At 39.3% G+C, this 70,531-nt stretch overlaps 3 protein-coding genes across 3 annotated transcripts in view; 2 read left to right on the top strand and 1 right to left on the bottom strand.

The window, feature by feature from the left end:
- The first annotated feature begins 21,603 nt into the window (after nucleotides 1–21,603).
- prima1 (proline rich membrane anchor 1) lies at nucleotides 21,604–42,191 on the top strand. Its single transcript, XM_060866069.1, has 4 exons — nucleotides 21,604–22,170; nucleotides 24,829–24,979; nucleotides 28,712–28,847; nucleotides 38,251–42,191. The coding sequence occupies exons 1-4, from the start codon at nucleotides 22,090–22,092 to the stop codon at nucleotides 38,351–38,353; spliced, it is 471 nt and encodes a 156-aa protein (XP_060722052.1). The 5' UTR covers nucleotides 21,604–22,089; the 3' UTR covers nucleotides 38,354–42,191.
- A 15,576-nt stretch (nucleotides 42,192–57,767) lies between these two features.
- On the bottom strand, nucleotides 57,768–59,546 carry si:dkey-85n7.8 (COX8 domain-containing protein). Its single transcript, XM_060864941.1, has 2 exons — nucleotides 59,334–59,546; nucleotides 57,768–58,110 (listed from the first exon to the last, which is right to left on the bottom strand). Exons 1-2 carry the CDS (start codon nucleotides 59,451–59,453, stop codon nucleotides 58,000–58,002), a joined length of 231 nt encoding a protein of 76 aa, XP_060720924.1. The 5' UTR covers nucleotides 59,454–59,546; the 3' UTR covers nucleotides 57,768–57,999.
- Nucleotides 59,547–69,971: 10,425 nt separating this feature from the next.
- btbd7 (BTB (POZ) domain containing 7) overlaps nucleotides 69,972–70,531 on the top strand; it is a 38,479-nt gene continuing 37,919 nt past the window's right edge. The window contains exon 1 of the mRNA XM_060866068.1: nucleotides 69,972–70,402. The gene's annotated coding sequence lies outside the window, so the exon portion shown is untranslated. The remainder of the gene's footprint in view (nucleotides 70,403–70,531) is intronic.

Below are 70,531 nucleotides of genomic sequence, written 5' to 3'. Positions count from 1 at the left end.
CTTAAGTGAAGAGAGAAAAAAGAGAATCTGGTAAGAGAAGGACGGTTTAGATGCATATCAATGATGAGAACTCTTTATGAGTGAATGAACTGTTAAATAATTTAATATATCAGAGTCAATTAATCAACACCTTCTGACCAATCACAATCCAGAATGTAAACTAATGACATGAGTTGTAATGCTGTGTATGTAGCACAGGGGGCAGCAACGATCTACATGTTCTGCAATACAATAAAGACTGAAATATCTGGCTTAGACATTTGTCCAAAAATATATAATTAAATATCAGCTATACTGTAGTGCACATCTCAGCCATGTCGCTCCTGCTGATTATCCTCATTCTCCTTTTGTCTTCCATTTTAAATGTGTTTTGTCCTCCACTTTCCTCACGATGCATCACAACTCTGAATCTATCGCCAGTCGATACGGCCAAGCCACAGCAATCCATAGTGTCTGGCTCATCTCTGGAAGTCAGTGCTTGCTGAAGCAGGAGGGATGATTTAGAGATGGATGGAGTCTCAGGGTCTCACGAACCGATGGAGCCAAGAACATAACTTAGAGTGTCTTCATCAGTCCCTCAACGACGATCACAGAAATTAATGCAGAATCAAGATATTCTAAGGATCTAGCGATAAGTACAGATTTTATGCAGATTCGGACCGAGACTTGACCTGTGACATAGAAAGTCATTACATGTGGGCCTTCACAGGGAAGAGTTTAATAGAACAGTCCTGTGCTTATGATTTGACCAATTCACCAAAAAAATCACATAAAAAAAGAATAAACACTTTTGGCTGCAACAATAACAAAAATACTCAGAATGACAGAATGATTTATACAGTCTGAAATGGAGCATTTAATGTAGTTACATTTTTATGCCACAACAACCACAAATATCTCCACAATCTCCAAGAGGTCTGATTGACACCTGAAACCTGCTTCCGGTCTTGTAATGGTGTGTTTTTTCTCATTCTGTCAGTCAGACTGTGTTGATTTACAAGGCACTTGTGAAGTGTGAATAGAAATGTTAGGAGTGGAGTAACTGCCATATCACATTTAACTGCCATACAATGTGCACCTGGTTATCCTTATGTGACAATCTCATCCAATACAATAAAGAAACAAAGTGAAATTAATGCAGCAAAAAGAGAGAAACGAAATAAAAGACAACAAACACAAAAGAGCAAGGAAAAAAGAAGGTGTGGAAAATAAACTAAAAGAAAAGGGGACACTGTTGTATGAAATAAAGAAACTGAATGTATTTGATTAAAACTGTAAAGATAAAGATCTAGAAGGAACCTGATTCAACCCAAAGAGGAACAGACATTGTACCTAGACAGTTGGATCAAGACCATATATAAACTTCATTATAGAATTGTTATAAGTTTTCTTTTCCATTTTATAGAATGATAAGTTTCCTTTACCTTTATATGAATTTTCTATTTCAATTTATAGAATGACAAGTTTCATTTACCTTTATGTGAATTTATGTAACCATTGTGTGATTAAGAAATTATATAATTTTCATTAGTATGTTTAGATATTAAGACAGAGAGTAACAGTGAAAGCTTAAAAGGAAATCACAAGTTGTGTCAGCAGCTTTGTATCAGCAGAATAAGAACACACAGTCAGCCATGCAGCTTAGGAGACTTCTCAGGATGTTTTGCAAAAGTATGAGATCATGAAAGACCTGGCAGGATGCTGACAGAAGCAGGATAACGTTATGAAATCTTACAAATAAATGGTATAAATAGGGTTTTAGAACGTGTTATCCGGGTGCATTCACCTTAAGGCAAGTTCATTGTGTTATACTTTGTTATTACTTATAGAGGGTGCATCAGGAGAACAAACGCAGGCTTACACATGGAGAGTGTTTCTTGGTTTGTTTTATCTCATCCTCATATGGGTGACACTGGAGGGTGTGATTATAAATATACAGTCAAACAAATATTATCTTATCTTATCTTTTATCTCATTTTATACAGCTCATTGTTCTTTTTTTTTAATCATTTTCCTTTTTACACTGCAGCCCTAGTTCTGTGTAGTTTTATGTAGCTTTGTGTGTTTATGTAGCACCAGGTTCCTGGAGGTATGTTGTTTCATTTCCCTGTGTACTGATTAAGAAAAAATATGATCAAAATGACAAGAGAATTGTGCAGAGTCAGTGATGAGATCTTGAGGTTTAAACTTCCAACCTTACACCCAGTAGCCCAACGCTATTATATTAATAGCCCAACGGCTACCAGGTTCCCTCAGCCATCTGGAGGGAGATGGTGACAGAACATGACAGTGGCTCATTTACGGCTGATTTCTAATTCAAATTGAATTTTATTGGTCACAGACTGTACACAATCTCACACAGTCCAGCAGTGAAATAGATAAGAATAGTCCAGATAAGTCCAGGTTCTCAGTGTCATCCTGGTTGAAGGATTCAATTCAATTCAATTCATTTTTATTTGTATAGCGCTTTCAACAATGGAAATTGTCTCAAAGCAGCTTTAAAAAACACAACAAATATAGTACAAAATGTTCCAGATTAATATTAGACTTATATTTAAATGTGTTTGTATTTATCCCTAATGAACAAATCTGAGGTGACTCAGGTAACTGTGGTGAGGAAAAACTCCCTTAGATGGAAGAGGAAGAAACCTTGACAGGAACCAGACTCAAAGGGGAACCTCATCCTCATTTGAGTGACACTGGAGGGTGTGATTATAAACTGTTATAAACACCAGAGTGTTATTATGAATAATGTCCTTTCTCAGTCAGAGTACAGTCCGACAGTTGTGTATTGATTAGGAGGTTGTTGTCCTCAAAGACTACATGGAGTTGGTAACTTCTCTTTAAATGATTGAAAACTTCTTGAAGAGGAACATAACTGGAGCTGGAACACCTCTAGATACCTCAGGATAGGTAGAAAAATGGATAGAATGGATAGGTCTCCAGGTAGAAGCTCTTCTCCCTCATCCTCTGTGTACTGGCCATCAAGGAGAACAAGAGCTTCACTGACTGCAGCTCAGAGAAACACCATCATTCACATCGCTGAGGTCTTTTATTATCTTCGAGGCTTGCCCTGAAACCTCATTTCTTCCAGTCAGGCACCCAGAGGTTACCACAAAAACACCTTTATCAAGATCAGCGTCAAGTGGTATGGACAGTGGTATAGTGGGATCTCCTCAGTAGTGTTAATTTCGTCACCTATTTTTAATTTAGTCTTAGTCTTAGTCTTGTGCCAAATGTCCTTGTTAGTTTTAGTCATATTTAGTCATTAAAATATCTTTTTTCTTAGTCTTAGTTTTAGTCTACTAAAAGTCTCGTCATTTTAGTCTAGTTTTAGTCAAAAGAAAACTCAAGGTATCTTAGTCAAGTTTTAGTCGACTAAAAGTCTTTTAATTTTAGTCTAGTTTTAGTCAAAAAATTGTAGCTTGACCACATCTGGAATCTATTGTAAGAATAAATACAACGAGGCCTCATTAAATGCAATAATATCAGGAACACAAGTGTTATAGTGGAAATAAATAACTTAATGAAAAGCCTAAGATCAAAACTGTAGGTGTGTGTATATATATGTACATGTAATTGTTAAACTTGATTCCCTTACATATACATTTGCTTTTAAGCCTAATTATTAATTTTGATTATAATGTGATTGTGACAGGGGCATGGGAAGAGGTTTCAGGTTGGGGGTGCTGAGTTTTTTCTGTCACCACTTTTGAATAAGAAACAATATCAAGGCTATAAAACTTGTCAAAACTCCGCGAATCACAAAAGTATCAGTGAGAAGTTGAGAACACTCGTTTAAACAGTGCATACACTCGAACTTGACTGCACATTACATTTTTACTTTATTGATGCTGCTTTTAATCGTAATGCAAAGACCGGTCATCGGGACATAAGCTGTCATGTACAATAAAAGTGCCTGCGCAGCGACAGGAAATATAATTTAACACAAAAAGACTAGACCAGGGGTGGACTCAGTATTATTTATTTATTTATTTATTTGAGCGGCATGTGGACGAATTCTTTCTACGCACACACTATTTTATTTCTTGATAACAGACCGCTGAGAACTATAACACACCGTTGCCATGAAAAACAGAGCGTTGCCATGGACACACAGGATTCTAACCGTAGAGACGGAGCGCACTATTTTCTTTAGAGGAAGCAATACAATCGTTTTTAAATCAATAAACTCCTTTTTAAATCATCATTTTGAGTCACATTATTGATTTATTTGGTAGGTAGCAATATAATAAGCGGGATCTGCTTCGCGGACCTGTAACTTGAGCAACAGCGCGAAGCCGCGAACTCGTGCTGAATATTTTAAAGGCGTAACAGCTGATGAAAAAGCAGAAATTGTAGACAAAAATGAAGAGAGATTTTATCTTAGTTTTTATTTTATTCAAAACATTTTCGTCTCGTCTTTTTTCGTCAACAATAATGCATGTTATTTTAGTCTTAGTCAGCGTTTTTGGACAGTGGTGCAGTCTTCTCATCGTCTCGTCTTACTCATGAAAAAAAAAAGCTTGTTGACGAACATATTTCGTCTCGTCTCGTCTGACGAAATTAACACTACTCCTCAGGGCATTGTACTGTGAGACTCATGGGTTATGCAACGCAGTGTTCCAAAGCATAGATCACCGGATGGTCCAATATGAAAAACCAAAATATTTGCTCTCACTCTTGATTCAGTGGACAACTGAATCCTTATGCTGTAGGTTCACACATAAGAGCTGCTGCTGTAGTCATAAAGACTGATTGAATTGAATTAAACATCAGAACTGACTCTTCGTGTTCTTTTCTTTTTTTTTTTTTTTTTTTGCTTTTTTGAATTTGCTTCACTGTGTGAATTCATTATTTTCCTTCTTTTTTCAAAATGCACATGCATCTTGTTAGATTTTCCCTGAATTTGGCTGCACAGTCGTTGGGTGGCTCGCCAACATACTAGAATGCTTCTAATAAGTAAAAGAAGGGTAAGCTGGACCAAGTTCAGGGGAAAAGTGTTTACTGAAGATGTTGGTGTAGCACTTCAGTCTTCTGGATCTAAACCCAAAGGTACTGTCTGTGTGACCAGACTTTATACTTGGTAACAAATGGCCTTCAAACAATAGAAGGATACAGTTAGGACCTCCTACTGGAGAACTTACAATGGACAGGACAGAAGGGCCATCCTGTTTGATTCAGTTGATTGCTTTACAGACAGGCTATTATGTTAACTACAGGTGGGGCACAGGCACAATGTTTATATGTTAATTACAGGCACAATGTAATCAGCCATTTGGTTCCCCCTTTACAGTTATATGTAAATTATATTGCATATATTATATGTAAATTAGATTGCATATGAATGTCAGGCATTGAATATGCATGAAAGAACTAGACACAAAATCCTTTAATCTGATCATTTTCCTATTAATAAAAAATAAGGATCACCTGTGAAGCCAAACAAACCATCAATTATATTAATTTATATCCTCAGGGGGCTCAAACTTTTGCAAACATCTATACACATGTACAATCATTCACTTGGGTTTCCTCTTTATAACCATTGTTCTATTTTTCTGCCCTGTTCATCATGCAATCAGCAGCTCTGTGGAGTCCTGGAGCTCATCCACACCTTCAAGAACCCTGAGGCATCTTGAGAGCTTTTTTTAAGCCCCATCAATGTCAACACAATGTTAAATATGACTGACACCACAAATCAACAACCGCTCGGGGCACAGAGGGCTGGCCAAACCTTCCCAAGTGTCTCAGCAAAATATTCAGTAAATGATCAGAATCAAAATGAAGCATTAGGGGAATTTTATAGGTAATAGATGTGGAGATCTGGTGGAAATAAAAATAGCTTGCTTTCACTTTCTCACACCTTAAGGAAAAGTGTGAAGATTTACCTTTTACCTTCTTTAAAATATAATTTAGCTCAGACTTGTATGATTCCTCTGATCACTCCTGTTGTGCAACGTTGATTCATTTCCCTGCCCACATCTTTAGCTCCTAGCTGTAGCTTATGTACTTCCTGTTTACTGTTTGATGAAAAAAGGAAGAAAATCTACTAACTAATTTAGTCAAATTTTTTTTTATCATATCTTATCATATACAACTCTTCATTTAATGTGAATCGAGACATTACAAAGAAAAATAAAGCATAGAAGGAATCTAGAGTTTATGTAGCTAGTTTAGCTAGCTGTCTTTGCTAATCTAATCTACAAAGCTAGTACAAAACCAAGCATTAGCACACCAATTGAGCAAATGAACTTCATGCTAATTGTTAGTTATTTATTATTAGTACATATACAATATCTTAATTTAGTCGACAGAGTTTTCTTATCCAGTTCAATTTATGATTTCAGGTGTGATCAGTGGCTAACTAGCTAAATTTACCTAGCTAGCTTGCAAATTTCAGCACTAGTGGTTTGTTCAAACTTTCTTTAGTAAAGAGAAAATGATTCGATTACCTAATTGTTGTATATCTATTCTGAAGGGTACATCCATTGTGAGGGTTTTCTCTCAAAGTCTAATTATGGAAGTTGCCTCAGATATAAAGAGGGGGATTATGGGTAATTGGTGGTAGACACTCCACAGGACAACCCGGCATGATACAAACGGCTCCGAGCACAACCAACTGCGCCGCAATGGTCGATGCTAATCACAAACACAACCCATGCTGCCAGATGCACCTGGCATCTCTCTCACATTCACACACACACACAGAGAGGACTCTGCTTTTATTTCCATCAGACAGACAAAACAACCCCAGTGCCAGCTGCTGTGTCACCGCAGTGTGAGGTCTTCACACATGGAAGTCAAGTCAAATAAAACCAGTTAATACAGCTGTGTTAGCATGCACGCTAAAGGCCTAAGAGACTCTGTTTAAATAAATAAATAAATGAATAATGAATAATAATTTACAACAAATTGGGTTTGCTGCCCCGGAATATTTAAACATCTTCACAGTTTCATTCTGAATCGTTTTATTTAAAACGATTCATTTGATTCCATTTCATCCAGATTATGCACAGTTATGCTGAAATCAACAACAAACTACTTTACCCATCAGCCCCAGCACATCACATGTACACGTCATAATCATGTAGCCAGTACAGCTAGCTGGCTTTGATAATCTAACCTGAGAATAAAGCTAGTTCACAGCTGAGTTACTGAAGTTCATGCTAGTCGCTGTGTTATGGGCTCAACTCAGATGAACAGCAAGGACACGGTATACGTGAGCAGGATGTACAGATGTAAGGTAAGGTAAGGTAAGGTAAACTTTTATTGTCCCCAGTAGGGAAATTTGTCTTGGGCCATCACCCATGCTGCAATCATTCAGTACACACATTAGACAGATACAATTCACAAAATACACAAAATATTGAATACATAAAATAACAACTATGTCCTTCCCTTATTTAACAACTTCACCAACACTGGGATAAAAGAGTTTTTAAATCTATATAATCTGCTGTCGAGGAACTCTGAACCTCCTGCCAGAAGGCAACAACTCATACTCCGTATTCAAAACATGGGAAAAATCACAGACAATCCTCTCAGCGTGTCTTAGAGTGGCATGTTCGTACATAGTTTGCAATGCTGTCAATTCTTTCACTCCTATAATTTTCCAAGCAGTATGTATCATTCGTATCAGCTTTGATCTCGATTGCACAGATAGATTCCCAAACCATACAGTGATACAGTATTTGATTCAATTTAATCTGATTCAAACTCTCAATTACTGCCTGGTAAAAGATTACCATAAATTTTTGATCAACCCCATGTGATGAGTCTCACAGATCACCTCCAAGATTTCACACTTACACACTGTTCTAGTACAGTGTGTAGTATATAGTGTTTAGTACACTGTGTGTAGTATAAAGTGTGTAGTATATAGTGTTTAGTATACAGTGTGTAGTATATAGTGTGTAGTATACAGTGTGTAGTATACAGTGTGTAGTATATAGTGTTTAGTATACAGTGTGTAGGATATAGTGTGTAGTAAATAGTATATAGTATACAGTGTGTAGGATATAGTCTGTAGTATATAGTACATAGTATGTAGTATACAGTGTGTAGTGTACAGTGTGTAGTGTACAATGTGTAGCATATATTCTGTAGTATATAGTACATAGTATATAGTCTGTAGTATATAGTGTGTAGTACATAGTTCATAGTATACAGTGTGTGGTATATAGTACATAATATACAGTGTGTAGTATATAGTACATAGTGTACAGTGTGTGGTACATAGTCTGTAGTATACTGTGTGTAGTATATAGTGTGTAGTATATTGTAAACAGTGAGTACAGTGTGTTCAGCGTGTTCAATATGTTCAACGTGTTCAATATGTTCAGCGTGTTCTATGTGTTCAGCATGTTCAGTGTGTTCAGTCACAGTGACGATCAGTTCCGCAGGATGCCGGAGCATCACTTTGCTGTACACAGATGGTGAGGTCGTGAACTGAAGTTAGATTGTAGAAAATACATGTGAGAAGAACAATTATAAGAATTAATGACATTTAATTTTCACCCCATTTCATACGTTATATCCACATTATCATGGGGATTAAATCCAACAGTGTTATTTGTGCCGATTGTTTTAGGCTATATACATCTAGTAAAATCCAAACATAATTCAAAATGTATTAAAAATAAAAGAATAATAATAATAATCAGCGCTACTCCGTCCAGGGTGTATCCTGCCTTGATGCCCAATGACGCCTGAGGATAGGCACAGGCTCCCCGTGACCCGAGTAGTTCGAATAAGAATGAATGAATGAATAATCAGCGCTGCCTTACAGTCACATTGTCCACAACGGGAGCGCAGGAGGAGATGGCACGACTACATGTGATACAAAATAGCATGAAATACCCTTTTATTAGAGAACTGCAGAACACAGTGTAAAAACGAAATATTTTCCTTAATGTACATATATCATAAAATGTCAAAGTCTGCAAATACAGTCATGAAGCACAATCGCTACTCATCATCGGTCCTAATTATTACGGTGTTCATTACAAAACCGTCATGAAGAAGCATGTGTTCACTATAACATTTTCGTCTCAAATTTTCACCCACAGATTAATTCTGTGATTTTATCAAGGTGTTAACGATCAGTCTAATTGCTAGAAACATATAAATCCTCTGGTGACCCGGCTATGTAATGCTTCATGATGGCACTGCTGGCAATGTTGGAGGATTACGCCAATGGCAGAATAAGGAGAGAACGAGTTTTCATGGACCATGATGATTTCCTGGCTAATAAGCCAATTTAGATTCCCTAGAGCTGTGCTCTTAGATCTATGTGTTGAATTGGGTCCAGTATTAGAGAGGGCAACCCGCCGGAACCATGCCATCCCAGTCCAAATACAAGTCCTCACCACTCTGGGGTTCTTGGCAACCGGCTGTTTCCAGCGCGAATTGGCAGATAGGTAAATTATTTATATAAAAAAAAACTATAAGTAATCCTCAACTTTGGGGGGCATGGTGGCTTAGTGGTTAGCACGTTCGCCTCACACCTCCAGGGTTGGGGGTTCGATTCCCGCCTCCGCCTTGTGTGTGTGGAGTTTGCATGTTCTCCCCGTGCCTCGGGGGTTTCCTCCGGGTACTCCGGTTTCCTTCCCCTGGTCCAAAGACATTCATGGTAGGTTGATTGGTATCTCTGGAAAAATTGTCCGTAGTGTGTGATTGCGTGAGTGAATGAGAGTGTATGTGTGCCCTGCGATGGGTTGGCACTCCGTCCAGGGTGTATCCTGCCTTGATGCCCGATGACGCCTGAGATAGGCACAGGCTCCCCGTGACCCGAGGTAGTTCGGATAAGCGGTAGAAAATGAGTGAGAGAGTGAGAGAATCCTCAGCTTTGTCTCTAAGACCTTTTTGTATATGAAATAATTCTATTGGAATCTATCATCTCACCCTATAGGTCTGGTATATCACAGCCGTCCCTGAGTGCCATAATATCTGTCGTTTTGAATGGTATACTTAATATGGGTAGTCGATACATCAGGTTCCCCTACACTGTGCGAGAACAGGCCAAAATTAAAATGCAATTTGCAGCAATGTCTGGTTTCCCAAATGTAATCGGCGCAATTGACTGCGCTCATGTTGCTATAAGGGCACCATCTGAAAATGAATTTGTTTATGTTTATAGAAAGCATGTGCATTCTATTAATGTGCAAATCATATGTGACTCCAACATGTCCCTCACAAACATTGTGGCACGCTGGCCTGGTTCAACACATGATTCCTTTATCTTGACACATAACAGTGTAGGGAACAGACTAAATGCAGTACGTGATGGCTGGCTTCTTGGTGAATTTAACAATATTAAACAGTAGAAACTGTAACAATTTTGTTTTTAATATAATTATAACAATGTTGCTTTTAATATAATTATAACCTGCAGGCAATGTCGGCGCCACGAGCGGGCCCTGGGGGGCGTGGCCCAGCCACTTGAGTCACTGTGCCCCCTTACTTCTCAAAATAATAACGAACTTAATAATTTAAAAAAATGTTTTACAAATTACTTTTATTATACCATGAATACTGGTTAAAAAATAAAGAGTATAAGTTAATTAAAAAAATAATAGTAACGTAAATCAGTAGGCTAAATGGTCAGTGAAATCGTTATTCTAAAGTTTGCGAAGTTCGTCTGAAAACATCTACTAAAACATTGTTTTAATTCAAAAAATCTTTAACAATGGATATAAGAAAATGGTTCGCCAACAGCTCAACGGCTCAGTTCAAGTATGACTAACACCACTGATGAGAATGTCGACGCCCCAGTAATAGGACTCGGTGAAGGCAGAGCCGGGGGGCACGGTGATAGGGATACAGTAGATATATAGTATTTTATATTTTGTTAATATTTTTAAATTCATTTAAACTTCAATTGTATTTATTTATTTATTTATTTATTTATTTATTTGGGGGGCACGGTGGCTTAGTGGTTAGCACGTTCGCCTCACACCTCCAGGGTTGGGTGTTCGATTCCCGCCTCCACCTTGTGTGTGTGTTCTCCCCGTGCCTCGGGGGTTTCCTCCGGGTACTCCGGTTTCCTCCCCCGGTCCAAAGACATGCATGGTAGATTGATTGGCATCTCTGGAAAATTGTCCCTAGTGTGTGAGTGAATGAGAGTGTGTGTGTGCCCTGCGATGGGTTGGCATTCCGTCCAGGGTGTATCCTACCTTGATTCCCGATGACGCCTGAGATTTGGGGATAGATAGTGAGACGTTTTTAACTGTTGAGTCTATGAAGCCTATTATGGATTTAACAAATTGCACCATTGTGGAAACAGAATGCATTGTTGCAAAGCAATGTATCTCCAGAATTAAGACATTAAGACAGAATTAAGAATCATAACCATCAACAGAAAATGACGGTTATGAGACTTCTTTCTGAACAACACAAAGTTCTGGAAGCTATGCCCAGTGTTTTGTCTGCGCTAAAAGTTGCGGTCACGTTCGGGGCCTCCACTGCCATGTGTGAGAACTCCTTCTCGGCACTAAAGAACGTTTTTACGGACCACAGACGAGCAATGAGCCACACTCGTAAGTCTCAACTCGTGCATCTTGCATTTGATCGGGACTTTATGAAAAAATTTCGCCATTCGTTGAAGGACCTTGTTCTTCAAAAATGTAATTCCTCCTCTCGTCGCCTGCAGCTCTTCTAAAGGTAAGAGGCCTTTTTGCTTTAGTATGTTTGGTTATATGGTGGCTAATTTGCGTGTGTTTTCGTGAGTCTTGCACTTTAGAGTCATGATAAATTATAGTTTACAGTGAGTGACACATTTAATATTTTATTATGTTTATTGAAGTTTAATAATAGTAATAGTATGTGAACGAGATAGGCGCCCCCAGTTAAACATGAGGCCCCCTCATTCTCTATTCTCTGGCGCCGACACTGCCTGCAGGCGACAGTGGCTACCCCTGAGATGCTGACTCCTCACCCCATTTTTAAACCCGCAGAGCGCAGAGAAAACTCATTATAACGAGGTCCACTCTCGTGCCCACACAGTGATTTGCATTGACTATTTATGGTTAAAAATGGGCGTGTACAGGGCGGGATGTCACGTACGCACATCTGTTTGTGATCTGTGATTTATAAAGGGAACATTGCTTACAGGTGTGCGTACGCACGGTTTTATAAATCTGAATTTTTTGGCTTTTGGGCGTACGTAAACTTTTAGTAGGGATCCTACGCACAGTTTTATAAATGAGACCCCAGATCACACAGCAGATCACCACTGGTATGTGCTCTGATGTGTGATCTGGTGTGTGATCTGGGATCTCATTTATAAAACTGTGCGTAGGATCCCGTACGTGAACCAGCCTCATATCCCGCCCTGTACACGCCCATTTTTAACCATAATTAGTCAATGCAAATCACTGCGCTGGCACGAGAGTGGACCTCGTTATAATGAGTTTCCTCTGCGCTCTGCGGGTTTAAAAATGGGGTGAGGAGCCAGCGTCTCAGGGGTAGCCACTGTCGCCTGCAGGTTATAATTATATTAAAAGCAACATTGTTATAATTATATTAAAAACAAAATTGTTACAGTTTCTACTTTTTAATATCTGCAAATGATCCAAAATGCAGCTGCCCGGCTTGTTTTCAACCTGCCAAAGTTCTCGCATACCACCCCGCTGCTGCGATCCCTCCACTGGCTTCCGGTAGCTGCACGCATCAGATTCAAAACACTGATGCTGGCCTACAAAGCCAAAAATGGACCAGCCCCCTCTTACCTCAAAGCTCTCATAACTCCTCGCACTGCACCCCGCACCCTCCGATCTACCAGCACTGCTCGACTGGTTCCACCATCTCTCAGGGTAAGAGGCAAGTATACTACAAGACTCTTCTCTGTACTGGCACCAAGGTGGTGGAACGAACTTCCCCTAGAGGTCCGGACAGCTGAGTCACTGGCTATTTTCAAGCGGCGGTTGAAGACCTACTTATTCAGGAAACACTTCAACTAGCACTTCTTTCATTATCTTTTGCATTTAAAAAAAAAAAAAAAGAAAAACACACCTTTGACACTTTCATTGTAACTTTGAACAAATGTTTTAAACTCATGGTATCTTAAGTATGTAACTTAGTGAGCCAGCATTAATATATTCAATGTTAGAGATTTAAGCACTTATGTACGTCGTTCTGGATAAGGGCGTCTGCCAAATGCTGTAAATGTAAATGTAAATGTAAATGTAATATTGTTAAACTCACCAAGAAGCCAGCCATCACGTACTGCGCCTGCATTTAGTCTGTTCCCTACACTGTTATGTGTCAAGATAAAGGAATCAGGCAATATACCAGGCCAGCGTGCCACAATGTTTGTGAGGGTCATGTTGGAGTAACATGATTTGCACATTAATAGAATGCACATGCTTTCTATTAACATAAGCAAATTCATTTTCAGATGGTGCCCTTATAGCAACATGAGTGCAGTCAATTGCGCCGATTACATTTGGGAAACCAGACATTGATGCAAATTGCATTTTAATTTCGGCCTGTTCTCTCACAGTGTAGGGGAACCTGATGTATCGACTACCCATATTAAGTATACCATTCAAAACAACAGATATTATGGCACTCAGGGACGGCTGTGATATACCAGACCTATAGGGTGAGATGATAGATTCCAATAGAATTATTTCATATACAAAAAGGTCTTAGAGTCAAAGTTGAGGATTACTTATAGTTTTTTTTTTTATATATAAATAATTATCTGTCTGCCAATTCCCACTGGAAACAGCCGGTTGCCAAGAACCCCAGAGTGGTGAGGACTTGTATTTGGACTGGGATGGCATGATTCCGGCGTGTTGCCCTCTCTAATACTGGACCCAATTCAACACATAGATCTAAGAGCACAGCTCTAGGGAATCTAAATCGGCTTATTAGCCAGTCATCATCATGGTCCCTGAAAACTCGTTCTCTCCTTATTCTGCCATTGGCGTAATCCTCCAACAGTGCCAGCAGTGCCATCATGAAGCATTACATACCCGGGTCAATGGAGGATTTATATGTTTCTAGCAATTAGACTGATCGTTAACACCTTGACAAAATCACAGAATTAATTTGTGGGCGAAAATTTAAGACGAAAATGTTATAGTGAACACATGCTTCTTCATGACGGTTTTGTAATGAACACCGTAATAGTTAGGACCGATGATGAGTAGCGATTGTGCTTCATGACTGTATTTGCAGACTTTGACATTTTATGATATATGTACATTAAGGAAAATATTTCGTTTTACACTGTGTTCTGCAGTTCTCTAATAAAAGGGTATTTCATGCTATTTTGTATCACATGTAGTTGCGCCTTCTCCTCCTGCGCTCCCGTTGTGGACAATGTGACTGTAAGGCAGCGCTGATTATTATTATTTTTTTTTTTTTAATACATTTTGAATTACATTACATTACGTTACTTCTCACATTTATTTTCTACAATCTAACTTCAGTTCACGACCTCACCATCTGTGTCACCAATTCCCTTTGTCTCCAGGATGTGCGTATGCACGCCTCAAAGTTTGCTTAAAGGTGCGCACATTTTTTATAGATCACAACCTTTGCATGGGAACTGGTGTACATACAGTACGTTTCCAACCCCGTTTTGTGCGTACGCACGCTTTATAAATGAGAACCCTGATGTGTGATCTGGTGTGTGATCTGATGTGTGATCTGGTGTGTGAAGTCGATCCTGAGTGACTAACTGCTGTGACTAGCTGAGTGACTAGCTGATGTGGGATCTGGTGTGTGATCTGGTGTGTGATCTGGTGTGATCTGGTGTGTGATCTCAGCAGAAGGTCATTAGTCTTCAGTAAAAGATATTCTGGTCCTTCTGACACCAGAGACACATTTTTATTCACCATACAGGATCCTGTTTAAAAGAGAACGCAATAAGAATGAAGAGGACGATGTGAAATATTTCGCTTTGTTGGACCAAACAGAAGAAACAGATTGAAGAGATCAGAATAAAATAAAAGAGCAAAATGCTCCAGATCATGATGCAGTATGTAGTGTAGTTTACTGCTCCTGAATCTCACAGGAAGAAAAGAAGCCTTGCAGGGTTAGCATTGCAGCAGCTAGTCACTCAGGATCGATTTTCTGATGAGGCAAAGCTTTTAAATCACAGTGTCATGGCAGTGCTGACTCCATGCTACTCCTCCACCTGGACAGAGAGAGAGAGAGAGAGAGAGAGAGAGAGAGAGAGAGAGAGAGAGAGAGAGAGAGAAAGAGAGAGAGACAGAGAGAGACAGACAGAGAGAGAGAGAGACAGAGAGAGAGACAGAGAAAGAGAGAGAGACAGAGAAAGAGAGAGAGGGAGAGAGAGAAAGAGAGAGAGGGAGAGAGAGAGACAGAGACAGACACAGAGAGAGAGAGAGAGAGAAAGAGAGAGAGAGAGCTGGGAAAAAAACTGCTAGTAAGAATTGAATGCTTGTCACAACACCATCTATCAGTGGCTGCAACTGAGGACATGGTCTCCTCGTCTCCTCGTCTCTCCTCCTGCCCTCACAACACCGGCCCCAGAGTTCTATCTCCTGTGGCTTCTGAAGTAAGACGGAGCATTACATCACTGACTAATGGAAAGGCCGTGTCAGCTTGGAGAGATGTTTGGCAGTATCTTATTAGAGCTGACACGCTGTAATACCACTGTGTATAATTCACCTACATCTCCAACACAGCCAGGCACACACACACACACACACACACACACACACACACACACACACATACACACACACACACACACACACACACATACATACATACACACATTTTTAGTTATTATTTTATTTTAGTTTTTTTTTTTACAGTTTAAGCAATTTATGCTTCATGTTATGTATGCTATACAAATAAAAGCCTGACTGGTTCACAGTGAGTAATAACTTGATATATAAAAATAAAAATAATATAGATAGATAGATAGATAGATAGATAGATAGATAGATAGATAGATAGATAGATAGATAGATAGATAGATAATTTTATATCCACGTCCAGTCTGATGAAACATATTATTATTATTATTATTATTATTATTATTATTATTATTATTATTATTGTTGTTGTTGTTAAGAAGGAAATCCTGAACTCTTTTGTACAGCTGTTTCTCTATAGTGCGTCCGTGATGAACAGATCGTCCGTTGATGATGATGATGATGATGATGTAATTACTTGTCCTTTGTGTAAAAAGCTGCACTCATCAGGAAATGAAGACTGAAACGTCACCACTTTGAATGATCTCCTGGGATATGAAAAGCTTTGTGGCTTTCTGTTCATTAAACTCTAAATGAACAGTCTGGAAATGGCACAATGGGAAAATAATCAAGAATCTCTGAGCGGAACAAAGCCCTGAAACTGGAGACTCCCTCTAGACATCATCAGCTGTGAATGAGCTGTTACTATATAACTGATTATAGAACGAGGATCTTACTGCTATAACAGGTCATGTATTGGAGCAGAACCACACCAGACTGATGTGCAGACTCTGATCTGGACAGAGACCTGCTGTGGTGCCTCGAGGGTTTTGAAGGCAGCTGAGTACTTTGGTGGAGAAGATTAGGTTTCTCCTCTCGACACTGATGAGACACTAAAGATGCTGGATGATAACGCCTATTATAGTCTTCCTACACAGGTCCACTGCGCTCTGGCGTTTGTTTTGAAACAGCTGACGTCATGTCCACAGTGGAGACTCCAGTCTATATTTATACTTTACTACTGCAGAACTGGAGCGTGGAAGAAAAACGCAACATCTGGGGAACAACCTGATCCCCGGGTGGTGGAAATGAAGACGTAAAACTTGCAGTGGGCGAGCAGAGAGGAGAAAGAGATAAGCATGGGTTTTATGGGACTGGGAGATAAGAAGAGAGAGAGAGAGAGAGATGGAAAGAGAGCGGGAGAGAAAGAGCTGATCTTGATTGAACAGCAGTGAGAGCGCTCTAATGGGTCGCTCTCTATCAAATGCACAATCAGACAGGTCTACCTTAATGTACACAGAGTCATCCATCGCTTCCCTAAAGTGGATTAGAGCGCTCTTTAAGGTCAGTCAGCAGGCAGGAAGAGACCACGCTGGACTTCCTGACATCAAGAAGCTCGATCAGCTCGTTGTCCGAACACACAAAACCCCCCGGCCTATTTTTTAATCTACTCTGCTGCGCTCAGGGTCTCTGCTAATGAAATGAGATCGACTTGGCCTCCAGACAGCTCGTCCTCCTCATCAGGAGCCCTCATCCCTGAGTCTCGCTGACTCGCTGCTTTTGTTTATCTGAACACAAAAGCAGTTTACTGAGGTGTCCAGATGACGTACGTTTCATATGTAACCTGTCCCAGCAGGATTTTTCCACTGTTTTTTTGATTATTGCAAAAAAAATAATCTCTTTAACCAACACAACACAAGTTTATGATTCTTCTTTATGAATTTTGAAACCTAAATACAATCAGCAGAATTTTAAAGCTAACACGAGCCTGTAAACTACACCACACCCAGTCACATGACCACCAGTGAGCTTTCAACTCCTTCACTCTTTATTTTAAAAACCTCTTTATTAATACACACCATTCATTCATTCATTCATTCATTTTCTACCGCTTATCCGAACTACCTCGGGTCACGGGGAGCCTGTGCCTATCTCAGGCAGGCGTCATCGGGCATCAAGGCAGGATACACCCTGCACGGAGTGCCAACCCATCGCAGGGCACACACACTCTCTCATTCACTCACACAATCACACACTACGGACAATTTTTCCAGAGATGCCAATCAACCTACCATGCATGTCTTTGGACCGGGGGAGGAAACCGGAGTACCCGGAGGAAACCCCCGAGGCACGGGGAGAACATGCAAACTCCACACACACAAGGCGGAGGCAGGAATCGAACCCCAACCCTGGAGGTGTGAGGCGAACGTGCTAACCACTAAGCCACCGTGCCCCCCTAATACACACCAACATTGTGCAATTGCAGTGGATGAATCTGAACAAATGAAACGTTGGACATTTGCAGGATGAAACTGTCTTATTATTATAAACACAAGGTTGTAGTAGTAGATGAGTTTCCTGTTCATGTCCCAGACGTCCTCTTAATTTAAACCAAAATCCAATCAAAAAACTACACTGAGCTTTGAGTCCAGATTGTATCTGTGTTGGATGGGATTGTGGGTTAAAGTGATTAAAGTGTTCAGTAAAATGACAAAAAGCTACATCGTGCTGAAAGAAACCAGAAGCCTCAGTAAGAAAGAAGCCTCAGTAACCACCCCAGAGTTTCACCTTCAACTTGAGTGCTTGGCCCCCGGGACTCGCTTCCCTCTCCCTATATCCCCTGTGCAGCCCAGCAGTTAATAATGAATTAGTCAGAGGCTATGCTTTATCTCAATATCATTTTAACTCCATGTCAGGATACAAATCTGGATTTAAATTTGAAGTGGGCATGGCCCAGACTGGAAGTTTTTAATTAAATATAAACTGACCAAACCTCTCAGTCTTATTGCAAACCTTTAAACCCAACCAGGCATCCTGTCAAGCTTTTCTGACATGCTTTATATAATTAATTAATAAATAAATAAATAAATAAATAGATAGATAGATCGATAGATAGATAGATAGTTCTTGGCTATAAACAATGAAGCCACAGTAACCCAAAGAACCAGCAGAAGGAAAAAGAAGATATACCCAGCTGTTATGTTGAGGTGAGCTGTAAGTTTACGGTAAGGTTTTGATGTCTCTTATTTTGAAATTGCCACTTTTCGTTTGTTACGTCACTTGGTGTATCCACAGGTGCATATAATCTGTGAGTTTGAAAAAAAAAAAATAATAATAATAATCTGTGAGTTTGCGTGTGGATGGAGGTTGGAAGGGGGTGAGTAGCTGGGAAGTTCACTTTTTGTTGACCGTTTCTTTTGAACATTTCTTTGGATATACATTTCCTGTGAACGTTTCTTTTGATTTACAGTTTTTTATTTTTCATTTAGTTCATTTTTTTGAGATTATCTTATCTTGCCATCATTCTGCTAACATTACAATAAACCACCTGTATGCAACTGAAACGCGTCATCTTTAACTCCCTCTACTCAGTCTCTTAGCGGCTACTGGTTGCTGCTACAGAGCCATGATACATCACCCCTGGAGCATAGAGGGTTAGGGACTTTGCTCAGTGGGGAAGTTTTGTGGTGATGGGGCTTAAACCTCTAACTTTCTGATCAGTTACCATGAGCCTTAACCATTGCAGTCACCACAGTTCCCCATGATATGAGAAGAACATGCAGAACTCCACACCTGAGCTTTGCCTGATATTTAACTCATTGCACCTTCAAAACCTTGTGAGACAATATTTAGTTATGGAGCCATGCTCTCATCCGTCAGTCAAACACTTCTTCTGTAGCAACGTCAATGGAGATCTGGATACAGTAAATTAAACAAAGCAATGTAATCACTATGTCGGAGGTCCAGTGAGTAATGAAACACTGACTGACAGGATGGTTTGATGAAGCAGGTTACTGTTACAACCATAAATGTTATTTGCATGGATTCACTTAAAATCCGAGAAACAAGATCCTCTGCTAGAGCTGCCATAGACAATTGAACTGCTGTTACAGCAAACTAATCAACACCTTCTGACCAATCAGAACACAGAATCCAGACGGTCTATTGTATAACTGTTTCTCCAGAGGTTCAGTATCTCAGAAGTTAATAAAGGTCAGTGTATAATAATAATAATAATAATAATAATAATAATAATAATAATAATAATAATGTTTTGTTCTACAGTTTCAGTATCATCTCCAGGCTGAAGTCGATCATCAGGGCGTTTTTTTCCACTTCACAATTTCAGAAGGTTGTAAAAAATAAAAGTCTGATGGATCAGTGCACAGCCTATAAATTAAGATTCAATTTATTTGGAAGAGAATTTATAGCTTTGGCAGTCTGATGGAGGAACCTCATCTGGGGTTGTCACATCAGGGAGCACTTCTGTCTAATTAAAATAAGGAGTGGATTTTGTGCAACGCAGTAAAACTTGAGCTGTCACCATGATCCACAGAGAGAGAAAGAGAGAGAGAGAGAGAGAGACAGGAAGTCTGGTTGCTCTGATAGATTTTTCCAGCCAGATCAGAGCCATGAATTTTACAGAGGAGAGGAGGAGCGGCCGAGAGATTATTCACCTCTCTGCATTCTTCTTCTTTTTTTTTATTATTCTTTTTCGCATTTTGCTTTTTCCAAAATGTAATGTCACCAAAAATATTGGCACCCTTTTAAAAAAATGGACAGATAAATGGAATTGTATGGAATAAACAAAACGATCCTGATACTTTTTAATTTCTTTGTCCTTGTCATATTTTCTCCTCTGTCTCCATGATCAATGATCTTTCTGTCCAGAAGTCAGTTAGTGGCCAGTGCCAGTGATGTACACTCTCAGTTATAATGACTATTAAGGACAATCAGGGATCTTTTATAGCGTTTATTAAGATTTATATCATCTGCTAGGTGCTAGTAAAAATAAGTGTGTGATGAACAGTGTGTGGATTTCAGCAGCATGTAACACTTAAATTTGTCAATTCTTTTGCAAACTCTTTCTCTCTCTTTGGAGTTCATGAGTCTCCAGATTTTTCTCATCCATCCTGATGCTCTACGTCTGCTTCACATTTCCAGCATTTGGCAGACGCTCTTATCCAGAGCGAATTACGTTATCTCATTTTTTTCTACAACTGAGCATTAAGGGCCTTGCTCAGGGGCCCAACAGTGGCAGCTTGGTGGACCTGGGATCAAACTCACAACCCAACACCTTAACCACTAGGCTACCACAGCTGCTGCTGAGAACGTCCTCCAACATTGACAGACTGGAGATACTGAGCATGTGGATGGAAACACCTAGAAACCATGAAGATTTGGGTAGATGTTCTTCCTTTTATAGCTTTTGGACTGCGACAGCTAGGAACAGATATGTGCTCAATCTCCATCAGTAAACCAATTAATGATTTATAATCATTGCATTTCTTTCTGTTTGCTGCTGTAACAGAGAAATTTCCCTTATCTTATCTTATCTTATCCTACCCAGATGAGGATGGGTTTCTTTTTGAGTCTCTAAACTACTCTGCTGATAAAGCTCGTACAGAGACGAATGCGTCAGAAGGAAATCATACTGCACTTGATTTTAAACTAAATAGGTGTGTATTAATTGTATGCTAATGCTTAATGGAAAAATATGCTGGCCAGGCCACGCCCACACTAGGGTGTGAATATAGGATAAGTTTGTTAAACTGTATAGGGCTGCAGATGACCTATCATTATTACATAACACAGAGTCACAGAATGATGTGAGGTTGAGGTCAGGAGGATGACTGCTCAAGCTGGTTTGATCTGATTGGAAGGCTTCAGTAACCCATATAAACACACTGTACAACCATGGTGAGCAGAAAAGCATCTCAGATAGAACAGCCAGGGAACCTTGAGGTAGAGGAGCTACAACAACAGATTAACACACGTGTTACTGTACATATTCTTTACTGATTAACGAAGGGTGGCAATACTTTTACTCTGTATCCATAAGACAAGACAAGGCAGCGCTGCATTGCTATAAAGTCTCTATGAAACACTGATAAAATACTATGGAGTCTGAGATGAGGATGATGATGATGATTTTTTTTAATGTTATTTATTTATTTATTTATTCTAGGGGCGGGGCTTCAGAAGTGATGAAACGCTCCGCGTGCAGTTCTGCTTTCCAGCTCGCACACACACGCACGGACGCACGCACACACACACGCACAGAACGCGAAAACTTCAGATCAGTGATGAGTCCCGGAGAAGTTCACGGTTGGAGCCGCGCGCGCCAGCAGCGTGTGTGAGTTCACGCAGCGCCTGGAGCAGATTACGCCGTCGCTCGGACCCAGCGCGCGCTCTTCCTTTTCCTCTTCCCTCCTTCTTCTTCTTCCTCTTTCCCTTTCACCTTCATGCCACCCAGTGATGACAGATGTGGGCGACAATGTTTGGGGATCAGAGTAGCGAGCAGCTCACGAGGAAGTGCGCCGCCGCCGTTCAGCTCGCAACGCTGCGTTAAATCCGTCCGAACGGAAGAGTTTCGTGGCGCGCGCCGGACCGTCAACCTACCGCAGGGATGCGAGATTATTCTGCGCTCACTTTGGGCTTTCTGTCTTTTCTGTTCAGCCGCTGCTTCTTCTTCTCTGCGCTACTGCAGGTGAGTTTATGCGGGTAAAACGCGCATGATTTAATTACACGGTTGCGTGTTTACGTGTTTGCGCTAAAAATGAAAGATGATCTTTTAAAGGTTCCCAGGAGTTGGATCATGTGTATGTGTCATGAAGCAATAAGACAGAAGGTACGAATCCAGTGCGTCCGGTTCCAGTCAAAAATATTAATTTATGATTGAAGTGGAATTATGTTTTATTTGTAATTAAACTTTATATGATTGGATAATAATCCAGTGCGATTACAATAGAGATTACCCAAAGGTGGGTTCTAGAAAAGTTAAATCTCTCTCTCTCTCTCTCTCTCTCTCTCTCTCTCTCTCTCTCTCTCTCCCTCTCCCTCCCTAATTGACATGATTAACATTATCTAACCTTTCTCATAAGGAGATTATTACATAATAAAATCATATAATAATGTTAACTCTATTTCAATCTTATCATGATGAATATCTAGAAATAATATTCATTATAAAATTTATTTAATTTGTCTATAAACTCTATTAGACTCATCACATTAAACCAAAGTATTACATTCAAATCACTAAAACCCAAAGACAAATCTGCCTCTGGATAACAAATAAGTGGGTTATTAGTGTATTAATGTAAATATTTGATTTATTAGATTACACACAGATCCACACTTTATTAATAAACACAGCTGATGTTCAGGTGTTTTTCACTCAAGCATGAAACGGTGTTGAAATACTGACTGCTTTTAACGTCTTACATGCTTTGCACCTCTGAGTCCAGGATTTAGTCCCATCTCCTGTGTGGGTGTGTGTGTGTGTGTAGTTTGCATGTTCTTCATGTGTATCTTCCAGGTTCTCTAGGTTCCTTTTCCAGTCCAAAAAGATGTGTGTAGATTTTGGTAAATTGTTTGGTTGTTTGTTTGTGTGTGTGTGTGTGCATGCGTGTGCTTGTGTGTGGGGAGTGTGGGTGTGAGTGTATGTGTGTGCGTGTGCGTGCATGTGTTTGCGTGCGTGTGTGTGTGCATGCATGCGTGTGCTTGTGTTTGTGTGTGTGTTTGTGTGTGTGCGTGTGTGTGTTTTGGAAATCCTCACTTATGATAATTAAATGAGTAACCTGTATAATATCCATCTCCCCGAAGATTTATTTGACATTTCTCTTTGTGTTTCCGTGGTTTAAACAGCAGTAATAGACGTGTGTGTTCAGGTCTACTTACTGTAAGAACCTTGATATTAATAGGATTTGAGTGCATTAGCGAGCTGTGTTAGTTAGACAACAGCAGGTTTTTTCCTGTGATTCTGTACAGCTGTGAGGAAAGAAATGTTTTGTTGATTGCATCATTGACACAGACACTGGAAGACACTTGTATTCTCTTCTCGCTAACGTTTGCTCCTAGTGTTGAGTTTGATCTTTAAGATTAAACCCAGTCTGCAGTTTGCTTTGCACTGATTGTCATGGTTCTTCCTGAAACATGTCCAGAGCTCTGTGATTTGGTGTGTTTATTAGACTGATGTCATACACTGGAGATGTTGCTGTCGCAGCTTTTAGTTCAAGTAAATGAGCACGGAATCAGACTGATACCTGAAACCAGTGTCAGTATGGATGTGTCCCTGATTTAAGGCCATGTCCTCGTCTCATCTCTGCAGCAGTGAGACTCACAGGACATCACGGTAGTCAGAGAGAGAGAGAGTGAGAGAGAGAGAGTGAGAGAGAGACTTCACTTCACATTACTCCCACTCCTCTAGAGAACAGAGGGGCCAAGGGGTGTGTGGGAGCACTCTTGACCTACACAAACACACACACGCACACACACAGATACATATACACACACTTATCTCTGTGTGCAGTGCAGTGAGAGAGAGGAACACAAATAGCTTAAAATTATTTTAAAAACAAATATTATTACTACAGAAAAGGGGTTAATTTAAATTTTATAATTAAATAAATAAATAATTACATATTTCTATAAATAAATATTTTTGTATTTTAATTCATTTACGCGGGGGGGCACGGTGGTTGGGGGGGTCGATTCCCGCCTCCGTCTTGTGTGTGTGGAGTTTGCATGTTCTCCCCGTGCCTCGGGGGTTTCCTCCGGGTACTCCGGTTTCCTCCCCCGGTCCAAAGACATGCATGATAGGTTGATTGGCATCTCTGAAAATTGTCCCTAGTGTGTGATTGCGTGAGTGAATGAGAGTGTGTGTGTGCCCTGCGATGGGTTGGCACTCCTTCCAGAGTGTATCCTGCCTTGATGCCCGATGACGCCTGAGATAGGCACAGGCTCCTCGTGACCCGAGGTAGTTTGGATAAGCGGTAGAAAATGACTGAATGAATGAATAATTCATTTACACTTAATGGAAGAAGTAATAAGAAAATAAGGGAAAAATAAACTTGGGGAATATTTTTTTTTTCTTTTTTCTGTTTTCACATTGATCAATGAATTACTACTCCGTTATTTATTTATAATATATATAATTATATATATATATATATAGATATATATATATATATAGATATATATATATATATATATATAATTATATATATATATATATAGATATATAAAATTATTTAGATAGATAGATAGATAGATAGATAGATAGATAGATAGATAGATAGATAGATAGAAGACGAGGTGATTAATATGGGTGGGGTTCTTGACCTTTCTCTTGTCTTGTCCTCAGCACACTCATGGAGAACTGCAGAAGTCCTGCTCTAGAGCTCCGGCTGTTCACCTGGAGAACACATGCAACCTTCCCTGCTACTGCAGACCATATCCACTGTTACCTCCACCTCCTCCACCTCCACCTCCACCCAGACTCTTCTCTCCTACAGGTCAGACACACACATATACACACACATACACACACACACATACACACACATACACACACATACACACACACATAGACACACGCACACACACATGCAGATAGATAGTATATATATATATATATATATATATATATATATATATATATACTATGTAAATTTCATAATAGCAAGTGTTGAGTGTATGAGATGGTGTAGCCCTGATGGTTTGTGTGTGTGTATGTTTGTGGTGCATGTGTGTATGTGTGTGTGCGTGCATGTGTGTGATGGTGTAGCTCTGATGTTGAGTGTCCTGACACTGGAGACTCCGTCCATAAATGTTAGCTAAATGTCAACAACTACACACATGGGGCAACAACTACACACATCTGAACACTCTCACGCTGCACACAGGGCTGCATACTCACACGCTGCACACTGGTGTGTTTTGTTGCCAGATTACAGGAGTTTATTTTTAGTGTAACACCTGAGTGTGTAGACGAGGAGAAGTCGATTATTCACAATCGCTCTCAGGCTCTTGGGGAAGAACAAACTCCTTTTATCCCAAAAAAGGGCATGTGAGACAGACTGTGCTTCTCCAACTCGATACCATGGGGTGTGTGTGTTGGGGGGTGTCCTCAGGACCTCACATTAAATCAGCATCAGGTTCCATCAGACTGCTTTAACACCCTGATCAGTGATGGACAGGTTTAAATGATGAGGACTCACTACTATAAAAAAGATTTAGACTCATAATTTACTTCATAATGATTTGCTAATTTTTAAGAAAATACTTGATTTAGATTCCGTAATTATTTCTGACCAGGTTTATGAGATGTACATTTACACTCTTTCTCTCTCTCTCTCTCTCTCTCTCTCTCTCTCTCTCTCTCTCTTAATCATGATAAACTTTTGGACTTCTTTACCTCTGACAAGCTGATTCCCGTGTGTTTTAACCTGTGTGTTTTAACCCCATGTGTTTTAACCTCACGTGTTTTACCCCTGTGTGTTTTAACCCCATTAGTTTTAGCCCCATGTGTTTTACCTCTGTGTGTTTTAACCCATGTGTTTTAACCCCATTAGTTCTAACCCCATGTGTTTTAACCCCATGTGTCCTACGTCCTGCCTGAATAATGGAATGTGAAATCTGTGTGTTTGGTATAAACACAAGGTCGACCCACACAGCTGGGAGAAGACGTGAGATCTTCTTTCCTGTCTCTCTCCCTGGAGGCTCTGTCAACCTCACGCCCAGTCCCGTCTATCATCCTTCCTCCCTCCTCCTCCTCCTCATCCACTTCCTGAACTCCAGAGGATTGTTATGAGTTTATCACACTGTTGATTTCAGAGCATCAGTATAAATTAAGGGTTTTAAAATAATTACACATGACAAGAAAAATAAACATCACACCATGATACGCTGCTGAAAGACACTGACCCTGATATGCTACAGTACTACAGAAACTACACACACACACACTCCATTCTCTCTGCATCTCAGGCTTATCACTGAGAATATTAGTAAAACATCAGCCTTAGAAGATTGATATTTATTGGCTGAGAGCCTTTATCTCCATCATCTCCATCACTGGTGTGAAGTTCTATACCTTCAGATAAACCATTGTAGAAAATATTAATGTATACACCAGATCTCCTGCATGTGCAACCAGTATGAGCTTTCGTTTCTTTCCACTTCACATCTTTCTGTATTTTTATAAATGAAGGTTGAACACTGCGACCTTGTTTGTATGTAGTCTGTTCTTCATTGCTGAACTGTGATGGAGTGATGGAGTGATGGAGTGATTCTGTGCCTGCTGATGACTAACAGTAGTAGTCCGGGGGAGGCTGCAGTGCCTGCAGGCTCTGCATTGCCCTTTGCTCTGCTGCACACTGTCGTGAGTGTAGATGAGCCACCCACGGGGATGGAAACCCACAAGTGCTCCCGTCATCCAAAGTAAAATATATATGTGTGTGTGTGTGTGTGTGTGTGTGTGTGTGTGTGTGTGTGTGTGTGTGTGTGTGTGTGTGTGTGTGTGTTAGAGAGAGTGAGGGAGAGAGAGAGAGACCCAGTGCTGCCAGTCTGCAGTGTAGATAGTGAATTATGCATTTGATGTGTTGTTGTTGTGGTAATTGTGTTGCTGTAGTTGTGTTGTTGGTGTTGTAGGTGTTGTAGTTGTGTTGTTGTAATTTTGTTGTTTTAATTGTGTTGTAATTGTGTTGTTGTACTTGTGTAGTTGTAGTTGTGTTGTTGTAATTGTGTAGTTGTAGTTGTGTTGTTGTTGGTTTATGTTAGTACTGTGGTTATAAAATGAGTTTAGTTTTTGAAATGCAGATCTGTGTAACTGCATTAAAACAGGGAGCAGATATAAAAATAGTCTAATCTAATAAAGCATGTTATCATGTTATCTGTGATACACCCACTGCTGTCTAATCACACACACACACACACACACACACACACACATACACTTACATACACACATACACACACCCTCATTCATACACACACTCGCATACACTCACATACACACATACATACATACATACATACACACACACACTTACATACACACACATACATATATACACACACATACTCTCACATACACACACATACACTCACTCTCGCATACACATACACAAAGACAGACACAGACCCACACAAACGCGCACATACGCACGCACACATACACACACGGGCGCACATACGCACGCACACACAAGCACACACACATACGCATGCACAAACACACACATACACACACGATGAAAATGACATGATAGGACACAATAAAATCAGGAGCGATCGAGCAGCTCTGATAAATCTAAACTCTTTCAGATGTTTTTCTGCTCCGTCTCCTCCATCGTGTCCAAGGTTTTAATGCACATGTAAGTCACAGACTCTCAGTTCGGTCATTTCCTCATTTATTACTTTGTGGTTGTTCATTCAGCATTAATGAGGCGATTCATTCTGCTATTAGCGTTTAAACACTGTGCTTTAACAGTGTGTGATTATGTGGAGTGCAGACTGAGCTTGGTTTTGTGGTTGGTGCAGACTGAGCTTGGTTTTGATGCTCCTGATGTGAACATCTGGAACGTGCTGAAATGTTTCTGTGTAGGAAGTTCACTAAATGTGATGTAAAGAATCAACTTTTACAGTTACAACATTTCAGAGAATCTTTAAAACAATACTTAAAACGTTTCTCGATCTGGACTGAAAAACAAGGCATGAGGTTGCAGAATAACATCCTAAACATCATCCTGTAAGTGTTGACCTGTGATTAAATGTTGAAGATAAGTAAATCTCCCAGTTCACAGAAACATTAGCATTTCTCTGGCTCTAATGAACTCTCCGTAGTGTAACTGCTTATGCTAATGACAAGAGGAAAATGCTGAATCTGGAGCTCAGCAATGAGAAAAAGAGGGCGATGCAGCACTCGTGTGTGTTCATGCAGATTAACAGGGCCGTTAACTCCTCTCCTCTCCCGCTATTAAAATCTGCACTCGATAAAACACAGAAATCACAGGAAAACTTTAAAGTGGCACAGAAGGCGTGGCTTTGCCTGAAGCACTAATCTGCTTCTGTGTAATGGGCCGAGTGAAAGCACCTCTCAGATACGGGGATGATGTATGAAGTGGTGCAAAGTTTCCCAAAAACACCCCAGAGCTTTACAGGTGACGGAGGAGACGTTGTGGAGAAAACGATTCTCAACAGAACCTCATTTATTTTGTTCTCTCTCCTTTTTTTTTGTCCTGCAGTTGCTCCATCCATCGTGTCTCCACCTGTGAAGCCCTGGGGAAGAGAGGTGGAGATTTTAGTGCTGGGAACAGTTAGCTGTGCATCAGTCGTCTTCCTCTTCCTCACTGTCATCATCTGCTACAAGGCTATTAAAAGGTAGGAGTTCATTTCAAATCCACAGGAATCAAAAGTGCAGTTTCTACCCAGTGAGAAGGTATGTCCATATATGGAATGTGGGTGTGTCACTGTGTCCCTATATAGAATTTTGTGCACCTCTGATTGGCTGTGTCCATGTCTTTATATAGAAAATTCTTCAGATGATCATTTCATTCATATATGCATATTACATTTCCAGACATCAAAGTCCCGCCCACCTGTCCACATCAAAGTCCTGCCCACCTGTCCACATAAAAGTCCCGCCCACCTGTCCACATCAAAGTCCCGTCCACCTGTCCACATCAATGTCCCGTCCACCTGTCCACATCAATGTCCTGCCCACCTGTCCACATCAAAGTCCCACCCACCTGTCCACATCAAAGTCCTGCCCACCTGTCCACATCAAAGTCCCACCCACCTGTCCACATCAAAGTCCTGCCCACCTGTCCACATCAAAGTCCCGCCCATCTTTATTGTTATTGAATATATGATGTATAAGTGATCAGTGTGGCAGTACAATGTTGCTGTAATTAACTCTGCTGTACATGTCGTTCTTTTATTCTGTCACTTCCTGTAACTTGACCTGTCAGGAGAAACGCTGCCTTTCATAATTATTACAGATTTAATTAACACGCCAACATCTGATTCTTCATCCGGTCACAGAGCAAGTAACCAAGTTCTTATGTGATTTCAACAAAAACTTCATCAGACTCAAAGCTCTTAACGCTGAGAAGCAGAAGATTGTGTAAATACTAAAAGAGACTAGATCAGTTTGTAAAGGGAAAGTTGGTTCTAAAGTCGAACTTCAACCCATATTTACTCTTGCGATGTGAGTCATATTTCAAAATGTTTTTATTGATGTAATTCACTAAAACAATTACTGGATTTAACATTGAGCTGATTGACAGCAGAGTAAAGACTATACTTCATAAAGTTGTAAGAACTGTGTCCTTCTTCCTTACCAATGAGCGTCAGTCAGTCAGTAAAAAAAGACTATAAAATGATCTATTTCCAGACCATATGTCAGACTATTAGGTCTTATTTCATCAGTATGTATCCATCTTTTTGCTTTGTGTACGTTCCTCGGTTCCTTGGTTTCTTGGTATCAGTGAATTTTATGTCTTATTTATGGATCTCACTTGTGGATCAGCTTCTTGCCGCCAGTCTTTACCTGTGTACTGACCATTTCCTGCTCTATTAATCATTTTTTTTTTAACTCAGTCACTGAGCCTTCTTTGTTATAGTGAATCCATCCATCCAACTCCATCCTCCATCTGAACCTGATCTGCAAATCAGACTCATTATTTATACATGAATACTGTGCAGTTGTTTAATTTCTGTCCATCTGCAGTTAAAGAGCATTCTGCCATTTTGTAGGATGTTTTTAATTTGAGATTCTAGTGGATTCTGAGGACAGACAAAGCATCTCTGAGGCTCTGAGGTGAAATGAGACGCAGCATTGATGCATTTTATCCCGGCGCCGTTCCTGATCTTAATAATCCATAACACAGTGTCAGTGGAACAGCTGAGAGAACGAAGAAATCACCGACACGTTGTAGCTGCAGAAAGCTTGGAGATAAAGCAGATAAAAAGTGCTCAGGCTCCCGGGCAGATGCTCCGATAAGACTGGGGTATTAACAAGCTTAGTGTGAAATGTCATGCCGAATACAGGAGAGTCAGACATTACTGTAGTTCATCTTTACTAACTCTTAACTAGCACTTAACTAGCTGTCTAAATCAGATAGTCAAGAATACTGAAGTGTAAGGATTACTGAAATATCCAGAATACTGAAGTGTGAAAAATACATAAATATACTGAAGACTAAAATATACAGAATATTGAAGGGTAGAGAATACTAACCTGTCCAGATTACTGAAATGTACAGAATACTGACCTGTAGGGACTACTGAAGTGTACTGACTACTGAATTATACAAAATACTGAACTCTAAAACATACTATAATGTACAGAATTCTGAAGTGTACTGAATATCTTATATTATATTCTGTTAAACAAAAAAACATTACAAGACTGTAAACAATATGTATGGCTGAAAATACAAAACCGGTTTCTGCTATGAATCATGGGAAAATTCTTAGCGCAATGCTTCTACCTCTAGTGCACATTTTGTGTATTATATTTAGACGAGCAAGTGAAAGATCAGGAGCCTCGTTTGTCTTTGCAACGTGAAGTGTTCGTATAACAGGAGCCAAAACTGGAGCCTAAAATCATCTTCTGAAAGTAAAACACATCCTTATTTCTGGATCATTTTCACCCATGTTAAAATGAAATGGTCCAGATGTTAGACGGAAGCCAGCGGAGCTCCAAGCTAATGTTTACACATGAACGTCTGGCTGAAAATGAACCATTTATTAAGGCCTTCTGTCGAGTGCCTGCTCTTTGCGTTTAAACAGAGGCACATTATTAACGCCGCGTGTCGGAGTCGTTCTGAACAGACCTGCTGAATTCCCTGAGGACTTCTGGAAAGGAAATCGACTGTCGATGGGGAACATGCCAATGAGCATGCCGGGATGGCCAGAATGAAGATGAAGAAGAAGAAGAGAAACACATTAGTTCTTCTCTTTTATATGCACACAAAAGCCGCAGCATTTATCCGTGCTCTAATCACTGCTTTATGGATCTCCGTTCTCTGGATCACTTACTGATTTCAATTTAACAGAACTAAAGTCCACCACAGATTTCAAAATTCAGAACTCAGAATGTGGTTTAAATCCCTTTCTGAACTGAAGGACACTGAATAATAAAATATATTGAATACTGAATATACAGAATATTGAAGTCTACAGAATGCTGTTGAATCTGCTGTGAATCGTGGGTCGATTGATAGTTCTAGCTTTAGTGCACCTTGTTTGTATAATATTTCGATGATGTTCAGTAAGAGGAAGATCACAGACATCACAGAGGAAGATCATCTCCTTATATGAGACGTATGTATGAGAATGAAACTCAACACCTTCTGACAAATCAGAATACAGAATTCAACAGGTCTAATCATAAACACGTGGACAAAATTGTTGGTACCCTTCGGTCAATGACGGAAAAACTCACAATAGTCACAGAAAAAACTTTAATCTGACAAAAGTAATAATAAATAAAAGTTCTATGAATGTTAACCGATGAAAATCAGACATTGCTTTTCAACCATGCTTCAACGGAATTATTTAAAAAAATAAACTCGAGTCTAACTGAAAATGAACAAACAAGTGTATGAAACATCTCCCTCCAGGTTTCTTTAAGTGTCCAGTCCAGTCCACTGCACACAGTTTTCCTCTCACGGTTTCACAGCTCAGTAAATTTCCAGTAGTATTTTATTTTCTCCCTTATAAACACGCACAGGCTCTAAAAATAACGTTCTGCCCTCTGTAACAGCGAGGACATTCCCCTCCGTGTAAATCTCTTCTCTTCATGAATAAATATGGTAAATGGGTGGATCCTGGACACCGTGTGATTTCGCGTCTCGGCTGTAATTGGTCTCCTCGGCAGCAACAAAGATTCTGGCGAGGTTCTGGCGAGGTTATATTTAGTTCTGCAGGAACACGTAGATGGGTTTCCCCGATAAAAACAAAGCAGGCTATTGCTAGGAAGTCTGGTGTTTTGCTGGAACGGGTCACAGAGTGTCTGCTTCTTCTGACAGCCGTGAGGTGTTGCAGAGAAAAAACGGAGCAGGAGAAAAAGGAGTGAAAGAAATAAACAGAAAAAATTGGCAGTGACATGTGCCAGTGTTCACTAAATGTCATGTTTAATTCCACTGAAAATACGTTAGATTTGGAGCTGATTTGTTTCCTTTGGGGTATTGCAGTATAAAATCCGAGCCTGAATCTGACTCCTGAAGCCATCTGGTTTCACAGGAGAGCAAATACGCTCTGCTCTAGGTTCCTGCAAGAGCCTGAGTATGAAATATTGATTTTTTTTTTGTAGCCATCTGCATGTGTACTACAGAGCCTGTATTATTCATAGTGAAGGTTCCTGATTTAGGTTCTGCTCTGATGTTCTTGTTTTTCTGAATGAGAAAAGCCTTTTTGGTGTTGAGAAATGCTCAGTGAAGTGAACAGCTCCAGCTCAGATCTATATCAGGCCACCATTAGAGCTATATTTACCTCAGGCTGTGTTTAACTCCATAAATATTACATTAACCCCAACTATTTAGAGAACAGAGGACTATTTCTGCATTATTACACATCGTTATTATTATTACTGTTAATAAACACACAGGTCTGGATTGATGTCTGTGGAATTTTCAGTGGTGAAACCGCAAAGAATCATAAACTCAGTTAGTTACAGCTTCACCTCTGATACTAGAGACTCCTTCCATCAATATTAAGTAAACATCCATCGTCGTCATGGTAACAACAAGTCTACTTTATCACACCATCCTGTCGCTTTGTATTGTGTTGTAACGTCACCAAACACAGTGTTTTATTCCTCGTGTCAGTTTCAGAGTGTGGGACATGTTTTTAGAGCTAACAGATTAACACAACATTCCCTCAAGTCTGATTCGTTTAATTAAACTGATGAATATGTAAAGACTAATTTAACTGTAAAGACATCGCTGAATCGATTTGTTTTCTGCAGCATGAGAACATGTTTCTTGTTTGTTGATGTTCTACAGATGGAGTTAAGATGTTGTTTTTTTTTTTCTTCTGATGTTCTTGTCTGATCCTGTTCTTGTGTGATTAGATTTTGACCGTGAGTCATGCTGTCTCTCACGCGCTCTCCTGTCACGGTGACATCCAGCTGATATCTAAAGGCCAAAAACATTTAGTGTTTCAAATAAATGATACATCGCCAAACAAAAAGCTTCTTCATCTCACTGAATCTCCATCAGGACACAGATACCGAGGATAAGTAAGAGCTACGCCGAACAAAACACATAATTATTATTATTATTGTTATTATTATTACTGTTATTATTACTATTATTATTATTCTTATTCTTATTATTGTTATAAATTAAAATAAAAATGTATACATGTTGCCCTGCGATGGGTTGGCACTCCGTCCAGGGTGAATCCTGCCTTGATGCCCAATGACGCCTGAGATAGGCACAGGCTCCCCGTGACCCGAGGTAGTTCGGATAAGCGGTAGAAGATGAATGAATGAATGAATGAACGAATGAATACATGTAAATGTAGATATATATACATATAGATGTGGAATGCCAATGAACTATATAATAATAATAATAATAATAATTGTTAAATCTTTGTAGGACACATTTTGTTGAATTTTGTTTCTTTAAAGTTAAATTATTACATATAATAATTATTACATACAAAAAATGAGTAAAATAACAAAGTGGTCCATGAGGAGAGCCATGTGGGATACTGGTGTGTATTAAAAGCAGTTGTTTGTATAACTGTGTGTTGTACGTGTATAGAGGACTGCAGACATCTCTTTGACACATGGTTAGTGATTCACTGAGACATTTTTTGGGCTACATTTTCTGCATTTTTCTTGAATATGCAGGTGAACTCTAAAAATTGTAGGATCCTCATGTTGTCTGTGCTGCCTAAAGGCACTTTCTCAGAGGTGAAATCACACTGGGTCATGTGATCACTCGAGATTAAGACAGCTGCAGCTTTAGATATTAAATTAGTTTTATGCTGGAAGTAACTCTGAGAGTATGCAGTCTCCCTGTAGAACCTTTATTTAACCTTAATGCTCCTGGCTCTTGAGAATGATTCATGGAGACAGTACAGAGTGGTTGTTCATCTCGTCTGTCCTTTTTCAGTCTGTGCTGTACATCGTCCTCACCTCTGTCTCTCTCAGCACATCGTCCTCACCTCTATATGCTTCTTCTCATCTCTGTCCAGCTCTCAGCTTACATAATGCTGCTAAGCTCCACAGTGGTCTGAATCAGCACACACTCAGCATTCCCTCACGCCTTCCTCCATCCGCCGTCCTCCCTCTTCTTCACCCTGCTACTGATCTGATCTTTCTGTCAGCATTTCTCTCTATCATACAACAGCTCCTGAGAAAGCTGAAATGAAAACGCTGTGGCTTGGATTCTCGGATCAGGGAGAGAAATACAGACTGAAATTCTGTACAGAAGTACTTTTGTCTGGAATATCCTGTTCCACAAGAAATATCCTGTCCTTCTAAAAATGTCTTGTTCCTTCTAGAAATGTCCTGTCCTTCTAGAAATGTCCTGTTCCTCAGGAAATGTCCTGTTCCTCCGGAAATGTCCTGTTCCTCCGGAAATGTCCTGTTCCTCAGGAAATGTCCTGTTCCTCAGGAAATGTCCTTTTCCTCAGGAAATGTCCTGTTCCTCAGGAAATGTCTCATTCCTCTAGAAATGTCCTGTTCCTCAGGGAATGTCATGTTCCCCTAGAAATGTCCTCTTCCTTCTAGAAATGCCCTGTTCCACCTGGTTACAAGGTGTTTGTTGATGCTTACAGCTCATTCATACGTACAGTGAACTCTCCAATAAACTTCTTGATTAACAAAGTCTGCCATCATAGACATGGTAAAGTTTCTGTAAAGATATTCATCAGTTATAGATGTAACATGTCTGGAAAGAGTCTCCAGTGTCAGTGCTCTGTACCAGTCAGAGGTAAAGGTTTTGTGATTAGACAATAATAAAGCCCTGTATATCAAAGAGGATGACTCGAGCTGGTCATGTTGTTCCTCTGCTCTCCGGTTAAGTGTTTGTTCTCCGTCTGATAAACTGTAGACGCGGAGCACGAGTGTTATTGTGCAACCTTTTGTACACAAGGCAGAAGATTTCCTGTTCGATCAAATTTTTCCAGCTTGTTTGCATTTTGAGACCAATGATGGCAGTAAATATAATGCTGGTACAAATGGTTTCAATCAAACAATATGTGATGTACTAGAAGATCTTAGGGTTTTATATAAACGGCAGAAAAACAGATCAGACACATCAGAGCCTTAACATTAATACATGTTTTATATCTGAATCTGTTCTCAGTATCGTCATCCCAGGACACGCACACGTCTGATTATTTACCTGCCTGAGCAACAATGAATAAAGCACTTGGTGATGTTACAGTGATGTGGTCATGTGATGTAAACGTTACCTTTTGTAATACAGCCATTTAAAAGCACTAGTATTTTTGTGAGTATAGCATTTGATCCAGACTGTTATTCTCTTAGTGATTTGTTATATTTTGTTCCCAGAATTAAACTAAAGTTAATATATTCGTTAGATTAGTCCATGGAGGTCATGACATCCTACAGGTGATGTGAAGGATTCTTCATGCAGAGAAAGTGTGTTCATAACATAATAAATAAACATTCAGCTCTCAAGATCAAGATGGTTCACCTCCAGTGACCACAAAGACAAACTCTGTTAATAAACAGCTTCGTCTCAGGGAACATCACCACACTCCAGACACAATCCAGAGGAATCTTCTCTGAGCTTTTCCTCTTGAACCCTTCAGACGGTCATTTCTTCTCCTCCCCTGAGCGACAGACATGTCAGGATTTTTCCCGGGGTATAAATCACACTGAGGGGATGAACCCTGCAGGCCTCACGTCTGCTCGCACTGCTTCTCATGACAGATGTTCCCTGCAGAGCGACTAAAGAGTCTCATCAGTCCTGCCTGAGGGACGGGATCGTGTTAGTCACGACAGGCTTCTCCTCTTCTCCTAAACATTTAATCGATCACTCTGTGATCAGTCTGAGGTGTGTGAGGAGCGGACAAACACCACACGTTGCCCAAAAACATTCACAAAAAATAGAAAAACAAATTTCTTTTTATTAAGAAAACAGTTGGCCTCCGATTGGTCGTTTTCTTTTGTCGTTTCTATAGCAACCGCTCATTCGACGGACTCTGGGGATTACATACATGGGATGTGGTAGCCTAGTGGTTAAGGTGATGGGAAACTGTTAAGGCTACCACTCGGAAGGTTGTGAGTTCGATTCCTACGTCCACCGAGCTGCCACTGTTGGGCCCCTGAGCAAGGCCCTTGACCCTCAATTGCTCAGTTGTATAAAAATAATATAAAAATGCAAATCGCTCTGGATAAGGGCGTCTGCTAAATGCTGTAAATGTATACACGTGTAACAGTTGATACAGAGATGTTTTATTTAGTGGTTACAGAAGGAGTCTCCAGTGTCCGAGTTTTTCCCGGCATCTTCAGGACAGGGGATGTTACGCTTTGTGTCGTTTTGGCTTAAAATAATGAGACACTTTTTTTTTTTAGATATTTATAGATGCTACACCATTACAACAGAGAACAGGAACATCAGATCTAAATTATAAAAAGTTTATTTTCATGTGTAGCTGGACATGTTTTTATCTTCATATTGTGTCCAGATGAAGTTTCTACTGATCATCATGGCTATGGCGGACCCCACAAATATTCCTCCAGCATTTGACACTGTAGTCAGTTTATTCATCCTGAGAGAATATCTCATGGTTCCTATTTTAAATAAAAGCTCTGCATTGGTCCCGATCTGACTCTACGTCCTATCAGCCTCAGAGAAAATAAAAAACTCCCTGTGATCTTTTCCTCCGCTTCAGTTCTTCCTCAGTTCTTCAGCATCCTCCCTGAACATCACAGGCATGTGTTTACCTGTTTTAATGAGCTCAGGTCATGTTTATGAAATTAGTCTCAGCCTCCAGACATGTCTCAGAGGATCAGCCAGCAGACGGAGCAGCCTTCAGAAAGGTCAGGTTGTTTTCGTCCTCCTCGCCTCGCCTCGCCGCTGAAATCTGGAGTGGCAGCTCGTTCAGTCGAGACGCTGGGTTTACTCACATTACTGAACAAACACCTTCCTTTGACTATCATTAAAAACCAGACGTCATCCACAGGAGCGCATTCACAAGAAGTGACTGATGTGTTTGATGTTAAAAACCTTCATATCCTTTGTTTATACACATTTCCATATAAGGAAAACGAGACAAAGTGAACCTCGATTAAGATGTGAATGTCTTTATACACGAATCACATTTATTCAAATTTCACAACAATTTTCTGGGCATTTTGGGGGAAATTCTGATCCAATATAAACCTATAAGACAGTTTCAATTTGTAGAAAAATAATGGCACCCTATAAAAGGAGGAAGTGTTAGCATGAGACTGTGGGAGTCGCCACACTGCAGTGGCTGAGCTGCATTATAGCAAGTGAGTTTTGTAGGCAGGGCTAAGTGTAAATGCTGTGATAAATCTGATCTAATCTGATCATCTGTATTATTTTGATCTCTTTTTTTTAATGTATTCTTGACATTGTACTGAATCTGTAGTATATGAAAGATTTTTCAGCCCAATATTTAAAAGTTTTGATTTTATTTATGGTCAATTCTTATACTTTGTCTCTTCAGATGCAGAATCTTTCCACCCTCTGGATCCTTCATGTGGATTTATATCACTGTTGTTGTTTTTTTATAAATCATAACAGTTTTTTGTCTTTCACAGGAAACCGCTACGAAAAGAGGAGAACGGGACGAGCCGAGGAGAATACGCCATGAGCTCTCGCTGCAAGCAGACTGCGGTGGAGACCAACAACACTGGAGTATAGCAGAAAGAGGAAGTCACTGAGGCTCCGTCATAACCAGGAGCTGAAAAGTCGTCAGAGACGCAATAACTGTATCACAGCAGCAGTGATGGAGCTCTGAACCATGGCTTTGTTTAACTTTTTTTTTTTTTTTTTTTTTTTTTTTAAACTTTACATTGTGATTGACTTGTGACAAAATAAAAAGGCAAATTGGACGAGTGAAGGAACAGTAAAGAATTAGTGGAGGACGAGTGAAGGACAGGTGGAGGACGAGTGAAGGACGAATGAAGGATGTGTAAGGCCATGTGAAGAACAAGTGGAGGACGAGTGGAGGATGTATAAGGCCATGTGAAGGACGAGTGGAGGACTGTGGAGGATGTGTAAGGCCATGTGAAGGATGCATGGAGGAAGAGTGGAGGATATGTAAGGCCATGTGAAGGACGAGTGAAGGACATGTGGAGGATGAGTGGAGGCTTGAGGCTCATTGTTCTGTTAGACACTGAAGGCTTCAGACCTTTCACAAGACTTTAAAACTCTCAATAAACCCAACAACACATGGCATGCACTTTCTACTGAAGGCATCGTCTCTGGTCTCCTCACCTCCGCTCTCTCCGCACTGTCCCCATGTCTCCTGTAAATAAAGTCAGTATCGATTGCAGATGCCGTCTGAAGCTGGGATGAAAGTTAAAGTGGAACTCGATGAGGAAACAAACAGGTGTTTTTATTTCTTTTATTTTATTTGTATGACTATGCAACTGGAAAGGATTTAAAACCCTAGTGGTGCATGTTCATGATAATAAAATACGTTAGCATAAACTGCTGCTAATCACTCTGACGTTTGCTAACGTACTCGAAGGCTTTACTCTGAGCTAATAAGCTGAACACACCTCATTCACTGCACACAAACTGACTGTTAATTAACCCAGTATCATTAAGGAAGCCAAAAAGATCCAAAACAATGTGTTGTGTTTTTTTTTGTTTGTTTTGGGGGATTCAGATTATAATGGGAAAGATTTTCTTTACTTTACTGTCTTTGTGTTAGTGTTGTTTATATGTAATTGTTGTTTATTGTTTTTATTCTTGTTCTTTTTTCTGTTCTTCTATTTCATTTATTTGCATTGGGAATTATCTTTTGTTTCCTGGTGTTTTTAGGCAGTTATTCTGTTTGGTGTCATGTTTGTTTTTTTGTTGTTTGTTGTATTATTGGATGTGCTTTGTTTATTTTAGGCTTTTTTTGTGTGGGTTTGTTTGTTTGTTTGTTGCTGTTGTTTTGTTTTGTTTGCTTGTTTTAAAGAAACATATTCCATCCTTCAGCAGTAATTATTAATCAGACAGTAAAGTCAGGACCTGGAATTAGCTTTAAAGGGGAAAAAAGAAGAACGATAAAGAGTTTAAGAGTTAAATTTATTTATTCTCAAACAGAATCCATGAGTTTGTGTGAAAAGAAACTTTGTGTGTATTGTACAATTTAACACCAAAAAATAAACAAACATTTAGGAAAATATTAGAGGAAACAGTTTAGTGAAAAAAAAAGTTTATTTTATTTTAATGTAAAATAGAGCTTGAAATAATGAGATAATAACTTATCATCCTTAACACAACATCCTTAAACTGTGGTGACTTTTTGAACCACTGCTTTGTTTCATATGAAGTTAAGAATATGAATTTGTTTAAAAGCGTAAAATCATTTCCATGTATTCCATAACAGAGCTGTTACCACTGATGTCTCAAACACTACAAATAAGCTACATAACACGTCGTTCTTCTGTTGTTAGACCTGAGGGCAAAAGTTTGTGCTGGTTTGTTTGGTTGCCTCTCGATATGACTGCATGTTTATTACACAGTCGAGTTACGAGTGAGTGGGAATCACAACCAGCTTCCACCAGAGCTGGAGAAGAAGATAAACACAAATCAATAGAATCACAAAGACAAACTGACTCTAAAAATGAAAAAATAAAACTGTTTAAAGTGCATTCAGTAAGTTCAGCGGTCATAAAGGTCAGATATGAAGCTCCTGCTTTATTCATTCTTTCAGAGTTTTTTTCCTTCAGGAAGCTTTCCAAAGCTTTTAGGAGGATAAGAACCTTCTCTACACAAAGAACCTCGAAAGACCTTTTTTTCCTGAGAAAAAAACAGATGGCAAAATGCTGAACATCCTACACACTTCCCCAGTTAAAGCATATAAGCTTGAAAAAAAGAAAATTGTGGGATTCCTACATCATCCTTTAAAGGGATTTTTGGTTAATTATATTTCTCAGGCATGTAACAAACACCTCACTTAACATTTATTACAGCCTCAACCAGAAGATATATAGAACAAACATATATATATGTGTGTGTGTGTGTGTGTCATTTTTAATGAAATTGAAACCCATAATAAGTCTCAGATTTATTGGTGTATAAATTTTACTAGGTGTATAAACTCGGATTTCTGATCTAAACACGTTCCAGAGCTTCAGCTTGTGAGAACATGGACGTCAACAGGAAGGACAGACTTGTATAAAACATCTGTGTGATTAATGATCAAAATGACTAAAATAACTCTCTTGTTCTTCTTAAAGACGATTACAGTCTGGCTGAAATCTACAGAATTATGTTACTTTAATTATGTAACACAAAATCTACATATTAAGTAACACTGGGCTTTAAATGAGTGTGTGTGCGCGTGCGTGTGTGTGTTTTCTTGTTAAAGAATTTCATGTCAATGAACAAAAATGGCCCTGCGATGGGTTGGCACTCCGTCCAGGGTGTATCCTGCCTTAATGCCCAATGACGCCTGAGATAGGCACAGGCTCCCCGTGACCCGAGGTAGTTCGGATAAGCGGTAGAAGATGAATGAATGAATGAATGAACAAAAATGTAATAAAATAAGAACTCATAATGCTAATAAAGCCTAGCTAACTCTATATCCAAGCTAGTTAGTGAAACCAGACATCTTTCTGCCTTTTGTTTATGCTAAACGATCTCCACACATCTTCATGATCTTCTGACGTTAGTTACCTAATTTAGTTTACGCAAATTTTTTGTTCATGTCCCACCACAAGAGGGTGCCTGTGACTGTGTAGTACACAAAAACTTTCACTGAACAGTTGAAGGCATCACCAGGATGGTCCAGAGACCTTAAGTGAATGATAAGTGAACAATAAAACACGCATTCGTGCTAAACCTCCTGAGTCCTTTAGTATATTCAGATATTAATAAGAGTAAAATCACTCTTTTTCTCACTGTTCTGAATGTAATGTGGATATTTTGTGTTGATTATGAAAATTAAATTAAATAATTTCGAAGAGCACAAACTTTTGCACTCAGCACACATCTCCACACATTTCTTTGTGTATCTTCTTTTAATAACATTCATAACATTTTGGTTTCCTGATCCCATCGTTTATGTAGCTCCTGCTGGATCTGAGGACATTTACAACTCCACAGATGTGATGTAATGGTGGAGATGTAGTGCTCCTACACAGCAGTGAATCACTCCAGGGTTTAAATTCAGTTGTTTATCAGATGTAAACGACCAGCAGTACACTCTCGCTCCATCTCACACTCCATCATCTGCTCCAACACACTCAACATAAACATGTATTATAGTGTACAAACCTTTACTCACTGATATATTGCATGAATGTAAATATGGCTTTTGCCTTCTGGACCGTGTCATGTACTGAGCGAGAGACGTGATGTCTGTGGAAGATAAACTATTTATCAGATCTGAAGAAAGTGTTGTTGTTTGTCTGAATCAAGGCATTAATGTATATTCATCACATAACAAAATGTCAGACGTTATATATTCTGTGCATTGATCGAACTCTGCGAAATGCTAACTTTTTTAATTTGAAATAAAACTGTATTGTTAAATCTAAGCCAATGTTGGTAATTATTGTGATTATCATTTCATTAACATTTCAGTAGACTGTAATATATTGTGTCTGTGTGTTAGTGTGTGATTATGAGTGTGTGTTAGTGTGTAATTATAATGAGTGCGTGTTAGTGTGTGATTATAATGAGGGTGTGTTAGTGTGTGACTATAATGAGGGTGTATTAGTGTGTGATTATAATGAGTGTGTGTTGGTGTGTGATTATAATGATTGTGTGTTAGTGTGTGATTATAATGAGTGTGTGTTTGTGTGTGATTATAATGAGGGTGTGTTAGTGTGTGACTATAATGAGGGTGTATTAGTGTGTGATTATAATGAGTGTGTGTTAGTGTGTGATTATAATGAGGGTGTATTAGTGTGTGACTATAATGAGTGTGTGTTAGTGTGTGATTATAATGAGTGTGTGTTGGTGTGTGATTATAATGAGGGTGTATTAGTGTGTGACTATAATGAGCGTGTGTTAGTGTGTGATTATAATGAGTGTGTGTTGGTGTGTGATTATAATGAGTGTGTGTTAGTGTGTGATTATAATGAGTGTGTGTTTGTGTGTGATTATAATGAGTGTGTGTTACTGTGTGATTATAATGAGTGTGTGTTGGTGTGTGATTATAATGAGTGTGTGTTAGTGTGTGATTATAATGAGTGTGTGTTACTGTGTGATTATAATGAGTGTGTGTTGGTGTGTGATTATAATGAGTGTGTGTTGGTGTGTGATTATAATGAATGTGTGTTAGTGTGTGATTATAATGAGTGTGTGTTTGTGTATGATTATAATGAGTGTGTGTTAGTGTGTAATTATAATGAGTGTGTGTTAGTGTGTGATTATAATGAGTGTGTGTTAGTGTGTGACTATAATGAGTGTGTGTTAGTGAATGTGTGTTAGTGTGTGATTATAATGAGTGTGTGTTTGTGTGCGACTATTCTGAGGGTGTGTTAGTGTGTGATTATAATGAGGTTGTGTTAGTGTGTAATTATAATGAGTGTGTGTTAGTGTGTGTAATTGAATGTGTGTTAGTGTGTGATTATACTGAGTGTGTGTTAGTGAATGTGTGTTTAGTGTGTTATTAAACTGAGTGTGTGTTAGTGAGTGTGTGTTTAGTGTGTGATTAAACTGAGTGTATATTAGTGAGTGTGTGTTTAGTGTGTGATTAAACTGAGTGTGTGTTTATGTGTGTTAGTGGGTGACTATAATGAGTGTTAGTGTGTGACTATACTGAGTGTGTGTTAGTGAGTGTGTGTTTAGTGTGTGATTAAACTGAGTGTGTGTTAGTGTGTTTGTGTTAGTGGGTGACTATAATGAGTGTGTGTAATTTAATGTGTGTTAGTGTGTGATTATACTGAGTGTGTGTTAGTGAGTGTGTGTTTAGTGTGTGATTAAACTGAGTGTGTGTTAGTGTGTGTTAGTGGGTGACTATAATGAGTGTGTGTACTTGAATGTGTGTTAGTGTGTGAATATAGTTAGGGTGTGTTAGTGTGTAATTGTATTGTCTGTGTGTTAGTGTTTGATTATAATGAGAGTAAGTTAGTGTGTGATTGTATTGTATTTGTGTTAGTGTGTGACTATAACGAGTGCATGTAAGTGTGGGACTATAATGAGTGTGTGTTAGTGAATGTGTGTTTATTGTGTGATTATACTGAGTGTGTGTTAGTGAATGTGTTAGTGTGTGACTATAATGAGGGTGTGTTAGTGTGTGACTATAATGAGTGTGTGTTAATGAATGTGTGTTAGTGTGTACTTATACTGATTGTGTGTTAGTGAATGTGTGTTTATTGTGTGATTATACTGAGTGTGTGTTAGTGAGTGTGTTAGTGTGTGACTATAATGAGTGTGTGTTAGTGTGTGATTATAATGAGTGTGTGACTATAATGAGGGTGTGTTAGTGTGTGTGTTTAGCATGTGATTGAACTGAGTGTGTGTTAGTGTGTGTGTTAGTGGGTGACTGTAATGAGTGTGTAATTGAATGTGTGTTAGTGTGTGATTATACTGAGTGTGTGTTAGTGAGTGTGTGTTTAGTGTGTGATTAAACTGAGTGTGTGTTAGTGTGTGTTAGTGGGTGACTATAATGAGTGTGTGTAATTGAATGTGTGTTAGTGTGTGATTATAATGAGTATATATGAGTATAATGAGTATATAGTGTGTGACTATAATGAGTGTGTGTTAGTGAATGTGTGTTAGTGTGTACTTATACTGATTGTGTGTTAGTGCGTGTGTTAGTGTGTGACTATACTGTGTTAGTGAATGTGTGTTATTGTGTGATTATACTGAGTGTGTGTTAGTGAGTGTGTTAGTGTGTGACTATAATGAGTGTGTGTTAGTGTGTGATTATAATGAGTGTGTGTTAGTGTGTGACTATAATGAGGGTGTGTTAGTGTGTGTGTTTAGCATGTGATTGAACTGAGTGTGTGTTAGTGTGTGTGTTAGTGGGTGACTATAATGAGTGTGTGTAATTGAATGTGTGTTAGTGTGTGATTATACTGAGTGTGTGTTAGTGAGTGTGTTAGTGTGTGACTATAATGAGGGTGTGTTAGTGTGTGACTATAATGAGGGTGTGTTAGTGTGTGTGTTTAGCATGTGATTGAACTGAGTGTGTGTTAGTGTGTGTGTTAGTGGGTGACTAATGAGTGTGTGTAATTGAATGTGTGTTAGTGTGTGATTATACTGAGTGTTTGTTAGTGTGTAATTATCTGCCACATAACAGGACAAACGATGATTCATTAAATAAACACTGCAGTGTGTATAACTGTTCTCGTCTTGAGTCAACGCTGATCCACAAGTTACTAAAGTTACTCACTTTCGGTCATGCCTGACAGCCCCTCCAACTCTAAATAAACTAATATCCCGGAGTATATGTAACTCCTGTACACTGAACTGAGACATGTTGTGCTGAGAGAACTGTGAGCTCGAGCTGTTGTTACTGCGCATGTGTAAATCACTGAACTGATACAGCAACAAATGGAAATGGTTATGATTTAATGTCTTATCAACGTATGAGTGTTTAACGCATTAGTTTTTGAAACAACTGATGGAGTGAAAGAAACATTTCAATATTATACTTTTTTTGTAAGTTTTTGTAAGTTGATGAAGATTAGTTTATTAACTTTATATCTTTAAGACACGTAACACACCCATGTTTGCACATCAATGCCTGTACTGGGTGTTTTAGTTGCAAAACTTAAATGTAAGAAACGTATTCAACCAAAGTTATGATTACGAAGAACTTTTCAAATGTGTTAAATTGTATTAATATCTGCCAGCAGCGGCGGGATGAAGGAATTTCAGTCATTACGTCATTGTGAATTACGTCATTACGTCAGGACGTAAAAGAACTGGTGAACTGGATTATTGAACTGGTTCATTAAAACAAACTGTCCAAAAGAACCGGTTTGCGGAAAAGAACCGAACTTCCCATCACTAATAACTGTGTGTGATAGTGGACATGCAGTAACTATATGGAGTGAAACAGAGATTTTTAAATGATTTACTACATCAACTGTCCATTCATTTCTGGAAATATAATGTTGATGGATGAACACCAGGATGCCATTTCCACAGAAAGTGCTGCCCACTGGTTAGTGTCATTCTGTCAAGATGGTATTACTGCACCATTCAGGAACATGATGAATTGCCTGGCAGTGTTTGGCATCAATTATTAGAAAGATTGCCGGCTGGTGATTTTATGCTGAGTCAGTCTGTAAGCTGTAGGTCTCTCTGGGTTTGTGTTGGTCTCTGAAGCACCATTTAGATTTTATTTCTATTTTTTCAAACCATCTCTCATTTTTCACATATACACTTAAATCACTGCTAAACACCTACCTATGGTTACAAGAATGTCTAGTGATTTTTTTTACAAAACATGTACAGTACATTAGCCCTATTTGGATGGATTTATTTCATTGGTTGATATTTAGAATAAATCATATGCATGTCTGTGCTGGAATAAACCACAACCAGAGTCCATGGGGTGGAGTTGGGCTTGATCCAACGCTAACACTAACACTGGAGATTCTCGCTACATGGAACAACAATAATTTTAATCACACAATTATTATCCAATCTAGAACACACAGAGATATTTTAAATCCAGGATCAATTTCCACCTCTGGACTTTTGCAGGTAGGAGGAGCTAAAGTAGTATCGATCTCTACTCCTTAGACCTTTTTGATAGGAGGAACTGGATCATAGTCAATCTCCACCCCTGGATTTCTGTAGGCAGGTGGAGCTGGTTCATGGTTTATCTCAACCCCCTGAACTTTTGTAGTTAGGAGGCACTAGACCAATAGCAATTTCCACCTCCTGGTCTTTAGTAGGAAGGATAAGCTAATCTGGGATCAATCTCCATTCCTTGAACTTCTGTAGCTATGAGTAACAATCAAAACTGATCTGATCTGAAATGAGGAACGTCTGTCTCCACCCTGGACTAGTAAAATCTAGTTGTTTTGGTTGTGGTTGGGGTTGGTTGTGTTTCAGGAACCTCCAAAAGAGAGCAAGCAGATGTTAATGTTGGAAATGCAGCTGTGAAGATACTGAAGACAACAGAAGTGTGTGTGTGTTTGTGTGTGTGTGTGTGTGTGTGTGTGTGTGTGTGTGTGTGTGTGTGTGTGTGTGTGTGTGTGTGTGTGTGTGTGTATGTGTGTGTTTGTAGGTAGCACATTTTCTTGGGACTTAATTTTTAAAATCAGGTCTGGATGGGTCTGCAGCTCTGAAGCTTGCTGACTCTGTACATTGTCAAGGAGTTTCTGAATTTTGGATAAGTCTCCACACTCAGACAGTCTGTCCATTCAGAGACAGATAACACTGCAGTTTACTCTGAGCTCATTTTTAGTTCTAGGTAAGGAATGCTCAATGTCATGTGTACCTAACCTAAGAGTGTGTTTTGTTCCATGAGAGCTTATGGAATATGATTGTTTTAGGTTGACTGGCATATCTTGCAGAACTGCTTTATAAGGTCCTGGTTCTGCAGTAGACCCTGAGCTCTGTAGGCAGCAGGACCATGTGGTCTGCATACAACAGGAGATTAAACACTGATTTGTGTAGGGAGAGACTGAGGGCTGCAGAGCACTCTAATGCTTATGCAAATTAATAGATAGATAGATAGATAGATAGATAGATAGATAGATAGATAGATAGATAGATAGATAGATAGATAGATAGATAGATGTTGCAGGCTTCTGAGATATGAAATGTTTTTGATGCCAGATGTTATTCCTCACTTGTTCCTGTGTAGAGAGAGCTAATGAGATCATAGGTTTTACTCCTACACCACTTTCTAAAACCTCTCTCTCTCTCTCTCTCTCTCTCTCCCCGTTATTTCTCCATCAAGTCTGTCATTTGGAAAGATTTTACGGGGCCATGTGGACTGCTGAAACATTGCCTCTTAGTCCTAGATAGAAAAGACAAATGGGAACAGAGTGAGAATGAGACAGAGGGAGGGAACAAGGTGAGAGTGAGACAACATGAGGGAACAGGGTGAGAGTGAGACAACATGAGGGAACAGAGTGAGAGTGTGACAACACAATGGAACAAATGTGTCAGGACTCTGCCTGGACTTTGGCCATGTGCCTTTTGTTTATGTTTCATGTTCACGTGTCTGCCCCGCCCTTGTCTTTTCTGCCCCGCCTCTGCACACCTGTCCCTCATGTTTATTGATTATTTGTATTATTTAGTTGAGCCGCGTTGCATTGTGCCGGAATCCTCTTGTCTTCATGTCTGGTTTTGTCTGTGTCCTGTTTCGTGTTTTTTTTTTTTTTTAATAAGTTTATAAACCCTGTTTTTTTTGGTTAAGCTGTCCTGCATTTGGGTCCGTTTTTATCCCGCGTTCGCTGACAGAAGGATTCCGCCAGACCAGGACCCAGCAGGACAGCTGAAGCTTGGACCGGCCGCTCGGGAGCAATTTTTTTTTTTCCCTGGACTTTGCGGGTTTTGGTGACATCGGTCCGCATTTTTCCGGTGGGGGACGCCGCTCCGCTTCCGGCTTTTCCGCGGGGGCGCCGCCTCACTTCCTGGTTGCGGGCCATGTCACCAGCCCGAGTTTTGTTTTGTTTTTTCGGTGTCCTGTGACATCGCCCCGCATCTGTCCGGTGGGGGGCGTCGCTTCACATCCGGTTTCCGTGGCCACTTCCTGTCCGCGGGGGGTGTTGCAGGCCCGTGTTTTACCCCCTGGATTTTTTTTTCTGTTCTGTGGTGGGTTTTGTTTTTTCTCCGCCCTCCCTCCCCCCCATTCCTGGTTCTGAGTGGTGGGTTTGACCATGGTGCGTCGGGGGGTTGTGCTCGGCCCTCCTGTTCGGCTGTGAACGTCGCTCGGCCCTCCTGTTCGGCTGTGGACGTCGCTCGGCCCTCCTGTTCGGCTGTGGACGTCGCTCGGCCCTCCTGTTCGGCTGTGGACGTCGCTCGGCCCTCCTGTTCGGCTGTGGACGTCGCTCGGCCCTCCTGTTCGGCTGTGGACGTCGCTCGGCCCTCCTGTTCGGCTGTGGACGTCGCTCAGCCCTCCTGTTCGGCTGTGGAAGTCGCTCGGCCACTCTGGCTGCGCCGCCGTGTGCCTTGCTCCCCCCCACCTGCCTCGCATGATACTGTACCAACACACTACACCAAACCTCACTACCTCGGACATTCGGACATTTACATTTACAGCATTTGGCAGACACCCTTTTTCCAGAGCAACTTACTGAGCTATTGAAGGTTAAGGGCCTTGCTCAGGAGCCCAGCAGTGGCAGCTTGTTGGACATGGAATTCAAACTCACAACCTTCCAATTGGTAGCCCTACAACTTAACCACTAGGCTACCACACCACCACCACACAACAGCCACACCACACCAACACCACACCACACCACCACACCACACTAACAACACACCACCACCACACCACAATAACACCACACCAGTCCACCACACCACACCACAATAACACCACACCACCACTGGCAGATATTCTTATCCAGAGTGATGTACAACAGTGATTTTAAGTCTCCATTGATGAACACATTGACACTGGTTTATTAGGTTACACACTTAGGATACCATCAACCTAAAAACGGTTCAGTTTTTATTTAAACATACACATAACAAACAAAGGAAAAATTGCTAGTTCAAGTGTTTCAGGAAGAGGTTGGTCTTAACCCGTTGTTTAAAGATAGCCAGTGACATCTAGAGGACGTGTATTCCACCAGAACAGAAAAGAGACACACCACCACCAAACCACCACCACAAGCACACCACACCACCACCAACACCACACCACACTACTACACCACCACAAGCACATCACACCACACCACCACCACCACACCACCACCACACCATCACCACACCACCACCAACACCACACCATCACTACACCATCACCACACTAACACCACTGCCGCCACCACACACCATCACCACACCACGATTACACAATCACCACAACAACACCACACCATCACTACACCACCAGTACACCATCACTACACCACAACACCACCACCACCACACCACCAGCAACCATCACACACTGCTTAGAGAATGACGTAAAACTCTGAGCTGTTAATCTATTAACTGACATGAATATGTTTTTTTCTCTTTAACAGTCACAATTTATTAAATGGAAGCCTCTGAACTTCAGAACTTCATTAATTCTACATACATTAATTCTAGATCTGACTACAAGAGAAATTAAAAAATGTGCATTTTTAGGGTCTGATACGACAAAACTGTGACAAAGAAGAATAAGAATATTTCATACAGCTGTGTGTGTGTGTGTGTGTGTGTGTGTGTGTGTGTGTGTGTGTGTGTGTGTGTGTGTGTGTGTGTGTGTGTGTGTGTGTGTGTGTGTGTGTGTGTGTGTGTGTGTGTGTGTGTGTGTGTGTGTGTGTGTGTGTGTGTGTGTGTGTGTGTGTGTGTGTGTGTGTGTGTGTGTGTGTGTGTGTGTGTGTGTGTGTGTGTGTGTGTGTGTGTGTGTGTGTGTGTGTGTGTGTGTGTGTGTGTGTGTGTGTGTGATAAAAGCCTCAGGCAGCTCATGTGAAGCTGAGGCCATATGGATCCACAGAACTACAGCGGAGGAGATGATCCCAGAAAACACCAACCTCATCTGAGAGAGTCAATAACATCTGTGAAAATCTGCAATACACACATAGACACACACACACAAAACCTATTGCATTTTATTCACAGATAAGCGCTGTTATATTTATATTTAAAGTACAGTACAGTAAAGTATTTTCTTATCCTTGATGAATGATGAATGCCAATATATTTTATATATTTTCATTTATTGTGCTATTAATTTAGTGAATTATTTGGTTAGTAGAAAAAAGGCCATTTTAGATTTATTTTCTAAAAAAATTTTTAAATAGATTTTTATAGAATTTTTTATATATATATATATATAGTTATATGTTATATTTTGTTATTAGTGACAAATGTTGAATTCCCTATTAAATATTTATTCTCTTAAAAATACATTCACAAATATTTTCCATAATTTTTACTTCTTTATTTTTATGTAGACTGTGTAAGTAAAAGAAAGAGCATATTTTATATATTTGTAATATTCAGTTTACAAAAACTGTAATAGAAAAAAATTTTGCATTTTCTTAATGCTAATTTTTATAATCTTTAATTAGAAATTTAAAAAAAATTAACAAAAATATCATTTTAAGTTGTCTTTAATATCATTAAACTGCAAATAACTGCACACACGTTCATTATTTATATAGTTATAGTTCAGATCTGCAGCACTGTGTGAGTCTCAGGCTCAGGAAGGTTTTATGTAAACATGATTATTGATTCCCTGGAAAGAAAACTCTGAATCTCTAACACAAAGCTACAGAAATGTGTGATGTGTGAGGAGTCAATGAGAGGGGGTTCAGCAAAAATCGGCAGCTGGCAGCAGGAAGTACCTGCCATCGGCAGCAGGAAGTACCTGCCATCGGCAGCAGGAAGTACCTGCCATTGGCAGCCAATCAGTATCGTCCAACGTAGTAGCAACCAATCACATTTAACTGGAAGTCAAGCGACAGCATCTTCAGTAATGGCGGCATTTGGCTCTGTAAATTTTCGTATATTAATTATCAGATTCATAAATAATTGTTGCTCTGTAAGTTGGATTTTAACTTTTATGTTAGAGACAGTGAATCTGTGACTACTTGAATTGGTTAATTTTTTTTAGTCATTTGTAAAAACGCAGCTTGTGCACCGTGTGGTCCTGGTTTGTGAGGGGCGATCATTAACTTCAAATACTAACTTACGTTACCATTACCATTAAATATTAGCGTTTGTTAACATGTTAACTTAATCTATTGATTAGAATAAAGCTCATGCTGATTCATTGGAATTATTGACAAGCTCAGCCTTGAGGAGGGTGATTCTGGGTTGTTAAATTTGTACTTAGTTTGTTCCAAATTCAGAAGTCTTGGTGGATACAGACTCATTTAGGAGGAGGGCACACTTCTGCTGGCTTGACAGTACTTTTATGAAATTTATAAGAACTGCTTACCAGATGTATAAATTATGAATGAAAATGTGATCTCTGCTAGCTGCTTAATGACACAATGCGATAAGAATAGTCATTCATGTGGCTGCATCCATGTGTACTGTTAAGGTAATTTGGATATTAATGTCACAATTTTCTTATGAATCCTCTAGGTTATGTTGGAAGAGGAAAACGAGGAGAAATGCAAGGTTTCTACTCGGAAAACACCCATCCAGGGTTTTGCAGTGATTGGTACCAGCTACTCGAGAATGAAATGCCGTTCAATTAACCAGTTCCAATCTAAACCTAGTTAAACTAACTAATCTTTCTTTTTTTTTCTAACAAACCTTTAACTTTTTCTTTCTTTCTAACTATTCATGAAGTTATAACCATTCTACACTTATGGATAGATAGGAGGGTAGAAGATTAGTAAGAAAAACATACTAATCTTCTACCATCCTATCTATCCATAAGTGTAGATTTTTTATAACCTTGTTCTCTTGCCTGCAACCCTGTTCTTCAATAAACTATTCAATAAATTTTTACTTATTTGATTGTACCTCATGACTCCTGGTCTTCTTTCATCATATCTAGTCCGGGGCCTTTAAGCTGTTATCCCCTAACACTAGAAACATTTTAAGTCTTGTTAAACCGTGCTAGAACATTTGTAAAGCTTTTTCAAACTATCTGGCTAGGCTTTTCCAAGCCAGCTTAGTTTTTCTATGAACTTTACAATCTAGTTAGAATTGTTGTTGATCATTCTAATTTCAGAACAACAAATATCAAGCCTGTTTCAAAAGTTACAGTTGAAACACAGGCAAGAATGTATTGAAATACTACAAATGTAAAACTGAACTTAAATGATAGCAAAATATGATTTTTAATAAAGGCCATTGAGACCATGTTCTTTTTTTTCTTTTAGACAGGACTTTATTAATGAATGTTTATGTACATTTAATAAATATACAATATGATTATAGGCATTCATGTATGTATATATTTCACTATTTGACAAACATGTACACTCATTAGACAGTACTTTATTAATGAATGTTTATGTATATAAATTATGTATAAATGAAATTAAATTAACGTATAAAATATTTATACACGTACAAATTCATAATTTCAAGTGTAGCTTCATGTTTGTTTTTTGTATTATGTCTATGATCTTCGTTACTTGATTTATATTTGTTAACTTTTTAAATCAAATACAAAATAATTACACATTTAAGTATTTCAAATAAGTACTAAAATTGAATATAAATTGATCATTTAACTAGAGCTGACTTCCGGTTATTAGCGAGAGCTGACAGTGTCAGCTACTTCCTGCTGCCAGCTGCTGCCAATGGCAGGTACTTCCTGCTGCCAGCTGCCGATTTTTTCGCTGAACCCCTACTGGAGCCAATTGAGAGTTGAGAGTCATTTCCAGTGCGCATGCGCCCCATGCTGGACATTTAATGTATCTCACACAGTAAACATCTCTCTTCAGGGGAGTTTTGGATGGAGCAGGTTTTTATTTAATAAAAATATATTTTAAAGCATGAAAGTATTATGTGGTGGTGCCATTAGTTTTACCACATATGGTATTTAGAGAAAGAATTAATTCACAAAAAAAATAACACTGATAATTATATGTCATTTTTATTTAATACAATAACAATAGTAGTTGGTCTGTTGTAAAGCTGACTGTAATTAAACTTGACCTGTAAATCCTGACAAATGAAATACTTGACAGAAAATTCTATGTTCAGGAAATTGAAATGTAAAAAAAACTCATTTGGTTTGATAAACATTTACACATATAATTTTTTGTATTATATTTGACACCCCGGGCATTTGGGGCAAATTACTGACCACAAAAATGTTTATTTTAGAACAAAAACAAAGAATGTTTATTGAATTTGAATATAATGCAATGCATTTGCAGACTGTTTTAGTTTTATTTATTTATTTATTTGTTTATTTATTTTTATGATTTTTTTATTTCAGGCAACAAACATTTTCTGTCTTTGTTCAAAGCTGGACAATTCTGATAATCATTTAATTGTGTTAGTGAACATTGATGAACAGATTGTATACCACAGGTTTATAACAGGTTTTGCATACAAGAGGTCTCAGAAACTTGTGTATAAAATATGATATAAATCATGTTATAGGGTTAAGAACGTGAAATAAATAACTATTTACACCGAACACTCCACATCGTCACAGTCAGGGAAACTGAAATAAACTTGTCTGCTGTGTTTGTGGGAAAACTGTAGGATACGTCTGAACTGATGGATTTACTGTCACTTACTCTTCCAAAGTGTGTCACTGAACACACACACACACACACACACACACACACACACACATCCCCTGAGGACAGATGAATTCCCACAGAGCTTTAACACTTAACCCCATATTACACATTAAACATGACAGTGGTCACGTAACGACTAAACCCCTGTTTAACCTCTGTGTATATTTTAGTCTTTCAATCTCACACATGAGCTTTTAACATCTGAATTACTACATCACTGAAAATCAACATAAATTACAGAGAATTATTTGTCATTAATGAAATTAACTGAATTAAGGAATAAAGCACTCAGTGTTGTGATGTTCCTGTAAAATCACCATGAAGCAGAGTTACTGTTACATCTGAACATACATTTTATTTAATTCTATTTACATTTAAATTTCTCACATTCTTTTACGATTCATTTATTTCCACGCGATTCTTTCATTCGACTCATTTATTTCCTCATGTGATTCTTACACATGATTAATTTATTTCCACATATGATTCTCAGACTCGATTCCTTTCTTCCACCTGTGATTTTAAGACTCCTTTCATTTATTTCCGGATGTGATTCTAAGAATCGATTTTTTTAAACTTGATTCACTTTTACATCTGATTCTTATGCTAGACTCATACACTAGATTTATTTAGACTCACATGATTCTTACAATCAATTATTTTATGCCCACAAGTGATTCCTTCATTTGATTCATTTGACATTTATTTCCACATGTGATTCTTACCCTTTATACACTTATGTTCACATTACGTGTGATGTTCCTGTAGACATTTAGTTCATTTTGACATGTGATGTAACTGTTATTAAAATTTCACTGTGACCTTTGTCCTCTAACACTAGAGACTCCTTCTATAGACGTAACATATTTTTTAATGTGTTTATCGTGCAGCATCCGAAAGGAAACTATTTATTTGCTTCTGTTTATAGTCATTTCTTTAAGTTAATATATTTGTGTCTAAGGCTTTTGCCTATGTTTCTGTCCGCACTACAGTTCTGCAGTATGATTGTCCTAACCAGGAGGATCGGAACATTCCATCCTGAGTCGTGGGAATATTGGAAATGTTTGCACTAGAGACAATATTATGTATAATAATATCCTGCTTTAAACAACAAAACTCTTTAAACACAGATTCTCAGAAATGAATTGTGCTTGTAATCGTGATCTATCTTCAGATAAACTTGATGTAATGACTGTGCAGCATGAGGTAAAGATAATAAATCATTATCCCCACTGTCTGTTCTCAAGAGAGCTTGGAAAAATATCCAGAGCTTTTCCCTGTTCTGAGTCCGCAGCTTCTGTCTACCGGAGGTCACTTCAGGTCACGTCAGGTCATTCTGTTCCAGCTGAGAGTCAGATCACATCAGCAGTCAGCCTGAAAATGGGAGCACTAATGGATCAGACAATCTAACTAGGGCTCAATAAGGTTCCTAAGCTGCAGAACTAAAGGGGAAATAGCTCCAGGATTATACTGCTTAATGATGAATAGAAAATACTTGTCTATGTGATAAAGAACCCTTAAAGAAAAGACGAGTGTGACACAGTCGATTCTTACAGATGATTCATTTATTATCACATGTGGCTCTTAGACATGAGTCATTTATTTTCTCATATTATTCTTCCTTTATTCTACTTTTGTCTTTTCCTGTTAAGGGTCTCCACAGTGAATCATCTGTTCCCACCTAACTCTATCCTCATCATCCTCTATTCTCACACCAGTTACCTTCATGTCCTCATTTAACACATCCATATATCTCCTCTTTGTCCTTCCTCTTGACCTATGACCTGCAGCTCCATCTCCAACATCCTTATAACCGTCTCCCTCCTCTGTACATGTCCAAACCATCTCAATCTAGTCTCTCTGTCCTTGTCCCCAAAACAGCAATCTGAGCTGTCCCTCGGATGTGCCCCTTCCTAATCCTGTCCATCCTCGTCACTCCTAAAGAGAACCTCAACATCCTCATCTCTGCTACCTCCATCACTGCCTCATGTCATTTCCTCACTGCTACAGTCTCTAACCCATACAGCTGAGCTGCTCTCACTACTGTCTTCTACACCTTTCCTTTGCTTTTTAATAACACTCTTCTGTTACACACAAAGCACTCCTGACACTCTTCTATCACACACACAACACTGCTGACACTTTTCTCCACCGACTCCATCCCACCTGCACTCACCTCTTCATTCTTTTCCACACAAACACTCCTGCACCATCTTGACCTCAGCCCCCTGTAACCTCACTGTTCTACTTACCTCCCTCTCGTTCATACACATGTATTCTGTCTCACTACCACTGACTTTCATTCCTCTTCTTTCCAGAACAGACCTCCACCTTTCCACTTGTTCCTCCACCTGCTCTCTACTCTCACTACAGAGCACAGTGTCATCCACAAACATCATTGTCTCCAGAGATTCGTATCTGACTTCATCTGTCAATCTGTCCATCATCATAGCAAACAAGAAGTTTTATATTTCCTTATATTATTCTTGCATAAGATTCATTACATTAATAGTCTGAATTATTTATTCATCTAACAGAAAATGCGTTTTTATTTCCACCATATTTTTGTTCAGAGTGATGAAATTCAGCAGAATTATTAAATGTATTAATGTTCTTTAGTTTTATTTGTTTCTTTAAAAGGATTTGGTGATTTATGTACTGGTTTGATGAACTTTACCTGACCCTGAGCTTTCGTGTTCCCATGTTGCCCTCAATGCCAAACTAATACCCTATAAATACAGCCTGGAGTTGTCCTGTTGGTTCTCTCAGGCTCTCACACAGTACAGTTTCCGTTGCTCCACTGAGGATATAAACATACAGATGTACTGATGATGTACTGTTAGTGTTATGGATGTTATCACACATCATCTCAGCAAAGCAGCTCGTTGGTCACTGGGTTCATGCCTTTAGCAGATGCTCTTAATCTGAGTTACATAAATGTCTCTGTGTCTACTGAAGAACTTTTAATAACACTTCTTATAGTGGTCTCAGGGCTTCATAGCACCTACATAAGCTCGTCATGACATCTAATATACATTTACACTATGTTAAACTTTTATGAAGACTTATTCCAACAGACATCACTGATCATTGTTTCTGATATAGCATGAGCTTTATGATGCTTCATATTCTGACATAGCTCTGTCATATAATTATAATTGTATTACAGCATCACTATGTCTTATAGCAATGTCATAACACTGTAATAACTGAGTTATATTTACTTCTTGGACCTGTAAGTAAGTAAAGTTTCATATTTCAGTATGTAACCTATGGCATTGTCATAACATTCTATGAACACCCTATAGCTATGTATTACTGTTTTATGAGCTCTTATAGCAAACTTGTGCCACTGTTCATGATGATGTATGCAGCGTTTCTGTGACATAATTCAAGTTTCATATCACTGCTTATAACCTGTCATGATAGGGTAATAACAGAGCTACAATTGTTTAATAGTGTCATGACATCTCATAGCAACATAATGACACTGTTATAACTGAGTTATGTATAGTTTCTCTGACCTATGATTACATTAGGTTTCATATTTCTGTTTATAACCTATGACAGTGTCATGGCATTCTAATAACAGTGCTGTGTATTACATGGTGTCTTATGTCTATGTCATGATTATAGCTGAGTTGATATCAACATTATGTCACTAAGCCAGTTGTCATAATGTAACATAAACCTGTTAAGGCAGCCTTATGTCAACAATGTTTGGAAGGGCTTATGTAGGTGTAATGTAGCATTATAAACACCACTGCTTTCTGTAGGATCTTGCAAATAAACACAGGCTGCACACGTTTTTATTAGATTTATTTTTTATTTGTAGAGCATGTAGATATTACAGGTATGAATGTGGAGCTGTTCTACACAACACACTCCATCATAAGAGCTGAAGGTTTCTTCCAACTCCTTTTCATGCTTCCTCAGTAAACAGCTGGTCTCCGTGTGTCTCAGATGGTGAGTAATGGTGAGTAACAGGCTGTTGGGATTGGTGTTAGGGTGCAGCATGTGGGCCGGGTGGAGCTCTGTTCAGGACCGAGGAGCAGGAGGGCGATGACGGTACTCGGGGAGGTGGTGCAGGATCCATCCGGCTGGGAGCAGGAGAGCCGTCGCGAACACCGACATGATAAAGAAACTTTGCTGTGGGGAAACGGAGAGTTTCATCTACGGTTTGGTAATAAAATATTCATAAAGATAATATTATGGAGAGACTGGATTATAAAGCCGTGTTGGTATGTTTATGAATGGAAACTTAATGATATATTTTTAAAGTCAAATTTACAAAATCACTCCATTATTTAATTCAGTTCAACAGACAGTGTCTCAGAGCCGCTGTAGAGAAATCAGGATTCTGTTCTTATTTAACTGACCTGAGAACCTTCCACTATTTGAGTTTATTTGTTCTCAGAGTGCTTAAAGACTGAGAGCTGAATGTTTCCCCAATCCTCTGGCCCTCAATCACAATTTTTCCTTTTCGGTTTGATCCAAGTGCACTTGAGTTAACTAATCACAGGCCTGGGGATTAGTCCAAGGTCAGACACAACAATCAGGGTCACATTCACTGAGATTTAAAGTCAGGTTTTAATCTATTCTGATCCACAGAGACCTGATAAAAAGGTGAAGTAAATGAATAAACGAACGATAAAACAAATAAAAAACAAACAAACGAAAGAATAAATGAATGAATGAATGAATGAAAAAGAAGGAATTGCAGAAATACAATTTAAGCATTACTGTTAATTAAATAGGAAATAAAAAATAACAAATGTTTGAGGAATGTTTGTTCTTCCCAATAAAATAAAAAGTCTTCTAGTTCTTACAGAATTTAACCTGAAACCATAAAATATTCTTTAAAAAAAAAAGTTAGAGCTTCGTTTAAAGCCATTTCTTTTTCACTGCTCATAGAGTTACAGAACAGTTCAACAAAATGATTCATATTGCGTCGAATCCTTTACAGCACATGTACTGTATCTCATGTGTTTTTATGTAGATAATTACATGAGATAGAAAGAAATGGTCAAGAATTTGGGTTGAATGTGTTTAATAAATGTGTGAGATGATGCAGATGTCTGTCTGTTTATCCCTCCAGTTTGGGAGAATGTTGAATCTGATTATTTTTGATGACTATTTTATAAATCTCGAAGCTGACACTGAAGATGGTATACGAGTATTTATTTTAATAATTTCTGATTTTTTTTATTTTTTATTAGTACCGTGTGACAATTTTCTGATAAATGCGGCTTATCAAAAGAAGCAGCTATTACATTTTCATTTTTCGTGTTTGAATTGATTTAAATATTGAAGTTTATGTGAAATCAAAAGAAAACGTTGTTTGAGTTTTAAACACTCGTTTAAACACTCACCCCGGGTCCGATCTTGGTCTTGGGCGGCTTACTGTAAATGCTCTCGCTGCGCTTCTGCAAGACGGCTCTGGTCCAGCTGAGGTTCCTGAGCTGCACGGTTCTGCTCAGAGCCACCAACATGATGAGACAGAGAGAGAGAGAGAGAGAGAGAGAGAGAGAGAGAGTTGCTGTGTGCAACCCCTGGATCTCTCCTCTCCAGGTCTGATAAATAAGCGAGCCTGTCCTGTTAAATGGACTAGGATGTGACCCAAACCCCGCCCACTCTGAGGGCGGAGTCTGTCTCTGCTCACAGAAACGTCTCCGTTTCTTACAGTCAGATGGATAAATACCCAGCAGTAAAGATTAAAACAGATGTATGAGGTGTGCATGAACTTCACCCAATCATACAGGTCATACACACAATGAGCAAATCTGTGTTATTAACGATGATGTAATGTTCTCTGTCTCATGGCTGATACCCAACTCCAGAAATATTGGCACCCTTCATCATGATGTGTGAAAATAATAATGTATAAGAAGTCCACCAGGATTCATTACTCTCCTTTAACAGAAATAATTCTCACTGAAAAAAAAATGAATTTATGATAACCTTTGAAGAAACACCAAAAAAGTGCCCTCTGTCTGCCACTACAGTAGATAAATTTTCCTTTAGTGAGTCACTACATGTGAAACAATTATGATAAAAACTATGGAAGATTAATCATTATTAAATATGTCTATAGTGCCACTATAGTGAAGAAAACATGTTAACGTGCCCTAGAATGCCCCAGGGTAGATAAAAAAATGCCCTTTAAAATGCCATGATGGTAGATAAAACGTGATAAAGTGCCACTAGGATGTCACTATGGTATATAAAACATGAGTAAATGATCTTTATGGTGCCTTCACATTGGAGAAAACATCACAAAGTGCCCACTAGGGTGCAACTAAGGCAGAAGAAAAGTTTCTTATGGGAGTTACTACAAGCAAAACAACATGAGAAAGTGCCCTCTAGGTTGAAGTAGATAAAACATGAATAAATACCATCTATGTATCACTACAGTGGAGAAGACATGATAAAGTGCCCTTAAGGATGAGATTATGGTAGATAAAAGATGATTAAATGCCCTGTAGGTTGTCAGTACAGTGGATAAAACATGATAAAGTGCCCTTTAGGGTGAGACTATGGAAGATAAAACATGATTAAATATTCTCTATGGGGCCAAGTACAGTGGAGAAAAGTGCCCACGAGGGTGAAACATTAGGCAGATAACACATAATAAAATGCCCTGTAGGGTGAGACTGTGGTAGATTAAACAGGATATGCTCTCTAAGATGTGGAGAAAAATGAAGGGAAAAATGGTCTTTCAGTAATACTGGAGCTGACTGTACATTTCTTTGTGAGTTAAACAGCTGCTTTGTGTTCATGAAGTGACGGGTTTCTGAACGCTGTTTGACGCTGAACAGAGAAACACCTGTGTGTGTGTTCAGACCATCAGGATACACAATGCAGTCCTAATGACTGAGTAATGGATGAGATTAAAGAAACATGGAGTAGAGACAGCTGTACTTTATCTCAGCGTGTGTGTGTGTGTGTGTGTGTGTGTGTGTGTGTGTGTGTGGTGTGTGTGTGTGTGCTAATTCGTTACCAAGAACATTAGACAAACAGATCTGTACTTGATTGTGCCAGACAGCCCGAAACTCTCACCTGTTGATAATCTCTTGATCTGTGTGTCTGTGTGCGTGTATATGCTTTTGTGTGTGTGTGTATGTGTGTGTACTGTATGTATTGTTTATTGTTTATTGTTTATTTATATGGATCCCATTAGCTGAAAGTCTGCGCAATCAGCTAGTCTTCCTGGGGTCCAAACACTACAACAACAACATTTCAATCATCACAATTGATATATATACACCTATACACATTACATATATATACACATACATACACATACGCATACTCATACATACATAAAATCTGGTTTTGATTCATAACAGGACTAGACATAAATACAATATGATTTATAATTACATTAATCAAGACATATTAAAACCTACATCAACACATAACACCGTAGACTACTTTTAAATAACAGCTTATTATGAAGCTGACGAACTTCAATGGGAATGTTATTCCAGATGACAATAGCTCTATACAGGACAGTTTTCTTCATAAAATTATTTTTTGGGTGGGGAGTCATTATATGACCTTTATTTGCCTTTCTGGTGTTATGATCGTGCACAGAATTACAGTACACTATTTGATTAAACAGAGAAATAGGCATTTTCATTGTCAATGTATTATATATCATGGTGCTTATAGTAACTGTTATTCTTTGGTTTAAAGTGAGCCATGAAAGAGTAGAATACATCTGATCTCTACTTGTTTTAATTGAGCAGCCCAGAACAAGTCTTGCTGCTTTATTTTGCACAATTTGTATTTTTGTCAAGTCCTTTTTAGATGCAGAGGACCACACCTCAGTACAGTATGACAAATGACATAATATTAATGACTCTGTAACTATTTTTAAAGTGTCCCGATTTACATAATGGCAACATTTTTTTGTTACTGCAATGCCGCATCCCATTCTGTTAACAATAGTATTTATGTGATCTGTCCAAGAAAGACTACTATCAATAACCAAACCCAACAGTTTAGCCTTCTCAACTTGTTGTATTCTTTGCCTGGCTATATGTAACTTTAATTCCGATCCAAGCATCAATTTTTGTTTTGATCCAATAATCATACTTTTAGTTTTGGATATATTTAATACTAATTTGTTTCCACTAACCCACTCATACACCGAATCTAATTCTCTAGAAAGAACATGATTAATTTTATCACATGAATCTGAAGCATAGTAAACAGTTGAGTCATCTGCAAACATTGTCATTGATGCTTTTTTAACAGTTAAGGTCAAATCATTAATAAAAACAGAAAACAAAAGAGGACCCAAACAACTTCCTTGTGGTAAACCGCATGCTAAAGCTTTATAATTAGATAAAGAACCATTATAAAAAACACGTTGAGTTCTGTAGGAAAGATAACTTTTCATCAGTGCAATAGCAGGAGTGAAGCCATAGCTCTTCAATTTCTTAATTAAAATATTGTGGTCTATTACATCAAAAGCGGCACTGAAGTCCAACATGACCACTCCAACTAATTCAGAATTATCCATACTTCTAAGCCATCCATCAGTCATCTGTGTGAGAGCCGTACATGTAGAATGTGCCTTTCTATATGCATGCTGAAACATAGTCATTAAATTATTTTTCTGGAAATAATTACTAATTTGTGTATGAATAATTCTTTCCATAACTTTACTGAGTGCAGGCAAAATACTTATAGGTCTGCAGTTTTGCCCATTATAAGATAATCGATTGTCTTTTATCAATGGAATAATTTTCCCTTCCTTCCACAGAGTAGGATAAATTCCACTCACTATACACTGATTAAATATATGACACAACGGATCAGCAATATATTCGGCTGTTTTATTCAATACTAGGCTGTCCACGTTGTCTGTGCCTGGACTACCATATGTTGGAAGAGACTTTAACAGGGCCATCACTTCTGCAGTTTGCACACAATTAAAGTTAAAGTTACATATTTTATTAGCCATGATTTCCTTTTTGATCAGTTCACAGTAATTAAAATCTTGTGTTCCAAAACCTTTTCTTAAATTACTAACTTTATTTATAAAATAATCATTAAAATAGTCTGCAATATCTTTAGATTCTGTTATAAAACCTCCATCAGACTCTACAAAAGAAGGGGATGCATTTCCATTTCTACCCAGAATTTCATTTAAGATATGCCAAAGCTTATTACCATCATGTTTAACACTATCAGTTCTGTTTTTGTAATACTCTTTCTTTTTCCTTTTATTCATTTTAGTAACTTGGTTCCTTAATTTACAATATTTTAATCTGTCCTCTAACAATCTTGTTTTCACAGCCACTTGTTTAGCCTCATCTCTTTGCGTCATCATATTTTTCAATGTTGAATCAATCCACCTTGCAGTATGTGTTTTTATTACCATATTTTTCATATTACCATATTTATCAACAATGCTCAAAAGCATACTCATAAAAACATCCAAGGAAGCTCCTGGGTTGTGGCCACTGTACACATGTTTCCAATTGACATCTTTAACTTCTCTCACAATCCTTTCAATGGCAGATACTTTATAAAACATTTTATAATTACCAAAAATAGCTTTAGCTTTAGGGACTTTAGCTTTCTTGTTAACAGCAATGAGATTATGATCACTAAACCCTACTGGTATTGACACAACGTCAGTACACAATTCTGGTCCATTAGTGTAAATGTGGTCAATACATGTTGCTGTTGTAATGCCCACCTTGTTGCTAAAGATTCTTGTTGGCACATTAACTATTTGATGTAAATTGCAGACACTTATATAGGAAAATAATTTCTTTTTCTTTATGCATCTGTCATCATTCCAATCAATGTTCATATTTCCAAGCAAGTAAAGTTCACAATTAACATCAGAGACGTTATCAAGCATTTCACCCAAGCATGTCAGATAGTCCACGTGTGCATTAGGAGGTCTATAACAGCATCCCACAAGCACTGGTTTCATATAAGGTACATAGACTTCTACCCATATAGCTTCAATGTCATTGCGTATTAAATTTTGTTTTAACTTACAAGGAATATTACTTTGCACAAAGATGGCCACACCACCACCAAATTTATTTCTATCCTTTCTAAAAACATTAAAACCTTTAACTGGTAATTCTGAGTTTTGAATAGAGCTGTCGAGATGTGTTTCAGATAGGGCTAATATATTGATTGAATATTTATGCACTAAATTATTAATGTCTTGTATTTTGTTCATTATACTACAAATGTTTAGATGTGCCAAAACCAAACCTTTACTAGTTTTGGTTGTACACATTAGTGTGATATAAGAATATAATTTAAAACACATCAGAATTATAATATAACATTATTTTACACTGAATTATGTCTTAGTCCCGGATCCTTTCCTCTCTAGGCAAAATTACCAATTTATTATACCTTAGTATTGCCTTTTCACCTTGGGCTCTAGCAGCTTTAAGTTTAGGCCATAGTTCCTTTCTTCTCTGAAGCACAGCCCCAGAGAAATCTTCATTTATGTAGATGTTAGTCCCCTTGAGTTTTTTAGCAGAGGAAAGAATGCGTTGTTTGTCTTTGAGGCGCAGCAGACTCACCATAACTCTCCTGGGCCTTCCACCCTCCTGGTACTGACCTATCCTTTGAACACGCTTAATTTCAATCTTCCCATCCAGTCCCAGATTATTGGAGAACATGTGCTGCACCTCCTGCTCCAACCCACTCCAACTCTCTTCCTTATCATCCATTATACTGTCAATGACTAAATTTTTCCTTTTATGTTGATTTTCAATGTAGTCAAGCTTGGTGAACATTCCATCAATGTCACGTTTTAAATTCATTAAGTCGTTTTCAAAAGATTTTATTTTGGCTTCAGTTTCTTTATGTCCAGATTTCATCTCCTCCATCATATGTTGTGTGAATTCCAGACTTGTCTTCAGCTCCTGTACATCCCGTATAATACCATCCAGTCTCTTGTTTGTTCCCTCCATAATCACTTGTATGAAACTTTTAAAGTTTTCTTGCTGAGTTAGCATGTCTTTATAAAACTCTCTCTGCTGCTCCAGCATTTGGGAGAGTACACTCATGGTGACAACAGACTCATCCTCACACACTGCAGCTTTAGTTTGCTTAGGAGGCATGATCTTACCAAGATGTACAAAAGGTGATTGTTGTAGTTGAATGTAGTCAAAACTGCTGATGCCCAGGCCCTTCTCCAGCAGAGGCCTACTAGGCCAAGAAGCCTCTTGACTTAGTTTAACACCACCCTCCTTCTGTAGAGTTTTTATACTCCAATAGACACAAAAAAACTGAAGCATAAATAGAACTTGCATCAACAAATAAGTCACTGCTAAGATTTCCAAAAGGATTTCACAGATATTGTGTACTGTATGTATATGCTTTTGTGTGTGTGTGTGTGTGTGTGTGTGTGTGTGTGTGTGTGTGTGTGTGTGTGTGTGTGTTTGTGTATGTATATGCTTTTGTGGGGAAAAAAAATCTCCACACTTTATATCATTCCAACCTGAAGGTGTACAAGCTTTAGAGATGGGATTAGTCAGAGGGGCAGACAGGAGCTGCTTCAAACACAGACCTACAGGATTATACAGGATACAGACTGCATTTATTGGATCAAATCTCCTATTCACTACTGTGTTTGTCTTTAAATACAGTCTGATAGTTAAAGGTTTGCATAATGACAACATGAGAATGAATTACTGACACATTTAGGAATTTAGAGATGATTAGTGTCTCTACTTCATTGCATTTATTCCACAGACATCAGTATTATCCATCCATCCATCTTCTACCGCTTATCCGGGGCCGGGTCGCGGGGGCAGCAGTCTGAGCAGGGATACCCAGACTTCCCTCTCCCCAGACACTTCCTCCAGCTCCTCCGGGGGAATACCGAGGCGTTCCCAGGCCAGCCGAGAGACATAGTCCCTCCAGCGTGTCCTAGGTCTTCCCCGGGGCCTCCTCCCGGTTGGACATGCCCGGAACACCTCCCCAGGGAGGCGTCCAGGAGGCATCCGGAACAGATGCCCGAGCCACCTCAGCTGACTCCTCTCGATGTGGAGGAGCAGCGGCTCTACTCTGAGCTCCTCACCCTACCTCTAAGGGAGCGCCCAGCCACCCTGTGGAAGAAACTCATTTCGTCCGCCTGTATCCAGGATCTTGTCCTTTCGGTCATGACCCAAAGCTCATGACCATAGGTGAGGGTAGGAACGTAGATCGACTGGTAAATAGAGAGCTTCGCCTTGCGGCTCAGCTCTTTCTTCACCACAACAGACCGGCATATCGACCGCATCACTGCAGAAGATACACCGATCCGCCTGTCGATCTCCTGCTCCATCCTTCCCTCACTCGTGAACAAGACCACAAGATACTTAAACTCCTCCAGTTGAGGCAGGAGCTTTCCACCAACCTGAAGGGTACAAGCCACCCTTTTCCGGCTGAGAACCATGGCCTCGGACTTGGAGGTGCTGATTCTCATCCCCGCCGCTTCACACTCAGCTGCAAACCGTCCCAGTGCATGCTGAAGGTCCTGATTTGAAGAAGCCAACAGGACTACATCATCTGCAAAAAGCAGAGACGAAATCCCGTGGTCCCCAAAATGGACTACCTCTGGCCCCTGACTGCGCCTAGAAATCCTGTCCATATAAATAATGAACAGGACCGGTGACGAAGGGCAGCCCTGCCGGAGTCCAACATGCACCGTGAACAAGTCTGACTTACAAGTCTGTCATATAGGGACCGGACAGCCCTTAGCAGAGGGCCCCGGACCCATACTCCCAGAGCACCCCCCACAGATCACCACGAGGGACACAGTCGAATGCCTTCTCCAGATCCACAAAGCACATGTGGACTGGTTGGGCAAACTCCCATGAACCCTCGAGCAACCTGGTGAAGGTATAGAGATGGTCCAGTGTTCCACGACCGGGACGAAATCCTGAGGCACTGTCCCCAGCCGCCACGTGATGTTGCAGAGGCGTGTCAACCAAGACAGCCCCACAACATCCAGAGACTTGAGGTACTCAGGGTGGATCTCATCCACCCCCGGTGCCTTGCCACTGAGGAGCTTCTCAACCACCTCAGTGACCTCAGCTTGGGGGATCGATAAGTCCTCAACTGAGCCCTCTGCCTCTGCTTCCTCAGTGGAAGACATGTCGGTGGGGTTGAGGAAATCCTCGAAGTACTCCTTCCACCGTCCGAGAATGTCCCCAGTCGAAGTCAGCAGATTCCCACTCCCACTGTAAACAGTGTGAGCAGGGCACTGCTTCCCCCTCCTGAGGCGCCGGACGGTTTGCCAGAATTTCTTCTAGGCCAACCGATAGTCCTTCTCCATGGCCTCACCGAACTCCTCCCAGACCCGGGTTTTTGCCTCTGAAACCACCCGGGCTGAAGCTCGCTTGGCCCTCCGCTACCTATCAGCTGCCTCCGGAGTCCCCCGAGCCAACCAGGCTCGATAGGACTCCTTCTTCAGCTTGACAGCATCCCTTACTTCCGGCGTCCACCACCGGGTTCGGGGATTGCCGCCACGACAGGCACCGGAGACCTTACGGCCACAGCTCCGCGCGTCGCATCGACAATGGAGGTGGAGAACATGGTCCACTCAGACTCAATGTCTCCAACCTCCCTCGGGATCTGGTTGAAGCTCTGCCGGAGGTGGGAGTTGAAGATCTCTCTGACTGGAAACTCTGCCAAACGTTCCCAGCGGACCCTCACAGTACGTTTGGGTCTGCCAAGTCTGTCCAACTTCCTCCCCGGCCATCGGATCCAACTCACCACCAGGTGGTGATCAGTTCACAGCTCCGCCCCTCTCTTTACCCGAGTGTCCAAGACATACGGCCGGAGGTCAGATGAAACAACTACAAAGTCGATCATCGACCTCCGACCTATGGTGTCCTGATGCCATGTGACATCAGTATTATGTAGCATTTTACTGAACAAAGAACAGACTTTACCAGACTCCTAATACTCCAAACACGTGCAAGTCTGCAGTCTGTAGATCTCTGAGTAAAACCCTTCAAATTTCTCTCATAACTCCTGTTCTGTAATTCCTACGACGTTAGAGTTGACTCCAATTTCGGTTCCAACACAGGAAAGTAATTTTCATAAAATATATCAATTAAATATTATTTCTGCATTATTCTCTAGTCACTGGCATGAACAACACACAGGCAGCATGAATAAGGCACGAAATGGCAATATTATAAAGTGCTTAGTATTAGAGCCAAATCTAATAAAATGCAGCCTCTAAGCTGACCTATGAATGATTTATATTCTACCAATAGCACACATCTTTCTCCTATATCTTTTCTATCAGATTTCTATGTTACACAATAGAATAAATTATATTTATTTTTTATTTCCTTTTAAATGCAGAGTCGACTCTGTTCCGATTCATGAATCGACTCCCAGATTTAGTCGTCACAAAAGCTTCAGTCTGCGTTACTCTTCTTAACCACGTGTGGGGGCCCGTGCACCATTAACGCACACGCACACACACAAAAGCATATATACACACACGTATACACACACACACACACACACACACAAAAGCATATACACACGCACACTCATACACACAAAGGCATATACATACACACACAAGCATATACATACATATACATACACACGCACTCACACACACAAAAGCATATACATACATACACACACACACACAAAAGCATATACATACACACACATACACACACACACACACACAAAAGCATATACATACATACACATGCACACTCATACACACAAAAGCATATACATACACACACAAGCATATACATACATATACATACACACACACACACACACACACACACACACACACAGAAGCATATACATACATATACATATACACACACACACAAACACACACAAACATACACATACACAAAAGCATAGACATACACACACATACATACAAACAGTACACTGATCGTTGGCCCACAGGTTCCTGACCACTCTCATATACACACACTGATTATTTTTTCCCCAGTAGGATTGTTATCTCCTCAGGCATCTCAGTGTTTGAGGTCAGTTTGTACAGACTCTCAGATTACTGATTATATTTCAGCAATACTGCAGTTAACTAGAGCTCCTCCAGAACACTCTCAAAGCCATGCTTTAAAAATACTTCAGACAGACATTACTGTGGAATATTAATTAAATATTAAACATTATACACTGTGTGTGTGTTTTGATTGTTGTTACTGGTTTGCTGTGGCACAAAAGTGTATTGTGGTGTAGTTGATGGAAAATGCCCAAAGCCCTCTGTTATAATGTCTCTTTAAATGGCTCTTTAGTCATCATTGTTTTGGCTTGTGTGTAAAGGTCGTATTGATCCGAGTGCATTCTGTCTTAACCACATCACTGTGTATATTTTCTTTCATGTCTCTTCTGATGCTTTTTGGTTGCTTAAAGTTTTTCTAGCAATTACACAGTTTTGAAAAAGTATTCACTCCTTTCCTTTTTTCCTGTTTTGTTGCATTACAACCTGTAATGACCAAAAACCTGTAAATACCATGTAATAATACAAAATATTAAACAAATACATAAATGTATATATTTGTTCATATATTTTTATATATTTGTTCATATATTTGTTCATATTTATATTGTTCATATAAATAAATAAAAAAATTAAAAATATATATATTTTTAAGAATAATACATATAAATAAACAACAAAAAAATTAAAATAAATAAATAAGACCAAGTAGGCAAACAAAGAAAAATAATAGAACAATTATTTATTTATTTATTTATTATTTAAATATTATTTATTTAAAAGTTATACATATTTTCTGATAAAAAGCTGTGCAATATTCAATGAACAATAATTAACACATCGATTAGAAATGTATTAAAATACAATATATATTTAAAATGCGGATTTTTTTTTTTACAAATCTAAATAAAGAACATAATACACACGTTGTTGTGTTTGTGTTGAATTTTGTCTCGGTTGGATTTTTTTAAAGCCTCGAGTTTTGGCTCGATTGTTTCAGCATACAGCGACCGCAGCGTGCGCGAGCTCATGCACTCGGTTTGTCAGCTGCGCGCGACACACAGAGAGACGCTGTGAGGTGAAATGCTAAGCTAACGGTGTAGCTCCTGTAGCTGTGAACAGTTACACACCGCTTTACCAGCCGAGTTTAAACCCCGAGCTGAGACGAGACGACGTCAACACACGGGGAATCACGAGGGTGTTTAATAACGTCAACATTTCCGTGTGTTAACATAAAAGAGAAGTTTTATCGACGGGACTAAAGCACTTTAGTTAGCTAGCTCGAGCTCGAGCGCTAATCGTTAGCCAAGCTAGCTCACTGAGGGGGGGAAAAGTAGCGACGTGTTCACCTTTATCCCCTACCGTGGATTAATGAGCGAGTTTTCAACCATTTAGATATTAAAGAAGGAGTTTATCAATCTTTCTGGGTCGGAAACCTGACCTGAGGTAAGTAACTTAAAGCTGCGCTCGTGCGCCGTGCTAACTCGCTAGTTATTATCTCACCATATTTGTTTGTTTTTGTTACACAAAATGACGCGACGGCTCGTTAATTTGGTTACCTGTTGTAGTTAGATT

This window comes from Tachysurus vachellii, chromosome 3, assembly GCF_030014155.1.
Source record: "Tachysurus vachellii isolate PV-2020 chromosome 3, HZAU_Pvac_v1, whole genome shotgun sequence".
In the NCBI taxonomy this organism is placed as follows: Eukaryota; Metazoa; Chordata; class Actinopteri; order Siluriformes; family Bagridae; genus Tachysurus; species Tachysurus vachellii.
The sequence above is the reverse complement of the archived record's forward strand: the minus strand, read 5'-3'. Positions and strand labels throughout refer to the sequence as shown.

Coding starts and splice junctions, on each gene's coding strand:
- prima1 (XM_060866069.1), top strand. CDS start 22,090: ATGCGAGATTATTCTGCGCTCACTTTGGGCTTTCTGTCTTTTCTGTTC. Junction 22,171..24,828: donor TCTTCTCTGCGCTACTGCAG/GTGAGTTTATGC, acceptor TCTTGTCCTCAG/CACACTCATGGAGAACTGCA. Junction 28,848..38,250: donor TGCTACAAGGCTATTAAAAG/GTAGGAGTTCAT, acceptor TGTCTTTCACAG/GAAACCGCTACGAAAAGAGG.
- si:dkey-85n7.8 (XM_060864941.1), bottom strand. CDS start 59,453: ATGTTGGTGGCTCTGAGCAGAACCGTGCAGCTCAGGAACCTCAGCTGG. Junction 58,111..59,333: donor AGACCAAGATCGGACCCGGG/GTGAGTGTTTAA, acceptor GTTTCCCCACAG/CAAAGTTTCTTTATCATGTC.